This window comes from Saccopteryx bilineata, chromosome X (assembly GCF_036850765.1).
Source record: "Saccopteryx bilineata isolate mSacBil1 chromosome X, mSacBil1_pri_phased_curated, whole genome shotgun sequence".
Classification (NCBI taxonomy): domain Eukaryota; kingdom Metazoa; phylum Chordata; class Mammalia; order Chiroptera; family Emballonuridae; genus Saccopteryx; species Saccopteryx bilineata.
The window spans coordinates 105,177,542-105,238,489 of NC_089502.1; the positions used below are offsets into that span (position 1 = coordinate 105,177,542).

The 60,948-nt window shown below is 42.0% G+C and overlaps 1 protein-coding gene across 1 annotated transcript; it reads right to left on the reverse strand.

The window, feature by feature from the left end:
* Positions 1-24,522: 24,522 nt before the first annotated feature.
* On the reverse strand, positions 24,523-59,453 carry ITIH6 (inter-alpha-trypsin inhibitor heavy chain family member 6). The gene is made up of 13 exons (XM_066250265.1): positions 59,352-59,453; positions 58,101-58,255; positions 52,608-52,718; positions 51,551-51,798; positions 49,288-49,457; positions 44,699-44,815; positions 33,459-33,630; positions 30,515-32,566; positions 28,551-28,643; positions 27,253-27,288; positions 26,959-27,072; positions 25,635-26,012; positions 24,523-24,734 (listed from the first exon to the last, which is right to left on the reverse strand). Exons 1-13 carry the CDS (start codon positions 59,451-59,453, stop codon positions 24,523-24,525), a joined length of 3,960 nt encoding a protein of 1,319 aa, XP_066106362.1.
* Positions 59,454-60,948: the final 1,495 nt, after the last annotated feature.

Genomic DNA, 60,948 nt, shown 5'->3' on the forward strand with positions numbered 1-60,948 from the left:
CCGGGTGGATCCCTGTCAGGCGCATGCGGGAGTCTGTCTGACTGCCTCCCCCTTTCCAACTTAAGGAAGAAAAAAAAAAAAGAAGGAAGTTAATATCATTATAGGCTTATATCAAGTAATAAGAGAGATCCCAAGTGAAAAACCTAACATCATATTTTAGAAAGCTAAAAAAGTAAGAACAAAGCCAACCTAAAGTCAGAAGAACAAAGGAAATAGTAAAAATTAGAGCCGAACTAAATGAAATAGAGAACAAAAAAATTATAGAAAAAATTAATAAGACAAAGAGCTGGTTCTTTGAAAAAATCAAATAAATAGACAAACCACTGGATAGCTTCACTAAGGAAAAAAAAGGAAAAACTCTTATAAAGAGAATCCAAAATGAAGGAGGAGAAATTACCATAGACATCATAGATATACAAAGGGTCATAGTAAATTATATGCCACCAAATTCAAGAACCTAATGGAAATGAATAAACTCTTAGAACTATACAATCTTCCTAGACTGAGTCATGAAGAAATGAAAAACCTAAGTAGACCTAAGCAGGGACGAAATAGAACTATCAAAAACTGCTCCAAAAACAAAAGTCCAGGCCAGATGGCTACACTAGTGAATTCTACCAAATATTCAAAAATATTTGGTAACTATCCTTCTCAAAGTCTTCCAAAACAAAAAAAAAAAAAAAAAAAGGAGAAAAATACTTCCTAACACATTTTATTAGGCCAACATAACCCTCATACCAAAACCTGGCAAGGACAACACACAAAAAAAGAAAATTACAGACCAATAAATACACATGCAAGAATCCTAAATGAAATACTAGCAAATCGAACACAACAACACATTAAAAAAGTAATATACAGTGGTACCTTGAGATACGAACAGACAAACATATGATTTTTTTTTCTTTTTTTAGGATACGAGCTGCGACTTGGTCCATATTTTTGTTTGAGATCCGAGCGAAATTCCGAGATATAAGTCGTGATTCAGGAAGCTGCCACTAGTTGGCACATTGGCGCATGGGTCCAGTATTGGCATTTTGATAAATGAGTTGACTGACTTACAAGCTCAGTTACAGAACAAATTAAATTTGTATCTCAAGGTACCACTGTATTATGATCAAGTGGAATTCATTCCAGGATCACAAGAATGGTTCACCATATGGAAATTGATCAACATAATACAACACATTAACAAAAAAAAGAACAAAAATTATATAATATTATTTATTTATTTATTTATTTTTTATTAATTTTAATGGGGTGACATTGATAAATCAGGGTACATATGTTCAGAGAAAACATCTCTAGGTTATTTTGACATTTGATTATGCTGCATTTCCATCACCCAAAGTCTAATTGTCTTCCATCACCTTCTAACTGGTTTTCTTTGTGTCCCTCCCCTCCCTCAGTGCCCTCCCTCTCCTCCACCCTGCCTCGTGACCACCACACTCTTGTCCATGTTTCTGAGTCTCATTTTTATGTCCTACCTATGTATGGAATCATATAGTTCTTAGTTTTTTCTGATTTACTTCTTTCACTCAGTATAATGTTATCAAGGTCCATCCATGTTGTTGTAAATGATCCGATGTAATCATTGATTATGGCTGAGTAGTATTCCATAGTATATATGTACCAAAGCTTTATAATCCACTCGTCCACTGACGAACACTTGGGCTGTTTCCAGATCTTCGCTATTGTGAACAATGCTGCCAAAAACATGGGGTTGCATTTCTCCTTTTAAAACAGTGCTATGGTGTTCTTGGGGTATATTCCTAAAAGTGGGATAGCTGGGTCAAAAGGCAGTTGGATTTTTAATTTTTTGAGGAATCTCTATACTGTTTTCCACAGTGGCTGCACCAGTCTGCATTCCCACCAGCAGTGCAGGAGGGTTCCCTTTTCTCCACATCCTTGCCAGCACTTATTCTGTGTTGCTTTGTTGATGAGCGCCATTCTGACTGGTGTGATATCTCATTGTGGTTTTAATTTGCATTTCTCTAATAATTAGTGATGTTGAGCATTTTTTCATATGCCTATTGGCCATCTGTATGTCTTCTTTGGAGAAGTGTCTATTCATTTCTTTTGCCCATTTTTTGATTGGATTGTTTGTCTTCCTGGTGTTGAGTTTTACAAGTTCTTTATAAATTTTGGTTATTAACCTCTTATCAGACGTATTGTCAAATATGTTCTCCCATTGTGTAGTTTGTCTTTTTATTCTGTTCTTATTATCTTTAGCTGCGCAAAAGCTTTTTAGTTTGATATAGTCCCATTTGTTTATCCTGTCTTTTATTTCACTTGCCCATGGAGATAAACTGGCAAATATATCACAGCGAGAGATGTCAGAGAGCTTACTGCCTATGTTTTCTTCTAAGATGCTTATGGTTTTATGGCTTACATTTAAGTCTTTTAATCATTTTGAGTTTATTTTTGTGAATGGTGTAAGTTGGTGGTCTAGTTTTATTTTTTGCAGGTAGCTGTCCAATTTTCCCAACACCATTTGTTGAAAAGGTTGTCATTACTCTATTGTATGCTCTTACCTCCTTTGTCAAATATCAGTTGTCCATAAAGGTGTGGGTTTATTTCTGGGTTCTCTGTTCTGTTCCATTGATCTATATGCCCGTTCTTATGCCAGTACCAGGCTGTTTTGAGTACAATGACCTTGTAGTATAGCTTGATATCTGGAAATGTGATACCTCCCACTTTATTCTTCCTTTTCAAGATTGCTGAGGCTATTCGTGTTCTCTTTTGGTTCCATATAAATTTTTGGAATATGTGATCTATATCTTTAAAGTATGTCATTGGTATTTTAATTGGTATTGCATGGAATTTATAAATTGCTTTGGGTAATATAGACATTTTAATGATGTTTATTCTTCCTAACCATGAGTACGGTATATGCTTCTACTTGTTTGTATCTTCCCTGATTTCTTTTATCGATGTTCTATACTTTTCCGAGTACAAGTCTTTAATCTCCCTGGTTAAATTTATTCCTAGGTACTTTATTTTTTTGGTTGCAGTTGTGAAGGGGATTGATTCCTTAATTTCTCTTTCTGACTGTTCATTGTTAGTGTATAAAAATGCCTCTGATTTCTGAGTATTAATTTTATATCCTGCCACCTTGCTGAATTCATTTATCAGGTCCAGTAGTTTCTTGACTGAGACTTTAGGGTTTTCTATATACAATATCATATCATCTGCAAATAATGATAGTTTTACTTCTTCTTTACTAATTTGGATGCTTTTTATTTCTTTTTCCTGTCTGATTGTTGTGGCTAGGACTTCCAGAATCATGTTAAATAAGAGTGGTGAGAAGAGGCACCCCTGCCTTGTTCCTGATCTTATGGGGATTGCTTTTAATTTTTGCCCATTGAGTATGATGCTGGCTGTGGGTTTGTCATAGTTGGCCTTTACAATGTTGAGGTATGTTCTCTTTTTCCCACTTTGCTGAGAGTTTTGATCATGAATAGGTGCAGGATATTTATCAAATGCTTTTTCTGCATCTATTGAAAATATTATGTGGTTCTTCTCCTTCCTTTTGTTTATGTGATGGATCACATTGATTGATTTGTGAATACTGTACCAGCCTTTCCTCCCCAGAATAAATCCCACTTGATCATGGTATATGATTTTTTTCATATATTGCTGGATCCAGTTTGCTAATATTTTGTGGAGGATTTTAGCATCTAAATCAGTGGTTCTCAACCTGTGGGTCGTGACCCCGGTGGGGGTCAAATGACCAAAAAACACAGGTTGAAATGCATATTTATTATACAATACATTTTTAAATAAAATATATATTTCCGATGGCTTTAGGTGACCCCTGTGTTTTGGTTGTTCGACCCCCACCAGGGTCGCGACCCACAGGTTGAGAACCGCTGATCTAAATTCATCAGGGATATTGGCCTATAATTTTCTTTCTTTATGTGGTCTTTGCCTGGTTTTGGAATGAGAATTATGCTCGCCTCATAAAAGGAGCTTGGAAGTCTTCCTTCCTCTTGAATTTTTTGAAATAGCTTGAGAAAGATAGGAGTTAGTTCTTTGAATATTTGATAGAATTCACTTGTAAAGCCATCAGACCCAAGACTTTTCTTTTTTGAGAGTTTGTTGATAACTGTTTCAATCATATTTGTTGTAATCAGTCTGTTTAGGTTTTCTGATTCTTCCAGATTAATTTTTGGAAGATTATATGTTTCAAGGAATTTGTCCATTTCATCTAGGTTGTTTAGTTTTTTGTTGTTGTTGTTGTTTTGTATTTTTTCTGAAGCTGGAAACGGGGAGAGAAAGTCAGATAGACTCCCGCATGCGCCCGACCGGGATCCACCCAGCACGCCCACCAGGGGCGACGCTCTGCCCACCAGAGGGCGATGCTCTGCCCCTCCGGGGCGTCGCTCTGCCGCGACCAGAGCCACTTTGCGCCTGGAGCAGAGGCCAAGGAGCCATCCCCAGCGCCCAGGCCATCTTTACTCCAATGGAGCTTTGGCTGCGGGAGGGGAAGAGAGAGACAGAGAGGAAGGAGGGGGGGGGTGGAGAAGCAAATGGGCGCTTCTCCTATGTGCCCTGGCTGGGAATCGAACCCGGGTCCCCCGCACACCAGGCCGATGCTCTACCACTGAGCCAACCGGCCAGGGCCTAGGTTGTTTAGTTTTTTAACATACAGTTCTTCATAGTATTTTCTTACAATATTTTGTATTTCTGTTGTGTCAGTTTTTACTTCTCCACTCTCATTTCTAATTTTATTTATTTGAGTCCTCTCTCTTCTTTTCTTGGTGAGTCTGGTTAAAGGTTCATCATTATTGTTTACCTTTACAAAGAACCAGCTCCTGGTTTCATTGATCCTGTGTATTGTTTCTTTAGCCTTTATGTCATTTGTTTCTGCTCTGTTCATTGTTATTTCCTTCCTTCTACTAGCTCTGGGCTTTACTTGCTGTTCTTTTTCTAGTTCTTTTAGATGCAGGGTCAAGTTGTTTATTTGAGCTTTTTCTATCTTCTGAAGGTATGCCTGTAATGCTGTGAACTTCCCTCTCAGGACTGCTTTTGCTGTGTCCCATAAATTTTGAGTTGATGTACGCTCATTATCATTTGTTTCTAGGAATTTTTAAAATTTCTTCTTTAATCTAATTGTTAACCCATTCATTATTTAATAACATACTATTTAGTTTCCAAGTGTTTGAGTATTTTCAGTTTTTCTATTGTGGTTGATTTCTAGTTTTATGCCATTGTGATCAGAGAAAGTGCTCAATATGATTTCAATCTTCTTAAATTTGTTGAGACCACTTTTGTGCCCTAACATGTGGTCTGTCTTAGAGAATGTACCATGAGCACTTGAAAAGAATGTATATTCTGCTGCTTTAGGGTGAAAGGTTCTGAAGATATCTATTAAATGGAGTTGATCTAGTGTGTCCTTTAAGTCTGCTGTTTCTTTGTTAATTTTCTTTCTTAAGGATCTATCTAGTGATGTTGGTGGGGTATTGAAATCCCCTACTATTATAGTGTTGCTGTTGACCTCACCCTTTAAATCCATCAAAGTCTGTTTTATATATTTAGGTGCTCCTATATTAGGTACATATATATTTATAACGGTTATATCTTCCTGTTGGATTGCTCCCTTTATCATTATGTAATGATCTTCTTTGTCTCTTAATATAGCCTTTGTTTTAATGTCCATTTTTTCTGATATAAGCATTGCTACCCCAGTTTTTTTTTCATTTCCGTTTACATGAAATATTTTTTCCATCCTTTTATCTTCAGTCTATGTGCATCATTTGTTTTGAGGTGTGTCTCTTGTAGACTGCATATTTATGGGTCCTGTTTTCTTATCCTTGCAAATACCCTATGTCTTTTGATCGGATCATTTAATCCATTTACATTTACGGTTATTATTGATATGTAGTTGTTTATTGCCATTTTATTCTTTAAAACCGTATTCCTCCCTCATTCACTGTTGGTGGGAATGTAAAGTAGTACAACTATTATGGAAGAAAGTATGGTCGTTCCTCAAAAAACTGAAAATAGATCTACCTATGACCCAGCAATCCCTCTACTGGGTATATACCTCCAAAACTCAGAAACATTGATATGTAAAGACACATTCAGCCCCATGTTCATTGTAGCATTGTTCACAGTGGCCAGGACAATGAAACAACCCAAAAGCCCATCAGTAGATGACTGGATAAAGAAGATGTGGCACATATACACTATGGAATACTACTCAGCCATAAGAAATGATGACATCGGATCATTTACAGTAAAATGGTGAGATCTTGATAACATTATATGAAGTGAAATAAGTAAATCAGAAAAAACCAGAAACTGCATTATTCCATATGTAGGTGGGACATAAAAACGAGACTAAGAGACATTGATAAGAGTGTGGTGGGTATGGGGGGAGCGGGGAGAGAAAGAGGGAAAGGGAAGGGGGAGGGGCATAAGGAAAACTAGATAGAAGGTGACAGAGGACAATCTGACTTTGGGTGATGGGTATGCAACATAATTGAATGACAAGATAACCTGGACATGTTTTCTTTGAATATATGTATCCTGATTTATTGATGTCACCCCATTAAAAAAATAAAATTATAAAAAAAACAAAAAAAACTGTATTCCTCCTTTGCTATATTCTTTTTACCCTTTGATCTGTTTACTACAGGCCCCCTAACATTTCTTGCAGCATTGGTTTGGTTGTAGTGAATTCCTTGAGGTTTTTTTTTTTGTCTGTAAAGCTTTTTATTTCTCCTTCAACTTTAAATGATAGCCTTGCTAGATAAAGTAGTCTTGGTTGTAGGCTCTTGTTCTGCAATACTTTAAATATTTCTTTTTTTTACAGAGACAGGGAGTGAGTCTGAGAGAGGGATAGACAGGGACAGACAGACAGGAATAGAGAGAGATGAGAAGCATCAATCATTAGTTTTCCATTGCACATTGCAACACCTTAGTTGTTCATTGATTGCTTTCTCATATGTGCCTTGACCGTGGGCCTTCAGCAGACCGAGTAACCCCTTGCTGGAGCCAGCGACCTTGGTTGGGTTCAAGCTGGTGGGCTTTTGCTCAAACCAGATGAGCCTGTGCTCAAGCTCGCGACCTCAGGGTCTCGAAACTGGGTCCTCTGCATCCCAGTCCGACGCTCTATCCACTGCGCCACCGCCTGGTCAGGCTACTTTAAATATTTCTTGCCATTCCTTTCTGGCCTCAAGTGTTTCTGTTGAGAAGTTGAAAGTGATCCTTATTGGGGCTCCTTTGTAGGTGATAGCCTTTTCCTCTAGCAGCTTTTAATATTTTCTCTTTATCACTTAGCTTTGGTATTTTAATTATGATGTGTTGGTGTAGATTTTCTTGGGTTTCTCTTTAATGGTGTTCTCTGTGCTTCTTGAACTTGTGAGATGTTTTCTTGCCTTAATTTAGGGAAGTGTTCATTATGATATGTTTGAACAAAGTCTCTATCCCTTGTTCTTTCTCTTCTTCTTTAGGAACCCCTATGATGTGGATGTTATTTTTCTTCATGTTGTCAGAGAGCTCTCTTAGAATTTCCTCAGACTTTTTGAGTCTCTTCTTTTTTCTGCTCTGCTTTCGTGCCTTCATTTATCTTGTCCTCTAAGTCGCTAATTCAATTCTCAGCTTCATCCATCCTGCTTTTAATTCCTTTCATGTGTTCTTCATTTCTGATATTGTATTTGTCATTTCTGACTGATTCTTTTTTATTATTTCAATGTCCTTTTTAATATTTGCTATCTCTTTATTTAGGTGTTCATAATGACCATCTATTGTTGTGCTAAGATCTTTGAGCATCCTAACAATCATTATTTTAAACTGTGCATCTGGTAATTTGGTTATATCTGACTCATTCAGGTCCTTTTCTGGGGATTTCTGTTGATTCGTTTGTGTTGCATTTCTCTGCCTTTTCATTTTGTCTTTGTAAAAGAAGGTTTTGGCCACTGGAGTCCACTGGGTGTGACCTCTGTGTTTCCCCGCTGTGGTCTGTCTGCAGGCCTGCCACTCCCTCTGCTGCTCCTGCCTATGGTGTTGGGTATTGGGGTTACCATTGACAGCCCACTGGGGCTATTGCTGTGGTTTCCGCCTCTACTTTACAGAAGGGGCTGTGATCATGTGCTTGGGTATACAAGCCTTGTTGGCCTCAGCCTTTGCCCCTCCCCTGCAAGTGGGGTTATGCACTGCACCTGGCCCACAAGCCTTGGCCCTGAAGGCAGGGTTGAGCATCTTTGCTCAGCTGCGGGTCTCTGCTTGATTCTGGGCTTTCACCCCACTCCCACGGGATGAGCCCACTCGTGGGATGGCTGCAAACTTTGGCTCCATGGGCTGGGCAGGGCTGCATGCCCTCGCTCCGTAGTGGGACTCTGCCTGTTCTGGGCTTTTGTTCCACCCCCGTGGGAGGAGGCGGCTCGTGTGTCTGGCTGCAAGCCTTGGTTCCAGCAGGCCGGGGTGGCTGCACTTCTCTGCCCTTGCTTAAGGGTGGGTCTCTGCCCCTTCAGGGTTCCTGCCCTTCCCCCACAGGCTGGATTGTAGGTGGCCCGCAACTGGGCTTGACCACTTTCGCGCATGCCATCCACCCCAGCCCAGCAAGACTGAGTTCACACCTGAGCCTCAGTTGTGGCTAGCCAGCTTCCGCCCTTGCTGATGGAACCATACTTCTGCTTCCTGCCACCACCCGCCCTCGGGTGAGCCCTCAGCCATTTGTGTGGTGGTGCTGCAGTTCAGACCCTAACACTCAATACTGTAGTCCAGAAAGCTCCCTCCTTCTAAATGACTCTGCTCTAAGTATCGTGGGAGAGCTTATTTGGCTGGTGTCCTGCTTCCCTTTGCTGGTATTGCTGTTTCCAGGGGAAATATTCACTTCAGATTGGGGAGTTACTCCGCCCAGAGGTTAGGGTGGCTGTCTCTCAAAGTGTTTCTCCCTGTGCCTCCTAGATTACACTCTCTTCCCACTGCTCTGGTCCTCTCCTCTCTCCCCATACCCCAGAGCCCCAGGTGAGTGGTTGTGAAAGAGGTTTCCTGCATGGTCCCTTTAAGAAGAATCCTGGGTCTGAGAAATCAGTCTCTTTCTCACAAACAGTATCCTGACTTGTTTCCAGCTAAATACTGTCCATATGCCTCTTCTAGGCTCTGGGGCTGCAGGTTGGGGCTTTGTTCTTGGGGCTCAGGACCCTCCCCTCTCTGCTGAACTCACTTTCTGCCACATGAGTCTCTCCGGGTTGCCGTTCGCTCCAGGAAGCTGTGCAGCCCTCTCCGCGTTTCCACTTTTCCTACCAGTCTTGGTGTGGCTTCTTCAGTGTTCCTTGATTGAAGAGTCCTCTTAGTTTAGTCCAAAGTTGTTTTTTCCAGATGATGGTTCTTAAAATTAAGTTGTAATCCACTTTGGTTCTGCGAGGTAGAAGTTGGTATGTCCGCTTATTCCAGGGGTCCCCAAACTATAGCCCACGGGCCGCATGCGGCCCCCTGAGGCCATTTATCCAGCCCCCGCCACACTTCTGGAGGGGGTACCTCTTCATGGGGGGTCAGTGAGAGGAGCACATTGACTATCTCATTAGCCAAAAGAAGGCCCATAGTACCCATTGAAATACTGGTCAGTTTGTTGATTTAATTTACTTGTTATTTTAAATATTATATTTGTTCCTATTTTGTTATTTTACTTTAAAATAAGATAGGTGCAGTGTGTGTAAGGATTTGTTCATAGTTTTTTTTATAGTCCAGCCCTCCAATGGTCTGAGGGGCAGTGAACTGGCCCCCTGTGTAAAAAGTTTGAGGACCCCTGGCCTACTCCATTGCCATTTGATATTTTCAATAGATGCAGAAAAAGCATTTGATAAGATACAAAATCCTTTTATATTTAAAACACTCAATAAAATCCGAATAGAAGGAAAGTAGCTCAACATAATAAAGGCCATATAAGACAACCCATCAGCTAATATCATAATAAATGGTGTAAAAATGTAAGCTTTTTCTCTAAAATCAGGAACAAGACAAGTCTGCCCATTCTCTCACTTTTATTCAACAAAGTTCTTGAAGTCTTAGCCAGAAGGATCGGAGAAGAGAAGCAATAAAAGACATCAGGAAAGCAGAAATAAAGGTATCACTTTGTACAAATGACATAATCCTATATATAGAAAACCCAAAAGACTCCACTGGAAAAATACTAGAAACAAAAAACCAATACAGTAAAATTAAAGGACACAAAATCAATATACAAAAGTCAACAATGAAATTTTGAAAAATGAACTCAAATAAACAATTCTTTTTACAATTGCAGCAACAACAACAACAAATACCAAGTACCTAGGAATAAACTTAACAAAGAATGTGCAGGACCTATATACTGAAAATTACAAAGCACTATTGAAAGAAATTAAAAATGACAAGTAAAATAGAAAAATATTCCACGTTCATGATTTGGAAGAATCAACATAGTTAAAATGGTCAAATTACCCAAAGCCAGAGGTGGATTTAATGACGGGCACTCTGGCCACATGTCCTGGGCCCCGACTTCTGAAGGGCCCCATAAAACTCCAACTTTACACTTTTTTCTAATAACACCAAGTTTGGTTTCATACGTGCAATTTTAACATTAATAGTATATCATATTTTTTATTTATTTAAAAATATGGTTAATATTTATTTTTATTTCCCCCTCTCTCTTTTTTTTAAGGAGCCCAATATTTTCTTCCATGCCTGGGGCCTCTACTGACCTTAATCTGCCTCTGCCTAAAACTATATGTAAATTTAATGCAATCCCCATCAAAATCTCATTTTTTTAAAGAAATAGAACAAAAAGTTACCAGGTTTATATGGAACCATAAAAAATACCGAATAGCCAAAGCAATCCTGAAGAAAAAGAATGAATCCAGAGGTATCACACTACTTGACTTAAAATTATACTATAGAGCCATAATAATCAAAACAGCATAGTATTGGCAGAAAAACAGACATACAGACCAATAGAACAGAATCCAGGACCTAGAAATAAAACCACACACACATATATATATATATATACAAATCATCTTCAACAAAGAAGCCAAAAACACACAATGGAGAAAAGAAAACCTCTTCAATAAATAGTGCTGGGAAAATTGGAAAACCACATACAAAAGAAGAAAACATGACTATAGTTTGTCTTGCACAAAAATTAATTCAAAATGGATCAAAGACCTAAATAGAGGATATAAAACAATAGGACCTGGCCGGTTGGCTCAACAGTAGAGCATTGACTGGTGTGTGGAAGTCCCGGGTTCAATTCCCAGTCAGGGCACATAGGAGAAGCAGCCATCAACTTTACACCTTTCTCCCTCTCCTTTCTCTCTCTCTTTTCCCCTCCCACAGCCAAGGCTCCCTGCAGCAAAGTTGGCTCGGGCACTGAGGATGGCTCCATGGCCTTAGGTGCTAGAATGGCTCTGGTTGAGGTGGAGCAATACCCCAGATGGGCTGAGCATTGCCCCCTTGGTGGGCATACCGGGTAGATCCTGGTCAGGCACATGCGGGAGTCTATCTATCTGCCACCCCCTGCTTCTCACTTTGGAAAAAAAAAGATATGAAACAATAAAATAGATAAAAGGAAACATAGATACTAAACTCATTGACCTTAGCCGTAGAGAATAAATTATGAATTTGATGGCAACAGAAGTAAAGGAAAAAATAAATGAGTGGGACTTATATCAAACTAAAATGCTTCTGCACAGCAAAAGAAACTGACAACAAAACAAATAGGCAGCCAACTAAATGGGAAATGATATTGCAAACAAGAGATCAGATAAGAGGTTAATATCCAAAATATGTAAAGAACTCACAAAGCTTAGCAACAAACAAGCAAACAATCCAATTAAAGAATGCCGGGAGGACCTGAACAGATAATTCTTCCAAGTGGAAAGACAAATGGGGAACAGGTATTTGAAAAATGCTCATTTTCACTAACTATTCGAGTAATGCAAATCCAAACTAAGATGAGATACCACATTACCCCTGTTAGATAGGCTATTATCAACAAGGCAGATAATAACAAATGTTGGAGAGGCTGTGGAGAAAAAGGAAACCTCATTCACAGTTGGTTGGAATGAACATTAGTACAACCATTATGGAGGAAAGTATGGTGGTTCCTTAAAAAATTGAGAACAGAATTACCATATGACTCAGCAATTTCTCTACTGGGTGTCTACCGCAACATCTCTAAAACATTGGTACAAAAAGACACATGCACCCCCATGTTCATCGCAGCATTATTCACAGTGGCCAAGACATGAAAACAACCCAAGTGTTCCTTCATAGAAGATTGGGTGAAAAAAGTGGTAATATATACAATGAAATACTACTCAGCCATAAGAAACAATGACATAGCATTATTCACGACTACATGCATGGACCTTGAGAACATTATACTGAGTGAAATAAGTAAATCAGAAAAAGCTAAGAACTATATGATTTCACACATAGGTGGGATATTAAACCGAGACTTCTGGACATAGTTAAAAGTGAATTGGTTACAAGGGGGATGGGAACTTGAGGGAGGAAGAAGAGGACTTGAGTGAATGGGAAGGAGGGAGAGGGTGGGAGGAAGGTTGCAAAAAAGGGACAAATATAATGTGACAGAAAATGATTTGACTTTGGATGATTGGTATACAACATAATCTACAGTTCAAATGCTATAGAAATGTTCCTCTGAAACCTCTGTACTCTTATTGATCAATGTCACCCTGTTGAAGTTAATTTTCTAAATAAAATTTAAAAATAAAAAAAAAACAAATAGGCAGCTAAGTAAATGGGAGATAATATTCGCAAACAATAGTTCTGATAAGGGGTTAATATCCAAAATATGTAAAGAACTCACAAAGCTCAACAACAAACAAGCCAATTAAAAACATGGGGAGAGGACCTGAACAGGCGTTTCTCGCAAGAGGACATACAAAAGGCCAACAGATATATGAAAAGATGCTCATCTTCACTAGCTATTTGAGAAATGCAAATCAAAACTACAATGACATATCATCTCCTGCCTATTAGATTAGCTATTATCAACAAGACAGGTTATAACAAGTGTCAGAGAGGTTGTGAGTGATAAGAACCCTCATTTACTGCTGGTGGGAATGCAAATTAGTACAGTCATTATGGAGGAAAGTGTATGGTGGTTCCTCAAAATTAAAGAATAGAACTACCATATAACCCAGCAATTTCTCTCCTGGGTATCTACACCAAAAACTCCAAAACATTTTTATCGCAGCATTATTCACAATGGCCAAGGCATGGAAACAAACAAAGCGTCTCTTGATAGAGGGTTAGATAAAGAAATGGTATATCTATACAATGGAATAGTACTCAGCCATAAGAAATGATGATATAGTGCCATTTACAGTAACATGGATGGATCTTGGGAACATTATACTGAGTGAAATAAAAAAATCAGAAAAAGCTAAGTATTGTATGAATTCAACAAAAGTGGGGTATAAAACTGAGACTCTTGGTCATACATAAAAGTGAAGTGGTTACCAGGGAGAAGGGGATGTGGGGGAAGGCAATGAGGAGAGGGGATAGGGGTGTAAAAAGGGACAAATATAAGGTGATAGAAAATGATTTGACTTTGGGTGATGGGTATACAACATAATCAACAGTTCAAATGCTATAAAAATGTTCACCTGAAACCTATGTATTGTTATTGATCAATGTCACCCTGTTAAATTTAATTTTGTAAATAAAGTTAAACAAAGAGAAATGTCAGAGAGTTTACTGCTTATTTGTGTGTGTGTGTGTATGTGTGTGTGTGTGTGTGTGAGAGAGAGAGATATGAAAGAAGAGAGAGGAAGGAGAGAGATGAGAAGCATCAATTTATTGATGTGGCACCTTAGTTGTTCATTGGTTGCTTCTCATTTGTGCCTTGACTGGGGGACTGAAGCCAAGCCAGTGACCCCTTGCTCAAGCCAGTGACCTTGGTCTTTATGCCAGTGCCTTTTGGGCTCAAGCCAGCGATTATGAAATTATGTTGTTTATCTCTTTCTCAAGACGGTGACCCTGTAATCAAGCTGGTGAGTCTGCGGTCAAGCTGGTGACATCAGGATTTTGTACCTGGGATCTCAGTGTCCCACGTCAATGTTTTATTCATTGCACCATCACTGGTCAGGTCTATGATTTTTTTCCAGGAGTTTTATCATTTTATGTTGAGGTAGCTTCCCTCCATTTTTACTTGGCTGAGAGTTTTAAATCACAAGTGGGTGCTGGGTTTTGTCAAATGCTTTATCTGATTTTTTTTATATGATCATATAATTTTTTTCTCTATGTTATTTATGTGGTGTATCACATTAACTGATTTGCAGATATTGTGACAAACTCATATTCCAGGAATATATCCTATCTGATCATGGTGTGTATTTTTTAAATGTTCTGCTAAAATCAATTTGCTAATATTTTATTGAGGACTTTTGCATCTATGTGCATTGGGGATACTGTCCTATAATTTGCTTTCTTTGTAATGTGGAGAGGGTATTTCTAAAGTTTTTTCTACCTCTGACTTTTTGTGAGGAATAACAACATCAGGTACCGTGTATATGTCAAGCCTTGAACTGGGTACTATAAATGTGCATGATGTACATGCAAATACACACATACATATAATCAGTTAGAATAGGTGAAGGAAACTGTATTAGATCATCCGCTCTAGTGGGTGAAAGTGTAGGAGACCATTGCTGGACCTCATTCAGTCTGCACTATCCAGTTATTTGTACTATGTTTCTGTCTACTTCTCTCCTCAGAGTGCCCCTTGAGCTCTAGTTCTGGGACCCCAGAGACACTGGTGATGTTCAACTACTCTCCAGAAATTCCAAGAATTTTCTGCCTCTGATGTGAATAAATACTCAGACAGACAGTGATGTGATGTGTTAGGCACCAGATAAGAAGGAGCTCAGTTAAGGATAAAGACTAAATGAAATATTTTCTTTCTCTTTTTCCATCTCTGACGTGTATTCATCTCTGATGGCACAGCCCGAGTTTCACTTCCTCTGGAAACCCTTTCATCTCTAAACCTTGTTCTAGAGCAGGGGTAGTCAACCTTTTTATACCTACCGCCCACTTTTGCATCTCTGTTAGTAGTTAAATTTTCTAACCGCCCACCGGTTCCACAGTGATGGTGATTTATAAAGTAAGGAAGTAACTTTACTTTATAAAATTTATAGAGCAGAGTTACAGCAAGTTAAAGCATATAATAATAATTACTTACCAAGTACTTTATGTCAGATTTTCGCTAAGTTTGGCAGAATAAATCTTTATAAAACAACTTACTATAGTAAGTTAGATCTATCTTTTTATTTATACTTTGGTTGCTCCACTACCGCCCACCATGAAAGCTGGAATGCCCACTAGTGGGTGGTAGGGACCAGGTTGACTACCACTGTTCTAGAGTATTTGGTGCTATTTTTCAAAAGGCTTGTGATGCACTACAACTAGCCTGGGGAGAAGACAGGGAGGAAATCTTTCTCCCATCCACTACATTTTCATCCTAGTGTTGCTAGCTTACCATTCATGGGAAATACTTAATGAGCAACTAGTTGCAGAATAAGGGTCTCCATTGTAGCAACCCTGGGTAGGGTGGCAGTAAGCCAGGCATAGTGAATATTTACAACTATTTCTGGTTACCACTTCCTTTTCTGTTCTTGGTAATTCCCTGTATTATGAGGCAGAATCCAGATGTTACCATGGAAGCTGAAAAAGCCACCTACTCACTTGCCCAGCCTCTTTTGCAACTAGGACTTGGACAACATGACTAGAGTCCACCTAGACTTGTCATGGAGTTAATGGTTAAGGAAGCAGGAACTGCATGAAATTCATTCTAGTGATGGGATAATGCAGTTACAGTAGCTATGTATCATTTCTAGAGTCAGTGGAGGAGTCAGCTGGTTGGGAACTACAAACAATGATATCCAGTCTCCAGTGTTGTCATGAGCAGTAATTCCTCTGGGAAAATTCTGAGGTGGTATTCTGGGCATAATTCCTGGCTGTGTTTCTCTGTATGTGGTTTTCTAGATCTCTCCGACTCTGTAAGCTATTTAATACCTGTTTAACAAATTCCTTTCTACTTAAATCAGCCAGAGTTTATTTCTATTGCTTACAGCTAAGACATATTCGGGGTTTTAGTCTTGGCTCTGCCATTGAGTTGGTTTGTCCTACAAAGTAAACCGTGCACTCTCTCTTGGCCTCATTTTTATCCTCTGTTAGTAACAGTATTGCCAAATTGTTTATTATTATATATATTCAACTGATATAAGGGACGGGGGACTGTGTGTGAGTGCTATGACAGCAGTTGTTTATTACTATGAAGAAAGAGCTGCATGATGATCACCTTCAGAGTTCACCACTGTCTGGTCATTTTGTGTCATGGCTTTTAGAAAGCTCTAGCTTTTTGCCTGCATTACAAGAGCTTTACCCTGTGTGTCTTCTGGTACAATTCCTACCAGGTACTTATTCTGTTGACCTGGTATATAGTGTTTATTGTAGTCATACAGTTAATTCTAATGTAATGATGGTGATCTATCTTGTATTCATTTCTCTCTTTACATAATAGATACCAGTCATGTAGTTTGGTGGGGCTGACCCAACCCTTACATTCAATAATGTGCCTAGATTTGGCTTAAGCCAGGTAGCACAACCCTATTCCCCAGGACACAATGATTGTTTCTAGGCAGAAATATGGTGACAATATGTGGATGAACATTACACTCATCTCCTCCCAGGGTCAAACTGGAGTTTTGACTAAATTAAAGAACAATCATCCTGAAAAACCAACTCAGGACTAAATGAAGAAGGATCTGAAATAAAGGATTCACAGAAGGAGCCACATTGAGACTGATAAGAGAGAGCAGCCACCAGGAGGTTTACCCTGAGAGGTGTGGGTCCTAAGCCCCATGTCAGACACCCCAGCCTAGACCACCAGAGCCTAGAAGAGATGCCCACATAACATTTGGCAGTGATAAGAGCCAAGTTTCTGTCTGTGAGAAAGAGACAGGAGATCTCAGAGACACAGGCACAATTTTAAAGGGCCAACTCAAAAAATCTCATTCACAGCCACCTACCTGGGGCTCCAATGGAAGGAGGGCTGAGAGGAGTAGAGTCATGTAAAGAGAATGTGAAATTGGCAGTGTGGAGAGAGACATATTCAGAGACAGCCACCAGAGCCCCTTTGATGACTCATTCTCCAATATTGCAGTTGCCATCTTTCTTTAGTGGAGCAGTCCCCTCCATGTGGCATCGACCTGGGGAAAACAACTGCCCCACCTTATGGAGATTGGGCCCTTCTGTGAAGTAAGCAGCCTAGGCCAGGGAGCAGGAGACTGAAAAGACTCAAGGAGTAACAGTGACTCAGTCATTTGACATTGAGGTCAGAACTTTCCCCCAACTTTCCCAAGGATATAACTGGTGCTGTTGGCTCACAGGAGATTCAGAAAAAACTATCAGGACTGTGGTCAGACTAAAGTTCTGGGTTTCAGAGGCCACACCCACCAGACTCCTACTGGTCATACCCTACTGAGGTATGGGAAAAAATTAGGACAGACTGACAGCTGGGGTCCTGAGGTGGGAACCAAACAACCACCTCTCCTAATCCTTGAATTTCCCAGCCTCTAAACTCTACTAGAGGTTTTTTTCAGGGGATGAGCCCAACAAGAATTCACTAGACAGAAGCAGCAAAAGGCAGATCTCAGGGAACCTTGGGCTTTTTGCTGACTTGCCCCCAATCCTGGAGCTAGTAAAAGCCAGCTTAGGTGGGCAGCTTGATCCTCCCATGAGCTCCTAAGCCTAGCAAAGGCAGCTACAAGCTCTGGATTGTTTATAGCTACAAAAAGGTTGCTGTGGGCCAATCATAGGCAGTGTTTTACATTGGTATGCACCAGGATTCCTCCTATGAGAGCCAGAAGCAAGACATTCAGTGGCCAGCTACATAGAACATCAAAGCAGGACCCAACTACCTGTATTAATATCATATCCAAAGGAAGGGATTGTCAGGCACCAAACCCAGCTAAGACAAATTCTTCTTTTTGAGTTCAACACCTGCACAGCAGCTCACAGGCATTGGATGAGGTAGAAATTCACAGTCATTTGCCCCAAGTCCCAGATATTTTGCCCCACTGGGCTGAGTTCCAAAGAGGGAAGGGAGAAAGGCTTAAAGCACAGACATTCAAAGTGTGAGTTTCTTGGAGCTTATTGTTGAGACCAGTTGAGGGGTTTAACCACCTTCTTGAGGGGGCATAATCAGCTCCAGTGGAAAACTATCTCACTCTTTTTCCCTGAGACCAAGGTCTCCCCAGCTGAAAGAACTTCTGCAGAGGAGACTGTCAGCCCTACTGAACCCGAACCTGCTGCACATCTTCCTGGGAATAAATAGAATTGGAATATCCAGCAGTGGAGTAGGGGCCACTTTCCCCATACTGAGCTCCTAACAAAGAAAACCCCAAAGTAAGGGGTCCCACAAATGTTGCCCCAACCTTAGAAGCCCCAATCCAACAAGCCTGCAACCTGTGGAGGGGTTGGTCCAGTGAGGCCAGTCTAAGCCCATTGTATCATCTTTCTACAGAACATACTGTGGGAAGACCAGGTAGCTGCAAGAGGAGGTGGAGCAGCTGAAAAGTGGAGGCAAATCTTAAGGAACTTGGGCCTTTCTACTGAGTGGCTGTCAGATATAAGCAGGAAGAAGTTGATCCTAATAAACAGGTTGACTCCACCCACACATACCCAAACACAGAAAACACAGACACAAATAGTGAACAAAGCAATAGCTCCAGACAAGTAACTGATGGTGTGTTACAACGTCTGACATCAACACATACCTGAACTTCATCTAAGAGGACCCAGAACCAACACAACCAGTAGTGGATAGCAGACCACACCAACTCTAGACTCAACTAGACACACAAGCTGCATGCTAAGAGAAGTCCAGCAGGCACTGGAGCCTGCTTTAGAAAAACTACACCCCATAAGAAAGACATTGCACAACATCTCATACATGAAATCATACTCGTAGGGCCAGCCAACTTGAAGGGTTAACTTCACCCATGAAAGAATCAACAGCATTCAAGACTTACATATAACAGGAGGGTAAATATTACACTCAATAAACATTGTGTCTCTTGAATTTGTGTGACTTTTTCCTTCATCAATTTAGAGACATTTTTAGCCCTGATTTCTTCAAACAAGTCCTCTATACTTTGTTAATTCTCTTCTCCTTTAGGAACCCTATGATGTAGATGTTGTTTCTTGTAGAGCAAGGATATCAGGTAACCTTGAGGTTAATACCACTGAGCCCACCTTCCTCATAAAGATGTCACAACAAATTTGGGAGTCAATGCAGAGCTATCTGATACACAGACAAATGGGAAGACAAAGAAATATAAGCCAAATTAATCAATAAGAAATCCCCAAGAAAAGAATTAAATAAAATGGAAGTAATCAAACTGCAAGACACAGTTTAAAATCCTGGTTATTAAGATGCTCAAAAATCTTAGAGCAAGAAAGGATTATCATAGTAACATAAACAAAGAGGTAGTAAGCATTGAAAAGGACATTGAAACAATAAAAATAACCAGTAAGAAATGGCAAATACTAGATCTGAAGTGAAGACTGCACTAGAAGGAATCAATAACAGGTTGGATGAAGTAGAGAATTGAGTTTGCGATTTAGAGGACAAGATAAACACAAGCACAGAAGCAGAGCAGCAAAAATAATAAAAGCACAAATAAGGCTGAGGAAATTCTAAGACCTCTGTGACAGAGAAACAACATCTACATCATAGGGTTCCTAAAGGAGAAGAGAATTAACAAAGGATAGAGAACTTATTTGAAGAAATCAGGGCTGAAAATGTCCCTAAATTGATGAATGAAAAGTCACACAAGTTCAGGAGACACAAAGAGCCCTATTAAACATGAACCCAAAGGGGCTTACAGCAAGACACATCATAATTAAAATGCCAAAGACAAAGGACAAAATATACTAAAAGCTATAAGAGAAAGGCTATTTATTACATACAAAGGAATCTCTATAAGGATGAAATCTGTCTTCTCAACAAGCACTTCAGACCAGAAGGGATTGGCAATTCTCTCATTTTCTTTTTTAAGTTTATTTAGAAAATTTAACAGGGCGGCATTGATCAATAAGAGTACATAGGTTTCAGGTAAACATTCCTATAGCATTTGAACTGTTGATTATGTTGCATACCCATCACTAAAGTCAAATAATTTTCTGTCACCTTATATTTGTCCTTCTTTATACCCTTCCACCCACTCCCTATCCCATCCCTCTCCCCTACACACCCTTCCCACTGGTAACCACCATACTTTAATCTATGTCCGTGAGTCTCAGTTTCAGATCCCAGTTATATGTGAAATCATATAGTTCTTAATGTTTTCTGATTTACTTATTTCACTCAGTATAATGTTCTCAAGGTTCATCCATGTTACTGTAAATGGCACTATGTCATTTGTTTTGTGGCTGAGTAGTATTCCATTGTAGATATGTACCACATCTTTATCAAATCCTCTGTCAGGAAACACTTTTGTTGTTTCCATGTCTTGGCCACTGTGAATAATGCTGCAATGAACATGAGGGTGCATGCGTCTTTACGCACCAATAATTTTGAGCTTTTGGGGTAGAAGGATTTCTGGGTCATATGGTAGTTCTATTCTTAATTTTTTGAGAAACCACCATATTTTCTTTCATAATGGTCATACTAATTTGCATTCCCACCAGCAGTGAATGAGGATTCCTGTTCTACACAGCCTCTCCAACACTTGTTATTACCTGTGTTGTTGATAATAGCCAATCTAAGAAGTGTGAGTTGGCATCTCAGTGTAGTTTTGATTTGCATTTCTCAAATAGCTAGTGAAGATGAACATCTTTTCATATATTTCAATATATGTGTATCTCTCTGTCTGTGCATCCCAGTCTCTATGTGCACCAGGACCTGTGTAGCAATATCTTGTCCCATTGTCTCTGTGTACCAGCATCCCTATATATTTTGATGTCTGTTCTAGTGCACATGTGTGTTATGTTTGCATGTGTCAGTGTCTCTGTGTTTGTTAGTGGCTGCTTGTTTCCAAAAGGCTGTATCTTAATATCTGTACCAGAAAAAATTTTGTTGTGTTCCAGTGTCTGCACATTTCAGTTTCCCAAGGTTTCTGTGTCTCAATGTCTGTGGTTTCCATTGTTGACTGTGGTAGAGTATCTGCATGTCCTTGGTCTCCTGTAACTGCAAGTTTTTGTGTCCCATTCTCTATGCATCCCTGTGTTCCACATCCTGATAGTCTATGTGTTTCATAGACTATCCCCATCTGGTCTCATAGATGTAGCCCAATCTCTGGATGTCCTTGAATCTCTGTGTTTTAGCACCTGTGCATTCTTGTCCTTGAATGTACTTAAGTATTTGCATATCCTGAACCTCTACAATCTAATGTCTGTGTCTCTTTGTGTCAGTGTGTCCATGGATCACTGTGTCTCAGTGTCTGGGCATCCAGTAAGCCTCTGTGTTCAAGCGTTTGTACATCCCTTTTTGTATATTGCTGAGTTTTTGTGTGTTCCTCATTCTTTACATGTCCTTGAATCTTTGCATATTCCCAAGTCTTTATGTGTCCATGAGTCATTGTGCATCCCTGAATATGCATATCCCTGAATCTTTACATGTCCCTGCATCTTTGCATGTGATCTAATGTATGTGCATATCTGTCTGGGTGTCCATGAGCTTCTGTGTTCCAGTGTCTGTGTTTGTTTCGTTGTACTTTCCCAAGTATAGGGGAAGTACAGAGATAGGGGTTTGCATATCCGTGAACTTCAGTAATTCAGTTTAAGTGTATCCTAGAGTCTCTGTATACCTGTCTTTGGGTATCTCTCTTTGAGCCTCTGTATTCCAGTGTTTGTGCTCATGAATCTGCATATGCTTTCTTCTGTTTGCTCTTCGTTGGTGAGTCCCTGAGTCTGCGCATCTCTGGGACTTTGCTCTTCACGACTGCGATTTGGTGTTTGCTCCACTTCTCCATTTAGTTTCCCGAGCTTTTGACATTGTCTTTGTATTATGGTTTCTTTATGTTGCTGTGGCTGTATCTTAAGTTGCTGTGTTGCTCAATAACTCTCTCTTTTTTAGCCCCTGATTTTTTTGTCTGGGTCCCCATTACTGTGTTCTTGTTTCTATGGGACTGTTTGTCAGGTTGTCTCTGCATTTATTTCTTTTTCTGTCTTGCTGTGCCCCTGGTTTTGCTTTGAACTGACTCACTACCTCTATGTTCCAATCTCTCTGTTTGTGTCTGGTGTTTGGATCCATGTCTTTTTATTTTCAAGCTATTATCTCTGTGTCCCTGGGCCTGATTCACTTTCCCCATCCCTTTGTTTGTGGCCTTGGTTGCCTGTTTGCGTGTCTCTATTTCTGGGTGTTTCCAGGTACATCTTGATTCTTTTTCTTTGGATCCCTGCCTCTCTGAATAGATTTCCTGTCGCTGTGTCTCTATCCATTTGTTTATGTTCCCTATGTCCTTTTCTGCTTGTCTAGGTTTCTTTGTGCCTATCTTGAGTCTACCAGATGAGTCCTAGGATTCTGTTATTATGTGTAGCTTGTATCCATACGACTGAATTTGTGGGTGCACATGCTCATTTCTACTTATTCTAAGATCTCTGTCTCTAAATTCCTGTGTCCCAGTTACTGTGTCACAATGTCCCCATTATATTTGAAATCCACTTACTTATTCTTATATCTCTATTACTTGGACTGACTCCTATCTCTTTGCTAGTTTTTGACACTATTTGTCTGCATCCTCATGTCTTTGTCACTGGACCTCTGAATATATATAAATCTGTGCTTTTTCATTCTTAGTGTATTCCTCTACATATAACTGTATCCTTAGATCTTTGTCACCAAGTTTGGGTCTGTGTAATGTTTTTTTCTACATGTCCTTATGTCTGTGGCCCTGTGTCTGTGTTCTCTCATCCCTAACCCCATATCTGCAAGTCAGCATGTCAGTGTGTCTCTCTGTGTTTCTACTTTTTTTGTCCTTGGTGTATTGGATTATGGTCTTGACTGTTGTCTCTCTGGTTATCTCTGTGTCACTGTGTGTCTTGACCCTTATTCTCCTGTGTTTGGATCTCTGTGCATAACTATCTCTTAGTTTGCATCTGTTTCTCTAGATTATGTCCCTATGCTGTCACCCTGGCTCCTTATTTCCCTCCCCTACCTGTATGCCTATGTTTCTCTATGTCTGTTGTCTTAGTTTTTTTTTTTTTTTTTTTTTGTATTTTTCTGAAGTTGGAAACGGGGAAGCAGTCAGACAGACTCCCGCATGCGCCTGACCGGGATCCACCCGGCACGCCCACCAGGGGGCAATGCTCTGCCCATCTGGGGCGTCGCTCTGTTGCAACCAGAGCCATTCTAGAGCCTGAGGCAGAGGCCATAGAGCCATCCTCAGCGCCCGGGCCAACTTTGCTCCAATGGAGCCTTGGCTATGGGAGGGGAAGAGAGAGACAGAGAGGAAGGAGAGGGGGAGGGGTGGAGAAGCAGATGGGCGCCTCTCCTGTGTGCCCTGGCTGGGAATCGAACCCAGGACTCCTGCACGCCAGGCCAACGCTCTACCACTGAGCCAATAGGCCAGGGCCTGTTCTCTTAGTTTTGAGGTCTTATGCTTTGTGTTTCCGAATGTCTCTATTACAGTTTCTCTATCCATGTTTGCGTCCTTGTTGCTGCCTTACTGTGTATGATCCTGTGTCTTTGGTTGTGAGTATGTATATGTGTGTATTTACTGCTATATTAATGGTTCCTTTTTTGTTCATTCATCCATTCATTCATTTAGCAAATATTTACTAAGCACTTATATGTGTCAGGCACTGAGGATACATAGATGATTCAGAAAAAGTCCTTGCCCTCAAAGAGCTCACAGTCTAATTCAGGGATCCAGACAAGTAAACAGATAATTTCTATATAACATTATAAATGCTGTGAGCTTGTATAAGATGATTGAGCTATAAGAACACAGACCAGGACCAAACTCGATGTAGGAGAGAGGTCAGGGAAGACCTTCTAGAAGAGATGACAAGTAAGACTTTAAGGATGTGTAAAATACCTACATGAAGCCAAGAAACAGAATCTCATGCAGAAGGAAAAACACATGCAAAGGCCCTGTGATTAGAGAGAGCATGGTTTGTTAGGGGAACTCCAAGAGCCTTAAATACACCATAGGAGCCAGAGAAAGTTGTGAGTAGGATGAATGACTCAGTCAAATTTTTTGTTTTAAGAAAGTTACTTCTAAAGCTGATGTAGAGTAGAGATTGAAGAGAGTGGAGACTGGAGACAGTGCTATAAATGGAACTGCCTGGCTTATACCATATAAGTTTCTGCACAGTCTTTATGGAATCTGTGAGGAGTCCAGAGTCCCTAAGCTGCTATGTCCAAGGATGTATGTCTGTGAGTTTGTATGTCCTTGTATATGTGTCAATTAGTGCATGTGCGAGTGTATATCTTCATGTTCTTAGGTCTTTGTTCTTGGCTCACCCCATGCAATGGCCTCTGAGGTTCAGGGGACATCACAGGACATACGCAAGGTAGGGGTGGCCCAGCAGCTGTTGTACATGAGAGCGGTTCACCAGCCAGCAAGAAGTCCAGTGGGGCAGCAGCCTTGGTGAATCTTTTAGCACCTTCTTGCCTAGAACCACAGGCACATCTGGACGTTGGTACCTCCGCAGGCATGGCCCTGCAGACCCTGCCACCAGTTGGATGTCTGTATGCTGAAACTGCCCTGAGGGAGAAAAATGCAGCACCAGTCAAGGCAGTGGCCTGAGTCCCCACTAGGAACTCTGCGAGGAGCCTAAAGCAAGAAATCTAGAAGGAAATGTAGGACAGAGGAGGGGCAGCAAAGGCCTGGAGGAGGGAAGAGGCTGGACATTGTGGGAAGTGTGGAGGAGCTGATGGGACTGGAGTGTATTACGAAAACAGTATATCAAAGTTGATGAGAAGGCAGCAGAAAGGAAACAGTCAGGCTTGGAGTCAATGACAGGGCAGATTGGAGTGAAGAACAGGAGATGAATGGGGAGGCCCAGAGGAAGTAAGAATATCTGTTCAACCCACCATCACTGCCCCAACTTTTTGGTGTGGGCCTTTGCTCAGGTTCTGCCAATGTTTCCTGACCTACAGTCTAACTTCTTGCAGTCCCCCTTCACAGTAACCTCCAGAAGGAACTCTGACATACCCATATCTGACTATAGCTTTCCCCTGCTTATAATTTTTCATGGTTTCCCACTGTCTTCAGAATAATTCCAAATTCCTCATCTACGCATTCTGCTCTGCCCACTCCTTCATCTCCTTTAACCTCTATTCCTTTCCTCTACCGCTTTTGGTTAGCCTTTCAGACTGTGACTTTTTTCTTCACATTTTTATTGAGCTGTAAGGCTGGGCAAAGTACCTCACCCTACGCACTTCCAGTGCCATGGGCTGTTTTATATCTAGCACTGATAACTTCTGAGATCACTATCCATGTCTGGACCTGTCTTCTCCTCAGGCCAGGAGTTTCACAAGGTCAAGCCTTGGCTCTGTTCCTGTTTGTGGTTGGGGGTGTCAGAGTTCTGTATGCTCACTGGCCTTTCACCCTGGCACTCAGAATCTCTCTTGGGACTGGTGCTCTCAGCCTTAGTGTACTTACCTAGCAGGCCACGTGCCAGTGGGCTAAGGCCTGAACCATTGACTACATAGAACCCCAGGTGGGGTAGTTGCAGGATGCTGGGGTGCCTGTAGTGGTGCCGGAGGACTAGAAATTCAAGGTGGGGCCCAAGGCGGAGGGTGAGGTGGGCTGCAGCAGCAACATGAAGCTCCAGCTGTGACCTCTTCAGCAGAGTAGGCTGGTTCCAGGACAGAAGCAAGGTACCCTCGCCTTGCACAGATATGGAACTGAGGGTGATGTTGATAGTGTAGGCCCAAGGTTTTTCTGTGCTGACTGTGATGATCTGGAAGTAGGTGCGGATCTGGTCCTTGTGGCTTGGCCTTGGTGGTGCCCCAAGCAGCTGTCCATGCACATGCAACCCTAGAGGGAGAAGAGTCTTTGCCTGGAGCATGGGCTTTCACGTGGTTATTTATTTGGCACCCTATAGCACAGACAGGCGTGAAGTCTCAGGTGTGAAGTCTCCGGGGTGCGGATTTATGGTTAGAGAGCTAGCTCCTGGGGAAAGTGTTTTTACCACAGCCAATCTAGCTGCTCCTTCCTGTTCAATGAGTGGGCATAAATGTAGATGTGCACTCACCCCAGTGGGGCTATTTGCATACATGTGTTTGTTTCTAAGTATGTAAATTTATGTGTTTGGTTATGTTAATATGTGTCTCTCTGGGCCTACCAATGCATCTGCATATTTGGGGGAAAGGCTATGTTAAAGTGTATATGTTTTTGGTTGTATGTTTATGTATACATTGGTGTTATATATCTTGTGAATTGTTTATGTTGTGTGTATCTGGTTGTGTGTTGGTAGATACTGACGTGTACCTGAAGTTGTCAGTGTGCACACATCTTCATGTGTCATGGTATTTGTTTGCATTCATGTGTTTCATCCGTCCAGAGTAGCAGAGTATGTGTGCTTGTGTGTGTTGAGCTCCTGAGTATTGGGATGAATCTGGGACTTCAGTGTATGCGTGTCTGAGTGTGTTGATATATGTGTCATTATATATACTTGGGAATGTACTGTATGTCAATGTGGCTCTGGGCACATATTTGTATGTTAATGTGTGTGGGTGTGGAGAGTGTCAAAAATATGTGTGTCTGGGTGTGTATTTACTATGTGTCCTGGTGTATGTGTATATATCTGTGACTGCATATTTGAGTGTATTCATGTGTGTTTTCACGTGTCTGGGCATTTACTTGTGATTAGTGAGGTGCACTGCTATGGGCTTCTGAGTATTGGTCTACAAATACCTGGGGGCACTGACCTGAGTGTATCTGGCTGTAGTATTATATGGGATGAAAACTTTGGAGCTCTCACCTGCTTCTGGGTCTTCTATGAGCTGGAGGAGGTCCCCTGGGCGCCCATCCAGTGTGAAGCAGATTCTTTCTTCTGAGCGTGGGATGTGGATCACAAAGTGGGGGTCACCATCCACTGCAGGGCAGAAGATGAAACTGAAGTTATGAGCTTAGAAGCAATGTGAGAGGAAGAGAGGAAAGGGGAGAGGACGGAAATGTAGGAGGCTATGTCTATTTCCCAGGAGAGAGCCTAGCCCCGGTTTCGGTGTACAAGCTGTCCTATACTCAAACAGTAAAGTGACAGTGGCTGGCTTACCTGAGGATGAGAAGGTGAAGATGCTTGGTAACGTGCCTGCAAAGGAGAGGGGGACTGTGTCAGTAAAGGACTAAATTATGACATTCTTAGAAACTCTGGGGCACACTGGTTTCTCAGTCACTTCTTCCCAGACGTGGGCCCAACTCCTGAGTTCAGCATTGAAGTCTTTACTGAAATTTAGCCCCTGCCTAACTCTCCAGTCTGCTTTTAATGCTTCATCCCAACTGAACTATTCTAATGAGTACCCTGCCTTCTCTGGCTAGTGACCCTTTGCTTTTGTTCTACTGACACTTGGAATGTTTTCTTTTCCTTAACTACCAAGGGTAGATTTCTAGTTATCATTTCAGGCCAACTCAGATGCTATTTTCTCTTACTCTGCCTGTGGAAGGTAGAATTCTAAGATGGCATCCAAGATTCCCCAGTGTACACACCCTGTAAAATCTCCAGGACTGTGATATGATATCACTCCCATAAATAGGTTATATTGTGTGGTGCAGTTGACCTCAAAATAGGAAGTTTATCTAGGTGGGCTTGACCTAATCATATGAGTCCTTTAAATATGGGTCAAAAAAGTTAGGGAGGTTTGAAGTGTGAGAAGGATTTGACATGAGAGAGGTTGGAGAAGGTGCTATATTAGAATGTGTATTTTTTTGTATGTTTATGTGTGTCTCTGGATATGTTGGTGTTATGTGTCTTGTGAATCATTTATGTTGTGTGTGTCTGGTTGTGTGTTAGTTGATACTGACGTGTATCTGAACGTGTCAGTGTGCATGCATCTGCATGTGTCATGGTATTTGTTTACATTAGTGTGTTTCATATGTCCAGAGTAGCAGAGTATGTGTGCTTGTGTGTGTTGAGCTCCTGAGTATTGGGATGAATCTGGGGCTTCAGTGTATGCGTGTCTGAGTGTGTTGATATATGTGTCATTATATATACTTGGGAATGTACTGTATGTCAATGTGGATTTGGGTACATATTTGCATGTTAATGTGTGTGGGTACGGAGGGTGTCAAAAATATGTGTGTCTAGGTGTGTGTCTGATAGACACCTTTTTTCAGTCTTCTGAAACCTTAAACAGAGAATCCAACTAACCTGTGCCCAGGCTTATGACCTACAGAACTGTGAGATAATTCATGGGTATTGCTTGAAGCTACAAAGTTTGTGGTAATTTGTTATGCAACAATGGAAAACTAACACATTGTCTCTCCTCTGGACTCACACAATGCCTATCGAGGGAATATTCTAATTGAATGGAAATGAAAGTTTAGAGATCTTGGTCAGTGGAGTTCCTTGTTCACCTTTTGCTAGTCCCATAGAACTTCCCTGAGGTTCCATGCTGCCTCCAGTTCTTTCCAGGATCTCTTCAGAATTGCCTTGCCAATGTGGAGTTCCTGCCAAGTGCAAAAGAAATAAGAGAAATCTTTCACACTCTCAGGACAAAGGTTCCCTGGATTTACCAAAGGGCACACTTTCTTTCTGACAAGAAGAGTCCTCATTGGCTTCCCAATTTGACTGGCATATTGCTAAGAATGGGATCTTATGTTTTCCACAGCATCTTAGTCTTTCAAGCTTGGTTATGTTCAAAACTCTTTGTCACAGCACTTATGCTTCCCTCCCTCCCTCCCTCCCTCCCTCCCTCCCTCCCTCCCTCCCTTCTTCCCTCCTTCCTTCTCTGTCTCCCTCCTTCCATCTTTCCTTCCTTTAGGCACTGTTTAGGTATTAGGGATATGGTGGTGAAAGAGGTAGCCATAATTTTTGACCTGATGAACTTCATATTTTAGTCAGAGAAGCAGATATGAATGAAATAATAATTACCAATGATGATAAATGTTAAAAGAAAAAAATAAAGTAACTGAGGGAGTTAAAAGATACTTGACATAGTCTAGGATAGTGTGATGGATGGAGAATGGGATCTGAACTAAGATCTAAGTCATGAGCTAGAGCATGAGTGACAACAGAAGAGGTGAGGGTGGTAGGAAGGAGGCAGGGCAAGGCAGTTCAGAGATTTTACCAAGCAGAAGGGTCCATTGGAGGACTAGAAAGGAGGCTAGTGGGGCTAGAGGTCAGAGAGTAAGTGAGACAAGGTAAGGTCAGAGAAGTATAGGGTAGAGGGAAAGTCATGAAGGGCCTCGTAGACCATAAATAGGACTTTGGACTTCATTCTAGGTGTGAATGAAAAACCTTAAGGGGTTCACTAAGGAAAGGAAATGAAGTAATCTATGTTTTTAAAAGATCTGTTTGACTGCTGTGGGAGAGTAGCTAAGAGTTTCTTTCAAGAGAGAGATCAGGGAGACCAGTGAGGAGGCTGGAATAGTTTTCTAGGTGAGACACAATGATGTTCTGTCCTTCAATAGTGACAGTTAGGATGAGAAGTGGGTGCATTGACAATATATTAGAGGTAACATTTTTAAGAATTGAAGATGGATGGGATATTGGGAGGGGATGGTGGTGAGGGAGAGGAGCATATCAAAGCTATCATGCTTACATCTGTATTCCTGTTAGTTACTGCTACTCCTAACTGGTTCTAATCCTGCACTGTAAGCTCACCCAGGAAATGTCACTCCTCTTAGGAAAGCAGAATAGTGGAGTGGTGAAGCACATTCAGTCTGGGACCAGGTTATGTAGGTTCAAATCTCTTACTAGCTGTGTGACATGAAGCAAGTTACTTCACCTCTCTGTGCTTCAGTTCCCACATGTGTAAAATGAGGATACTAATACGTTCTTGTCAGTGTTAAATGAAGGTAGATGAAAGTAGAGCAGTAGCTACACATAAGAAAAGCTAAAAAAAATGCTGCATTATTGTTTTACAGACTTTGGGAAATTTAAAGATAATTGTCATTGTCTTCCTTAATTTTTACACCCCTTTCATTAAACAGTGCTATCCACAGAGCACAAAAGAACCAATCAGACACGACTTGCCCAGTGATGCTCCCACTTATAACCTCACATCCCTATCTTGGTTTGGAAGCATGAACAGCTAGTTCTCTTCTCCAACAAATCAAATGCCAAAGCCATAGCTTGGTCAGGTTGTTTCTGTTCACCCTTCCCAGTCTTAACATCCCTTCTCTCCCAGGGCCTCTAATTCTGTGCCTATGTAGTGAGGCCCAGAAAAGGTAAGTAGCTGGTTCAAAGCTTCAAACAAGCAAGCAAGAAAGTGGCTGTGCTATGATTGGAATCTTCAAAGTCTTGCACACTCCCAGTTCTTGGTGTTCTCTATTCATACCTCTCCCTCATGCCTTGCCCTTTTGCCCATGACACTCACCATTTTCTTCAGAAGTAAGGAAAGTATAGAAAGCCGGTGGGTTCAAGGACTCCACAAACTTGGACTCCACCATTGACTTAGACAGCAGCTCTAGTTCCTCAGGGAGAGTGAGCAGCCTGACTGCCTCAGGAAGGGTTCTAGAAGGCAGCAAGGCTGGCAGGGTTGGGGGGCTGCCTTCTGGTGTAGTCTTGGAGTTGTTCGGCAGACCTATTTTTGGGACATGTGACACAGATGGCCCCAGAATTTCCCTTGTGCTTTGGGGCCCTGACAGCAGATCATGCTGATACCAGAGCCTTCCAGGGGGCAGCAGAGAAGGCAGGGTGGGATGAAAGAGAGTAGGGAGGGGTTCTCTAAGGACAGGGGCAGTCATGTTACTGCTAGGACTTGTGGTATTTGAGATTGTGGTTGGGATTGTGCTTAGGCTCTGAGGAGGTAGGGGCTTGAGTCTGGCAGTTCTAGAGGGTAATAAGGTTTTGGATTTATTGGGGATCAGTGTTCTAGGATTAGAAAGTGATAAGCTTGGGGAAGTTTGGTGAGGTGGAACACTAGGTTTAAGAGGTGATGGGGTTTTGGGGGTCTTGTGTAAGAGAATCCCAGGTCTAGGGTATGACATGTTACTTGGGGTCTTGGGAGCAGGAGTCCTTGGTCTGGCATGTGGTGGGTATTTGGGGATCTGAAGTGTGGAGACTCTACGTCTGGGCAGATTTTTCGGTGACTGTGATGTGAGTACTCCAGACTGGGAGTGTGATGTGGTTTCTAGTTTAGGTTGTGATGGAGCAACAGGTGTGGAATGCAGTGAAGTGATGGGTTTCATAGTTCCAACTTTGGGTGGGGGTGAGGTGCCAGGATTCAGAAGTGGGATTTGTGTCTTGGAAATGTAAGGTAATAGGGTCCTAGGATTCTTTTGTGATGGAGTGCTGGACTTTGGAAGCAATAAGGCACCAGAATTTGAGGGCACAAAGGCATCAGGTTTTGTCCTGAAAGTTGGCTGAATCAAGGTGTCAGAATCGTGTTGTGCTGGAATTTTGAGCCCTGGGATGGACAGGATACTAGGGCTCTGACCCTGTCGCTCCAACTCCTTAAGACTGGCCATCTTCTTTGCAGAGGCAGGAGAAATTGAGGATAAGAACTTTGGGTTCACAAGCTTTGATTTGGGAGAGACCTTGGACATCAAAACTGGTTGGGCTGTGCCTGCCCCTAGGCCATGCCTGCTGGCAGATGAGGGCATAATGGTGCCTGGCCCAGCTGTGGTGGAAGTCTGTCTTCTGGTCTCCTCACTGACCTCCTTGGGCTGCACCATGACCAATGAAGTTAAAGGTGTGACAAAGTTGTATTCAAAGGATAAATTGAGGACTCTGTCAGCCAAAAGGTGGCGACTGGTGGTGTCACGGGCTTGGAAGTGTGCCTCCAGCAGTTCTCTAATGGTGACATAGGCCCAGAGGCGACGGATGAAGTGGGCTACATTGGGAGCTGGCTCACTTGGGCAAGCAAAGGCCTTCTGGCTGCTGTTGGTGGCCACCTCACTGTGATGGGCCACAAGAAGCTGACCTTTGTGGCCACGGGCTGTCAAGTGGATGCTCAGTTCTGGCTCATCTGGCTGCACCAAACCTGCCACTACCAGCTCTGAGCCACCAAAGTAGTTGGGAAAAAGGGCCCAAGGGGAAGCCCTAACCAAGCCACCCAGATAGTTCAGACGCACATCTGCCAGCAGAGGCATGGAGATCTCCTCGTAGAGGCCTTCCAGCTGTAGGGCTGCATCAGTGTCCTCATATATGCGCCGGGCTGCTCCTCGGTTTTCCAGGGACAGGCGACGTAGCAGTGGGAAGTCAGCATCATCCCCAAAGGCCAAGCTGAAAAGGGATACCCTGCTGTCCAGTGCCTGATGGACATTGGAGAGGATCACACTGGGAGTTGTCACACCAGCTGTGGGCTCCCCATCTGTCAGGAAGATGATGAGAGGGATCCTCCCGATACTGGAACCCCTGCCAGGCTCCTGGTTGCTATGGTTCAGCACTGAAGCGGCTGCCAGTAGAGCTGTGTTGATGTCGGTCCCTAATTGAGGAGCAGACTGTGAGATCATCTTTTCTAGTTATTTCTACCCCCATGGAGACACACTGGGCACCTCACTAACCTCTCAAATTCAGTCATATCACCTGATCTTTGTTCAAACTCTGTTTCTTATCCTTCCCAAGTCCCCACCCCCACACAGGCTCCCTGATATCTGACAGTGGGGTCCACATGTCTTTGGCATTTCTTTAATTGAATTTATTGGGATGGCATCGGTTTGCAAAACCATACAGATTTCAACTGCTCAATTCAGCAATCCACCATCTGCCCACTACTTCATGTGTCTTCTTACGTATATGTTTTTTGGCTAATCCCTTCACTTTTTGTCCAGTCCCCCCATGCTCCTCCCCTCTGACAGCTGTCAGTATTTCTTGGCTTTTATCACTTCCTATCTCAGACTGTGCTTGGTCTGTTTCTTGGGGGGCAGAGATGTTTCATTCTTTAGTCAGATTGGCAGCTACCCAAGGATAGCACCTCACGCCTTCATACTACAAGGAAAGAAATGGATGAGTTGACAGGAGTTGGTGGTGGGAATACTTTAATAATTGTTTGAGAGATGATTGTTCAAAACCCAGAATCAGGGCAGCAACATAATGCTTGGAAATAAATATCCATATTATTGTTTTGTTTTGTATTTAAGTCTTCACAAATTTTTTAATGTACTTTAAAGAGGAGGAAACTCAGATACAATGGAAATGGGCCCTAAAATCCATGGAGAATCAGCTATGTTCTTTCCACTAGGAGAAGAAACACAAGGTAACATATTTGCTTAAAATGTAATAGTGATATTCCAGGCATTGTGAGAGGTGAGGTGGATAGGTAATGAAGGAAGCATTCTAAGAATTTCCCACATCACCACAGCCTGCCCAACACTTACAACCATCAGCTTCCATGTGGCCCAGGTAGTCCTTAGCACTGTGTACATTCTCGGCAGTGGCCTGCATGGAGCCTCCAGCTTTCCAGACACTAACTGTGTCAGAAAAGGTGATGATGTTGAAGTAGTCATTGGACTGCAGGTCACCAAGAATCACATTCATGGCTTTTTTAGTCTGTGGGGTTTGAAAAAAGTGAAGAAGATGGATTAAGATTTGAGATCTTGCTCAAGACTGAAAGCTCTTTCTATACAAGGTACTAAAGTCTAAGACTCTGATTCCAGCACTCTAAGTCTAAGATTCTCAGGTCAAAATGCTTTATAGGTTCTATGGCTCAGAGTCTAGAACAGCACTGTCCAATGGTAGCTTCTAGCCACATGGAACTATTGAAATGTAAATGTAAGTTAGTTAAAATCAAAGAAAAAATAGACTGGTGAAGTCAGAGTAATGGTGGTGTGACAGAACCTCCTGATCTGTCCCCTTGAAATTTCAACAAATTGAACAACTATAATGCAGTGAAGGAACACAGCAGGGTTTGCAGGTATGCCTGAAAGATCCATGCACAAAATAGACTAAAGGTGAGACAGGTTGAAAAGAGGGGTGAAAGATAAAATGCATTCGTGGTGGGTTTTGAAGAGGAGAGGAGACAAACCAGGAGTGGCTGGGTGATTTTTTCTCTCTGCTGGACTATGGGGAGGGAGGAGGCTTGGGGCCTCTGGATTTTCCTTGAGGGGTATAAGCAAGGTAACTTGAAGTGTCTGTTTCCTTATGCCAGGAAGATTGGTGAGATAGAGGGTCAGAAGGAGAAATAATCCAAAGAAGCCAGAGCACAGGGTCATGGCCAGTATTCCTGCAGTATGCCTGTAGCCCACACTTGGCAGAGAAATAGAAAACTAAAGTGCAGCCCTGAGCATCCCAGGTCTCACCTTCCTCACTTCATAGGTTTTAAGAGTGGCAGAGACAAACCTCAAAGTAACTATCCAGAGCCACTTTCTTCCCTAAAGAATAGAGGTGCTCTACGTCTTGTCCCCAGGTCTCTTGAGGCATGGGAAGGAGCACTCAGAAGCCTGAGATTGTGATTGTTAGAACAGTAAAGCAGGAAAGCTGAAGCTGTAAAGCCCTCACAACACACCCCACCCATCAATGCGATGGCTGACACACTTACATCATTGCTACAGCAACATCTCAGCAGAGGACAGATCAAGAACTTTGCAGAGTTAAAAGTTGTAATAAACAACACCTACTGGAGGAAATTTCTCAAAATCAAAATTTATTTTTTTATTTTCCTTTTTTCCCCCTTATAATTTTTTTCTCTTTTGAATTTCATTTTCTTTAATTTTTACCCATTTTATTCTTATTTGTTGTGGGTTCTTTATTTTTTACTTTTTTGTTAGTTTTAGATCTTCTTTCTGTGTTTTTCTTCTGTACTTGTCATATTTTTAAAAATATTATATTTTTATTGTATTTGTTTATTTAAATTATTTTTAGTTTTTTTTTTGTTAGGGTTCTTAACAATACAACTCTCAAATGTCATCAAAGAAGAAGAAATCAAATACCATGGATACACAAGGCAGATACATAGTTCAGCAAGAAAATAAAAAAAATCTCCTGAAAAAAAATCTCTACCACATGGAAACCTTAGAGTTAATTAATAGAGAATTCAAAATTGAAGTATTAAATATATTCAGTGAGATGTGAGAAAACACCAATAGGCAACTTAATGAACTCAGAAAACAAATAATTGAACAAAATGAATACCTCACCATGGAGACTGAAACTTTAAAAACAGAGATGAGGAACTCAGTACATGAATTAAAGACTGAGGTAGCAAGTTTAGCTAATAGAACAAACTAGATAAAGGGAAGAATCAGTGACAGCAAAGACAGGCAAGTAGAAATGCTACAGAGAGGAGAGAGACTCACAAATTAAAAAAACTAAAAGAGCTATACAAGAATTGTCTGACTCTATAAAAGCAATATAAGAATAATGAATATAGCCCTGGCTGGTTGGCTCAGCGGTAGAGCGTCGGCCTAGCGTGCGGAGGACCCGGGTTCGATTCCCGGCCAGGGCACATAGGAGAAGCGCCCATTTGCTTCTCCACCCCTCCGCCGTGCTTTCCTCTCTGTCTCTCTCTTCCCCTCCCGCAGCCAAGGCTCCATTGGAGCAAAGATGGCCCGGGCGCTGGGGATGGCTCTGTGGCCTCTGCCCCAGGTGCTAGAGTGGCTCTGGTCGCAACATGGCGACGCCCAGGATGGGCAGAGCATCGCCCCCCTGGTGGGCAGAGCATCGCCCCTGGTGGGCGTGCCGGGTGGATCCCGGTCGGGCGCATGCGGGAGTCTGTCTGACTGTCTCTCCCTGTTTCCAGCTTCAGAAAAATGAAAAAAAAAAAAAAAAAAAAAAAAAAGAATAATGAATATATCAGAAGAAGCAGAGAAGAAGAAGGAAATGGAGAGTCTATTCAAACAAATAATTGGTGAGATTTTTCTCAAACTGATGGAAAGTTAGAGCCTCGAACACAAGAAGCAAACAGAATGCTGAGTTACCACAACCCAAACAGACGTACTCCAAGGCACATAGTAATAAAATTGTAAAAAATCAATGACAAAAAACAATCTTCAAGGTAGCTAGGGAAAAGATGACCATAACATATAAAGGAAATCCCATTAGTTTATCATCAGACTTCTCAGCAGAAACTCTACAAGCCACAAGAGACTGGACCCAAACATTCAGAGTACTGAAAGAGAAGAGTTACCAACCAAGGATACTATATCCATAAAAGTTATCCTTCAAATATAAAGGAGAAATAAAAACTTTTGCAAACATACAGAAGCTGAGGGGATTTATCACCAGAAAAACCATATTGCAAGAAATAGTCAAGGAGGTTATTTGACAACATACAAAGAACAAAACAAATTAAAACTATAAGTAAAAGCTCTAACAAGTTCACAATAAAAGCAAAGATAATCTGTAACAACAATAACATAAAAAGGGAGAGGATGAAAATCAGCAGTAGCAAAGGAGGATGGAGTGCAGAAGCACTCATAAGACAAAGGACACTTGAACATATGAACATTTTCCCCTTAATAACTTAAATGTAACCATCCACGAAAAGCCACTACTGAAACACATAGCTTAAAAAAAGAAGAAACAAGGGAAAAAGGTATGGAATACCACAAAACAAAAACAACTGACAGAAACACAAAAGAGAAGAACCAAGTGAGACACAGAGCTACCAGAAAAGAAGACATAAAATGGCTATAGGAAATCCTCATGTGACAATAGTTACCCTAAATGTAAATGGACTGAACTCACCAATAGAGGCACAGAATAGTAGAACAGATGAAGAGCAAAATCCAGCCACATGCTGCCTTCAAAAGATACATCTTGCCTGACCAGGTGGTGGCGCAGTGGATAGAGTGTGGGACTGGGATGCAGAAGGACCCAGGTTTGAGACCCCGAGGTTGCCAGCTTGAGCATGGGTTCATCTGGTTTGAGCAAAAAAGCTCACCAGCTTGAGCCCAAGGTCGCTGCCTTGAGCAAGGGATTACTTGGTCTGCTGAAGACCCACGGTCAAGGCACATATGAGAAAGCAATCAATGGAACAACTAGGGTGTTGCAACAAAAAACTGATGATTGATGCTTCTCATCTCTCTCCGTCCCTGTCTGTTTGTCCCTGTCTATCCCTCTCTCTGACTCTCTCTCTGTCTCTGTAAAAAAAAAAGACACATCTTAGCTGTAAAGATGAAGTAGATACATTGTGAAAGTTTGGAAAATAATGCTCAAAGCAAATAATATCCAAAGAAAAGCAGGAGTAGCCATACTCATATCTGAAAATGCTGACTTCAAGGCAACAGTGGTAACCAGAGACAAAGATAGATATTTCATAATGATAAAAGGGATATTTTATCAAGGAGAGAGAATATTTCTTAATATATATACACCAAACCAGGGAGCTCCAAAATATATAAGACATCTACTAACTGAGCTAAAAGTAGAAGCAGACAAAATCATAATCATACTTGGAGATTTCAATACACCATTAATGCCTTTAGATAGATCATCCAAACAGAAAATCAATAAAGAAATATCAACCCTTGGTTGGCCTGACCAGGCAGTGGCGCAGTGGATAGAGCATCGAACTGGGATGCGAAGGACCCAGGTTCAAGACCCCGAGGTTGCCAGCTTGAGCGCAGGCTCATCTGGTTTGAGCAAAGCTCACCAGCTTGAACCCAAGGTTCTGGCTTGAGCAAGGGGTTACTCGGTCTGCTGTAGCCCCACAGTCAAAGCACATATGAGAAAGCAATCAATAAACAACTAAGGTGTCACAACGAAAAACTGATGATTGATGCTCTCATCTCTCTCCATTCCTGTCTGTCTGTCCCTATCTATCCCTCTCTCTAACTCTCTCCAAAAAAAAAAAAAAAAAAAAAAAAAAGACCTTAAATGACACACTGGACCAAATGGACCTAGTAGACATTTACAGGACATTTCATTTTCAAATGTCAGATTATACATTCTTCTCCAGTGTGCATGGAACATTTTTAAGAATAGATCATATATTGGGCCACAAAATTAACATCAACAAATTTAGGGTGATTGAAATTATGCCAAGCATATTTTATGAACATAAGGCTTTGAAACTTGAATTTAACTGTAAAAAGGAAGTAAAGAAACCCACAAAAATGTGGAAATTAAACAACATGCTTCTAAAAATGATGGGATCAAAGAAGAAATAAAAGCAGAAATTAAAAGATATGTATAGAAAAATGAAAATGATAACACATCATATCAAAATTTCTGGGAACCAGTTAAAGTAGTAATAAGAGGAAAATTTATATCATGACAGGCTTATATCAAGAAATAAGAGATATTATAAGAAAACAACATGACATCACACCTTAAGAAACTAGAAAGAGAAGAACAAAGGCAACCCAAAGTCAGCAGAAGAAAGGAAATAGTAAAAATTAGAGCAGATCAAAATGAAACAAAGAACAAAAAAGCTATAGAAAAAATTAATACAACAAAGAGCTAGTTCTTTGAAAAGGTCAATAAAATTGACAAACCACCAGGTAGACTCACTACGGAAAAAAAGGAAGGACTCACATAACCAAAATCCAAAAGAAAAGAAGAGAAATTACCTCAGACATCATAGATATACAGAAGATCATAGTAGAATATTATGAAAGATTATATGCCACAGAATTCAACAACCTAGAGGAAATGAATAAATTCTTAGAACTATACAATCTTCCTTGGCTGAATCATGAAGTGGAAAACCTAAATAGATCTAAAAGCAGGGAGAAAACAGAAACAACTATCAAGAACCTCACCAAAAACAAAATCTCAGGGCCAGATGGCTACACTAGTGAATTCTAACAAACATTCAAAGAAAATTTGGTATCTATCTTTCTCAAAGTCATCCAAAATATAGAGAAAGAAGTAATATTCTCTAACACATTTTATAAGGCCAACATAACCCTTATACCAAAACCTGGCAAGGTCAATACAGAAAAAGAAAACTACATACATCTCTAATGAATGCAGATACAAAATCGTAAACAAAATATTAGCAAATCGAAAACAAAAACAAATGAAAAATAATATATCATGATCAATTGTGATTCATTTCAGGAGCAGAAGGATGGTTCAACAAGAGGAAATTGATCAACATAATAAACCACATCAATAAATGTAAAACAAAAATCATATGATCTTATCAATAGATGCAGAAAAGATATTTGATAAGATATAACATCCCTTTACATTTAAAATACTTAATAAAATCAGATTAGAAGGAAAGTACCTCAACATAATGAAGGCCATATATTATAAACTATCAGCTAATATCATACTAAATGTTGATAAATGAAGACTTTTCCTTTAATATCAGAAATAAGACAAGGCTGCTTACTCTCTCCACTCTTATTCAACGTTCTTCTGGAAGTTTTAGCCAGAGAAGTCAGGCAAGAGAAAGAAATAAAAGGCATCCATATCGGGAAAGAAGAAGTAAAGGTATCACATTTTGCAGATGACATGATCCTGTATATAGAAAACCCAAAACACTCCATCAAAAATGTTTTAGAAACAATAAACAATACAGTAAAGACGCAGGATACAAAATCAATATACAGTACATAAGTCCACTGCTTTCCTATATGCCAACGATGAAACATCATAAAATGAACTCAAAAAACAATTTCTTTTGCAAATGCTACAAGAAACAATAAAATAACTAGAAATAAACTTAACAAAGGATGTGAAAGAACTACATACTGAAATCTACAAAACATTGTTGAAAGAAATTGAAAAAGATACAATGAAATGGAAAAATATGCCATGTTCATGGATTGGAAGAATCAATATAGTTAAAATAGCCATATTAGGCCCTGGCTGGTTAGCTCAGCGGTCGAGCGTCGGCCTGGCGTGTGGGGACCTGGGTTCGATTCCCGGCCAGGGCACATAGGAGAAGCGCCCATTTGCTTCTCCACCCCCCCTCCTTCCTCTCTGTCTCTCTCTTCCCCTCCCGCACCCAAGACTCCAAGGCTCCATTGGAGCAAAGATGGCCCGGGCGCTGGGGATGGCTCCTTGGCCTCTGCCCCAGGCGCTAGAGTGGCTCTGGTCGCGGCAGAGCGACGCCCCGGAGGGGCAGAGCATCGCCCCCTGGTGGGCAGAGCGTTGCCCCTGGTGGGTGTGCCAGGTGGATCCCGGTCGGGCGCATGCGGGAGTCTGTCTGACTGTCTCTCCTCGTTTTCAGCTTCAGAAAAATACAAAAAATAAAAAAATAAAAATAAAATAGCCATATTACCCAAGGGAATATACAAATTTCATGCAATCCCCATCCAAATTTCAGTAATTTTTTTTTTTACAGACACACAGAGAGAGTCAGAGAGAGGTATAGATAGGGACAGACAGGAACGAAGAGAGATGAGAAGCATCAATCATCAGTTTTTCGTTGCGATACCTTAGTTGTGCATTGATTGCTTTCTCATATGTGCCTTGACCACGGGCCTTCAGCAGACCGAGTGACCCCTTGCTCGAGCCAGCAACCTTGGGTCCAAGCTGGTGAGCTTTTTCTCAAACCAGATGAGCTCATGCTCAAGCTGGCGACCTCAGGGTCTCGAACCTGGGTCTTCCGTATCCCAGTCTGATGCCCTATCCACTGTGCCACCGCCTGGTCAGGCTCAAAGTCATTTTTTAAAGAAATAAAAAATTACCAGGTTTGTATGGAGCTATAAACACCCGAATAACCAAAGAAGTGTTGAAGAAAGAGAATGAAGCTAGAGGTATCACTCTATTCGACGTAAAATTATATTATACAGCCATGATAATCAAAACAGCATGGTATTGGCAGAAAAACAGATATACAGACCAATGGAACAGAGTCAAGAGCCCCCCCCCAAAAAACGCATATATATGGACAAAACATCTTCAAGAAATTATTCAAAAATACACAATGGAGAAAACAAATCCTCTTCAATAAATGGTGCTGGGAAAACTGGAAAGCCACATGCAAAAGAATGAAACTTAGCTACAGTTTCTCCCCAGCACAAAAATTAATTCAAAATGGATCCAAGACCTAAACATAAGGTCTGAAACAAATTGCATAGATGAAAACATAGGTAATAGACTCATGGATCTTGGTCGTAGAGAACAATTTATGAATTTGACCCCAAAGGCAAGGGAAGTAAAGCCAAAAACTAAATGAATGAGACTATATCAAACTAAAAAGTTTCTTCACAGGAAAAGAAACTGAAAACAAAACAAATAGGCAGCTAACTAAATGGGAGATGGGATTTGCAAATAACAGCTCTGATAGGGGTTAATATCCAAAATATATAAAGAACTCATAAAGCTCTGCAACAAACAAGCAAACAATCCAACTGAAAAATGTGGAGGGGACCTAAAAAGACCATTCTCCCAAGAGGACATAGAAATGGTCAAAAGATATATGAAAAGTTGCTCATCTTCACTAGCTATTTGAGAAATGCAAATCGAAACTGCAATGCAATATCACCTCATACCTGTCAGAATGGCTATTTTTTAAATTTTATTCAGAAAATTAAATTTAACAGGGTGGCATTGATCAACACAGGTTTAAGGTAAACATTTCCATAGCATGTAAGCTGTTGATTGTGTTTTGTGGCCATCACTCAAAGTCAAATCATTTTCAGTCACTGTACATTTGTCCCTCTTTACCACCCTCACCTTCGACCACTTCCTTTTTTCTGTGTCCATAAGTCTCATTTTTATATCCCATTTATGTGTGAAATCATACAGTTCTTAGCTTTTTCTGATTCACTTATTCCACTCATTCTCCATCCAGATATTGAGCCCTCTGAGAACAGGACTTAGAATACTTTTTCTTCCTGGCTCCCTTCTCCATGATAGTACTAATCATAGGGCTGGGCACATAGAAGGTTCAGGAAATAGGGTATGTAGGTTCTACTATTAGGTACCATTTACAGGATCCATCTGTGTTCCAGGCACAGTGAAAAATACTCGAGGTGCATCACCTCATTTAATCCTCACAGTAACACAATGAAGAAAGTACTAATGTTATCCCCATTTTACAGGCAATGATGCTGAGGCTCAGAGGGGCGGAGTGACTTTCTCAAGGCCCCTCGCTCACCAGTGATGGACCAGGAACTCACATTCATATATTATATTTGGAAGTGCTAAATGCTATGACTTTAAGCACAATATTATACGTTCAACTCTTTATATCAGTATGTATTCTGCCTTTTTCTGCTTCTTAAACTGATGAAGATGACTTGAGTACTTCTAAGTGGATCAGAGTCTTTCCTGCCATGAATTAAGGACAGGACACACCTTCTGGAATAGGGACGTGAGCACCATATTATTGTTTCTGTTGAGAGGGCTGAGACATAGAGGATGGCCTCTCCTGAGACCATCCTGTTAACCAGGGACAGATTATGTTTTTAGAAGTATGTTGTTTAATCTCCTGTTATTCTGAGACTTCCTGCTATTCTTCTGTAACATATTTTGAGTTAAATTTCAATTAATTTGCTAACATCCTTTGTATGATTTCTATTATTTTAAATTTGTTAAGGTGCATTTTATGGTCCGTGATGTAGTCTATTTCAGCAAATGTTTCAAGTGATGCATGTTGAATGAGATGAATGAGTCTTGTGCTGTTGTTGGATGAAGTACTGTGTAGATGTCAATTAAATCCAATTGACAGATGCTGCTGTTCAGTTGAACTATGTCTTTACTGATTTTCTGCCTGCTGGTTCTGTCCATTTCTGAAAGAAGGAGTTGAATTCTCCAACTATAACACGGGCTTCATCCATCTCTCCATGCAATTCCATCAGTTTTTTGCCTCGTGTATCTTCACACTCTATTGTTAACCACATACACGTTAAGGATTGTTATGTTTTCTTGGAGAATTGACCCTTGTATTATTATATATAATGCACCTCTTAAGCCCTTATAATTTATTTGCTCTGAAGTCTATTTTGTTTGAAGTTAATACAGCTGTTCCAGATTTCATTTGATTAGTGCTAGCATGGTACATCTTTTTTTCCATTCTATCTATTACTTTTAATCTATCGGTGTCTATCTTGAAAAATGGGTTTCTTGTAGATAACATACAGTTGGGTCTTGTTTGTCTGGTTGTTTATGTTTTGTTTTTAAATCTACTAACCGTCTTTTAATTGGTGTATTTAGACTATTCAAAATTAAAGTGATTGCTAATATAGTTGGATAGTATTTGCCATATTTTAAACTATTTCTTTTATTTCTCCCGTTTTGGTTTTCTACTCTTTTTCTGCCTTCTATGTTTTCAATGGAGTGTTTTATATGTCCATTTTCTTTTGTCTCTTAGCATATCCACTATGTTTTTGCTTTTATTTTTTCCTTAGTGGTTAACCAAGAGTCTGCAGTATGTCTTTACAATTAATGCAGGTCCACTTTCAAATATCACTATACAGCTTCACAAGTAGTGCAAGTACAGACAGTCCCTCACTTACAGTGGTTCAACTTACGATTTTTTCAACGTTAAGGTAGCACAAAGGCAATACTCATTCAGAGGAAACTGCACTTCAAATTTTGAATTTTGATCTTTTCTTGGAATAGCAATATGAGGACCAATACTTTCTCGTGATGCTGGGCAGTGGCAGAAAGCCACTGTTCCCAGTTAAGCCACACAATCATGTGAGAAAGCAACAAATACTCTACAGTGTTGCCAGTGTGTTTTTGGATACTTTGTGTTGTGTTTTCACATCCCATCATGTCACAAAATGTCAACATGTTTCTGGTGAGAAGAGGAAGGCAATTACTCCTGAGATGAAACTGAAGATGACTGCCCAACTGTAGGCTCATGTAAGTGCTTTGAGCACATTGAAGGTAGGCTATGATGTTTGGTAAGTTAGGTGTATTAAATGCATTTTTGACTTATGGTATTTTCACCATACGATGCATTTACTGGGTGCATAACCCCAATGTAAGTCGAGGAACCTCTGCACCTTGTAACAGGGTAGTCCCAATTCTCCTATCCTGTCCCTTAGATTATTGCTGTCATTAATTTCACTCATCAAAAAGGTATGTCCACTGAATACATAATTGTTATTATTATTTTGAATAAATTCTTTTCTGTTAGCTCAATTAATTAAGAATAAAATATTTTATATTACTTTCATTTATTCCTCCACTAACACCCTTTCTTTATGTACATCTAAGTACCTGAGTTATACTACTTCTCTTCTGTCTGAAAAACTTTTTTCTTTTAAGGACTTCTTTTAACATTTTGAGACCTGTTTGAGGCAGGTCTCCTAATGAGAATTCCCTCAATTTTTGTTTGTCTGATAGTCTTTGTTTCCATCACTTTGGCAGACAATGATGCTGTACACAGAATTCTAGGCCAGTGTTTATTTTGTTTATTTTTCCAATTACCACTTTAAATATTTCACTCCAATTTCTTGTTCCTTGAATGGTTTCTCAAGACACGTCTAATGCTTATCCTTGTTCCTCTGCAAACAAGGCGTTATTTCCTAAGAGTTTTTTTTTTTTTTAAATTTCTCTTTGTCTGTGATTTTCTGCAGTTTGAATAGGATGTGCCTCTCTGGAGATTATTTGGAACCAGGACCCTAAAGTAGGCCCAGGCCTATAAGTTCCAAGGAAGATGAGATGACAGGGTCTCTGGCCCCAGGGAGCCAGTGTTCCAGCAATCTCTGCTTGCTGAAACTTAAAAGGAAGAGGTACAAAAGGTGTCCAGGTTTCTTATTACCTGCTTCATCTTGGTACCAAACATGGAGCCGCTCACGTCAATAACGAACACCACGTTTTTCTCAACAGGCGGAAGGCCTCTGGGGGCAAAGTAATGAATAAAATAGCCGTCGTAAATCTGGACAAAAGAGGTGAAACCATAAGAACTGTGAAAGCTGTTCTAAATTAGCTTCCCTCATACTCTCCTACATGAAAAACAGCTCTATTCCTTCCCAGGCCTTATCACTGTTTCTAGTTAAATAAGCATTAGTGCCACTGTCTCTTCCCTCTCCATCTCCTCCACCAGAACTGTGTCTCTTCTGTTCAGACTGTCAGTCTAGGGCCTGCCCCAGAGCTGTGGAGACTGGCTTGTGGCCCAAGGCTGCAAGGAGCAGGATCTCTGTAATATGTGAGTTCCTGTCCATGAGAGCTGGGCTTGCACAGTCTTGAGGGCCCCTAGGGACATTTTGCCTGGGCTCCAGGAACTGGAACTATTGTTTTAACCTCCCTCTATAGAGTGAGCGTGGGGCCCAGCTCCTTAGCTGCCAGGGTCTGGGAGTTTGCAGGGCCTCCTTCTCCTCCTTCAACCTCCTTTCTGCTGTTGCTGGGCAGAGCAGGCAGGGGAGGAGAGAGCAGAGGCCGAGTGAGCTGTTTGTTCAGAGGGGATTGGTTAGACCAGGTGCAGATGCCTAAGGCTGTGGGGGATTTGATTGGCTGCTGCCCCCTCCCCCTACTCCTTGTCTCCCTCTGCACAGACTGGGGGCTGGGATAGCTGAGGGAAGGAGTGGGGGAGCTGGGAGGGCCCTGGGACTAATATCAGCACAGCCTGGAGAACTATGGGCTGGAGGAGGGTCTGAGCTGCCCAGTTGTCCGAAGCTGGCTCTGCCCTGAGATAAACGGCTTTTCTCCTCTCTGCCATTCAGGCATTCTCCGATCACAAGGCTGGACACACTATGTCCTCCTCTGTTCTTCCCCTACCTGGGTGAGTGAGAGCTCTGGGAAAATAACCTCCCTGTGGTCCCGTGCTCATGGTCCCACCCCACACGTCACATCCTATAAGCCAGAGGCACAAGCCAGGTCACCAGCCTCTCACACTCAGCTCAACTCTCGAGTCCTTTCACTCCCAGGAAAGGTCTCCCTCCGTTCCTCACAAAGAAACTTAAGGACACCAGGCCATGTTCCCTGACTGCCACCTTACCCTTCCTCGGAGTCCGCATCCCCATATACCTCTTCCCTCTACTGAAAGACAAAAGGGTGCCGTCCTGTGCCCATGAACCGCTGGCCTCTAGCACCTCCGCCAGCAGTCAGGCTCCTGCTCTCCAACCCAACAAACACACCCTACAAGGTCTTCTTTAAAATACAAAATTGCTGTGTGCTTTCCATCCATTAGGACAAACCCCACTGATCGCAATCCCACCCAGATTCAGGCCAGCTTCTCTCCTCCCTGCAGCAGGCCATGGGAATTCCATCAGCACCTGCAAGGCTCTTGCCATCTCCACTTCACTCCTCTGCCCACCGCAGACTGGGCTCCACCTCCACCACACGGCATCCCTTTCCTCACTAAAGGCAACAACGACTGGTTGGTTTCCAAATTCAGTGGGCATGTTTCAGTCCTCATCGAACCGTACTTCCCTGATGAGTTTCACAACTGATTTCTGTTTCTGCTTCTTCAAGACCCTTCCCCTTGGGATTCGGAGATGGTGCGCGCTCCTCATTCTCCTACCAGCAGTCTGGTCCATCTCCTCCAGTCCCTTTTGGGGGCTCCCTTTTCTTCACCTGTCCCTTCAGTGGTGCTTCCCCATAGTTTTGAATCATGGTTTGCAAGAAAACGTTTATGTTTGCGTAGCCCAATAGAGGGAAATGGCAAGACGTTAGAGCTCTGAGCAGGCGGGCTCTTGGCAGTTGATGGGGCAGACACCCTGCCGGCTGAGATCAATAGCTCCGTGAATGGGAATCTTGGCCTCAGCAACTGCCACGCTGGATCTGCTCTTCTGGCTCTACACGTTCTCCCTGGGGCTCTCTGGGTTTCAACTGCCAAATTTCCACTCATGACTTCACATCTCTCTCTCCAGTTCAATGTTTTCATTCTTGTCCCCCTGCAACTGCATACCCACTCACTATTGGACCCGGTCCCCTAGCTGTCTGAAGACGCCTCCCATAAATCCTGTCCTAACAATAACTTCCTTTTTTGCCCCATCCCCCATCCAGCCCTTTGTGTCTTTGTCTTTTAAGGCACACCATCCACATGGCCACTCCAGATACAAACCTGAGTGTCACTCCTGAATTCTCCTGGGCCCCTCCTTCCAACACCTAACCAGCCTCCAACTCCTCATGGTTTCATCTGCTGAATACCTCAGGTTCACCCCTCCTCTCCATCCCAAAATTACTCAGACCCACTTCAGGACTTCTTTCTCTCATGTGTCCCTGCTTCTATTGTAGCCCCTTCCATCCCATCCATTTCTCTTTGCAGTTCCTGTTCAGTCTGGCCTTTCTAAGTCCAAATCGCACAATCCACTCCCTCTCTTGGCTCCCTGATCACGTCAAGACAAATCTCATGTTCCTTGTCGCGCCCCTGCAGCACTGGCAGCCTTCGGTCTCGCCTCGTCCCATTTCTGGTGCTGAAATCAATGCTCCAGGTACTCCAACCTACTTGTCGTGCCCACACACCCCGGGATATGTGCAGACTCCCTTCTTTGTATCATGCAGCCCTGAGTTTGCTGGAGTGCCTTTGCCCTCTCACAAACCCCCTCCCAACTTGGTACACTTCTTCGCATTCTTAAAGACCCAGGTCAGTCTTCACTTCCTTCAGGGAGCCTTCTCCCTGACCACCATCTCCACTCATGACGGCTTCCCTCATAACTTGTGTTGACATTGAAAGAGCACCTCTTACCCTGTGTCAGAACTGACAATCTCTGTTCCACCCAGAAACAGTGAATAGGATCAGTGTGTGATTCACCCCAGGTTTCCAACATCAGCCAGCAGTGGGCATGACACATACTCGCTTTCCAGGGAGTCCTGACCGACTGCATAGAGGGTTAATGTGCTGGCCTTTGAAAGATGGGGATACTTTAGTAGGAAAGCGAGGAAAATTGAGGGGTTCTTGGTAAGGGGATGCAAGAGTCAGGACACAAATGGGCTGGGAGTGTGGGTCATATTATTCAATGCTTGGTTCCACCTACTCTTCCTGCATTTCTATCCCACGTGATGGTGGAAAAGGTAAAGAACAAAGAAGCAGATAGATACCTTAACTCACACACCACAGAACCCCAGGTCAAGGCCACTGCTGCCACCTGCTGGCTGGGTACCCTCAGCTCTATCCTGAGAGGGCAAATTCCTTTCAGTCCCCCTACACAGCAGGCTGCTTGTGCCACACCCCTGTGCCTCTGCACATGCTCTTTCTCCTCTCCCTGCATGGAATTCCCATCACCTTCTGCCCAGGTAGAGGCAGACTCTATTCATTTTTCCCGTGCTAATTCAAAGACCAACCCCTTTAGGAAGGCTTTCTTAAAAACCTCCTCAGTGGTATCCGCACATCACCCCTTTCAGATTTATACACACACTTACATTTCATGACTGTGGAGACTCTATGGATCTTACCCCTTCAGGACTGGGGAATTCCAGAAGGAGAATAGGTTCTGTGTCCAACTCTTTTCTGAGTTCTCAGAGTCAGCGGGGACAAGACTGGGTTAGACTAGCTCTGCTTGGTGGAGATGTGCTCACAAATGAATTAGTGAACACATAAGTGCAGAAGAAGAGGTGAAACCAAAGCCCTACATTAGCCCAGAGAAGAGAGAGGAACTGTGAGCAGGTTGAGGTTATCAGGAAGGTGGCGTTTGAGCAAGGACTTTAAGGACAAGGAGTACACTGACCCATGGGGGAAAGGGGAAAGATGATATTCCCAGGAGAGCAGATGGTATGAGCAAATGTTCATACACAGACGAATGGCAGGTTCAGGTCTTTTAGCAGAATGGAGTGTGGTGTAGTGGGGGTGGCATCTGGACGACCATTGGGTGTTGGAGGCAGTGAGAGGTGTGGCGGGAAAGGTTGTCTGGGACGAGGCATCTCAACAGGCTATGCAAGCATTCTCATAAAGCCAAGGGTCTTGAATCAGTGCTTTGATTCTCTAGCAGTGCAGGAGATCTCCACTCATCCCTCATGAGTGTGAGGGCTCAGAATTTAAGAGTTTCCTGTTTAGGTAAATGGCTCAAATAAAACACAAAGAACTTTGAAAACTTGGATGCAGCAGGAAAGTCCAAGAGAATATTGGGGTATCAAAGGTGCAGGAAGTGTGAGAGCCTGTGAATGTGGAACTTATTACTGGCCAATAATTCACTTTCCAAAGGACTGGCTAAGACAGAGCTATGACTTGATTCAATGAGGAACGATTCATTTGGAACTGGATTCCATTTGTACCGTTCCAGGTCCACCACTTTTGGGAGCACATGAGTCTCTCCAGCTGTGAAGTTGTGTCACCACACAGCTTCCTGGTTTTGTTCACTAGAACTCACTGAGCCCTGGGAGGACGACATGAGCAACTTGAAGCAGCCAGATTGTTGGCCAGACCTGTGTGACTCCAGAGCTCATGCTCTCTCCATTGCCCTGGCCCCTCACCTGCACATCGCCAATGATGTCCTCCATGACTACATCGTACTGGACCACAAAGTCAGCCATGATGCCTGAGCTGGAGAAGGCAGACTGGTCTTGCAGTGTCGGGCAGAAGGTGACTCGGACACAGGTCTCTCCCCTCTCAATTCTGGTAGATGGGGGCAAGCCAGCTGCACCTATATGAGTGAGGAGGGTTGGGGTGGACTGACAGGGAGGGCTCACTAACAGGAAGCCAGGCAAGGGGACATCAAAAGGAGCAATATCTGGGGAAGGTGAGCAGAAAGCCCTGCACCGCCTGCTGCTCCTCCTCCCTACAATGCCCTCCACCTGGTCACATGTCAGACTCCTCCCTCTCCAAATCCTAAAACCAGCTCCACCTCCTCCAGCAAGCCCACCCACCCTTGCAGATCCAGCCCTCCCTTCAGCTTCCGGTCTCTGGCAGTCTGACCCGCATGCACAACCTTGCCTTGGCTCAGCTGCCATGCATCCTGAGTCCCAGCGTCCTGGCCCCAGGTAGACCAGCAGCCTGTGTCTCCTGCCAGCGAGGCTGTGTGTTGTGTGTTGTAAGGAGAGTAAGACACACTCATGGGGCCTAGGTTTCCTCCTGTGCCCCTCACTACTGTGGCAGATTGTGGTCTGTCAAGGCTCTGTTTCCGAGTTTCATGTGCTTTCTTGCCCCTCTGCCTTCTGACTCTCAGAATCCTGTGTGTGAATATGCCTTTTAGCGCCTCATGAAAACACAGATGAATTTCTGGTCCCGGATGTTTGCTGAGCTGGTCATAAGATCAACTCCTCTGGAATTTCAGTTGAAGACACATGTCTATTTAGACATGTCTGTGTGCCTTTTTTTTTTCTCCCAGAATATGGGAACTTGGGAATTCTGCCACCCCCCTTTTCTGCTACAGCTGTCAGGAAGCTTAGGGGCAAACTGAGGCCCCATACTCTCGAAGGCGCCTGCTTACATACATTCCCTGGACTTCCTTCCTTTCAGAGATCTTTGTTCTGTTTTTATCCCCACAGGATTGGCTCTACCCTCCCTTTTAACCTTTAAGGAGCAGGGGGAGGGAGCGGCTAGTTTTAGCTTTGAGTGGATGAGTGCAGGCTCCATGGACTCAGACGCTGCCTGTGAGGCCCTGGAAAATTATTCACACTCTCTAAGCCTCAGTCTGCACATGTGTAGGAAGGGAATGATAATAGCTCCTATTTCATCGACAGTGTTTGTGGGGACTAAACCACCATAGTTGGTCCTTAGTAATTGCTCAATAATTCTAACGATTGCAGTTTTCATCAAATCTTCAGTATTCTGCACCAGCGATTAGCAGGAAGGGATTTTCTCAAATTCCCACCATGCCCCTGGGCCACAGATGGCACCTCCTCATTGTGCAGGTGGGAAAAGTGAAAGCAGAGCATTTGAGTCACCTGCCTGCACCCCCACCTCAGGGGAAGGTCAGAGCTGAGATTTGAACCCATGTTTCGTGTGTCTGTCTCTCCTCTGGTGTACCACACGGTCGCTCTGGATTATCAGGGTCACATTAGGCAGGAACTTTGAGCTAAACAGCTTGGTGAGGATGGCCGCTGATGGGAGTGATTTCTCTGAGCCTGTGTACTCATCTCTCAGAGGAGGTGGGAAGGCCAGGTCAGTGGTTCTCTGACCTGGCCAGACATCAAGTTCAACTAGAAACTGGTCAGAAACAGATGATTGGGCCACTCCCCAGCCTACTGAGGGTAGGGTCCAGGAATCTATATTTCTGACATAGTGGTTCTGGTGTAGTCAGTCTGGCCTTCAAACACCTCTAGATGAAACTTAGAGCAAGGCTGGCAGCCAGGACGTCCGTCTGGCCCACAGAGCCTGAGACGATATCCTCAAGGACAGCCTGCACTTCCTGCTGTCCTCCCAGTGCCCTCCCCTTCCCAGTGCTGATTCCCAGCAAAGCAAGCTTTGGCTTTTTTATCCCTCAGCATTGTCAATATATGATTTAATCGAGCCCACCCAGCAATCCCTTCCCTAGTCTTTATTTTTTCATGACAAAAATCACAGCTCTGGGCAGTAGCTAGAGTTTCTATGTCATGTAGCTTGCATGGATCTGACTGAGCTTATACCCCTAAAAATTTAACTCCTAACATGTTCTCTTTTCATTGTTTGGAATGGGAGGAATCCTGTCAGTGAGCACAGAGCAGAATTGGTCCCAGAGGGAAGCTCAGGGTAAAGGGGAATGTTCTCCTTCAGAGCAGGCCAGTTTTACTGTTGACCAGTAGTTTTGCCACATACTTGTGTGAGTGGTGCTTCCTAGGCGACTGGTCCTCAGAGGCGGTACGTGAACATAGCCAATGCCTGTCCTTTCTGAGACTGTGACCTCTACACTTAGCCTTGGCACCAATTGGCCAGGCCTTAGGCTCACCACCAGCTGGTATTGGCTCTGGTGCCGCTGCAGCAGTTCCTCATAGGTGAGGGAAAAAGTCACCTCTGTCCCTGCTGCCAGGCTGGTGGAGATGCGGAATTTTTCTGAATCTCGGTCCCTGGGCATGAAAGGGAAGAGGATCGAAAGGGGTTGGGATGTTGTGAGCAGGTGGTGAACTCTTAGATGACTTAGTTCTGCCCATCCTTGTCCTGTTCCCAGCAGACCTGACAAGGTTTCTAGTTTTATGGAGTCCCTTGTCCACAGTTAGCCAACCAGTCATTAATCTGTCTCTTTCCTTCATTCATCCTCCTGGATATTCTTCCTGAGAAATTCTCTGACAGAAATTCTATCATAAGGAAATTCTGTCAGTGAAAATCTGAATCTAGACTAGAATAATAAGGGGCTAATGATTTATTTTACAAATAGAGTTTTCAGTTTACACAGGATGCCTCTTCCCCTTCAAAAAGCCCCTCACGCCCACTCCTCTCCTATGCCTAAGCTTGTCTCAATATGCTGTAGTCAAACCTAATATTTATGTGCTTGATGAAACTCCTTTGGAAGCTAGGAGGAAACATTGAAAGAAGACAATACATTTCTGCCAGTAGAATGGAACTCAGGAAACAGGATTTGTTTTAGAAAAATCTCACTTAAACATAACCTTACCGGAAGGTGCCAATTCTTAAACAAGCCACATCCTGCTAGTCGGAGTAAAGTAGAAGTGGGGAAGTAAATTCCCATGTATTGAACACCTACTTTCTTACAGGATTTTATATTCATTAGCTCACATCATCTTTATGTAATCCTATAAAGTAGAGATCACTGTCCCGACTTTATAAGTAGAGACTGAGACCCAGAGAGAAAATGTGTCAGCCCCAGAATACACAGCTAAAATGAACTTGCCATGCTTTAGGTTGGATGGTGCCTTACCTGATGCCTACATGAGCAGCTGTCTTTCCTTGCTGATGGGCTTCCTCATAGATTTTCTTTGCCTGGTGCTTGTCTTTGACTTCTGCAATGTAGACTTTATTGTTGATGGTCCTGATGAAACAGGAAAGAGGAAGGACAGACAGAGGCAGATAAATAAATAAATAAAAATGGTCAGAGCCAGAAAGGCAAAAAGACACATAAAGAAGATGAAGGAGGAATATGTAGGATGGGGAGAGAAAAAGAACAAAATATTATAGTATCATAAAGCCAGAGTGAGAGCAGGACCAAGAGAAGAAAAGAGGCAAGGGAGACAAAACCAGATGAAGCAGATATAATTATATCCATTTGTCTTATGGAGAAATAGAAACCAGTAGTTGGCATATGGGTCACCTGGTGTTAGGACTTTATCTGTCCCAAAGTGTTGAATAAATTCTATGTTTTGGCACATAAAATAATTTTAGGTAGGACACAACTGATCATTTATTATAATTGTTATGTATTTACTGTAATGTGCATTAAACATATAAGTAGCATATTGAACCCATGAGCTCACAGTTATTGTTGCTTAAGAAAAGACTAACTTGGGTAACCTTAAAAAGTGTATATATTTAAAGAAAATATGTTAAGTAAATGATATGGTAGGTGGTACAGGTGGTGCAAATTGTGAAAGCAGAATGGAAATCTTTGCAAAGGCATCTGGATCTGACTAGAGAGGGGTCTTTGACCTCAGGAAGCTCAAACTTGTTTGCCCCTGTTTTTCCTATTGCTCTAAAGAAGGTAATAGAGCATAAAGGGCTTCAAAGAAGAGGAGAGCACTTTTGCTCAAGTTTTTAAGAAAGGGTCTTAGTAGATGTGGCCTTGGTGCTGGGCCTGAAAGAAAGGAGCATCTGGATAAATGATCCTCACTGGCCTTGTCTTCTCAGACTCCTTTGTTGGCTTTTTTTCTTCCTCTGTTCTTGACCTTTTCTTCTTCTCTCCTCCCCTTACCTTCCTCTGCTCTTTCTATAGTCATTCTCCAGGTGAGGTTATCTAGCCCATGACTTTAAGTATCATTTATACATAGATTACTCCTAAATCTATATATCTCAAGTGTGGAACTATCCTCTGAACTCCACACCTATATATCCAATTGCTTACTTGATACCTCTACTAGAATGTCCAATAGGCACCTAAAGCTTAACATCCAAAACTGAGTTCCTGGTATCTCTGCCACCTCCCTAATCTGCTTCTCTCTTCATTTTCCTTATCTCAGGAAATAGTTATTCAGCTGAAAATATTAGAGTCATGCTTGACTCCCTTCTTCCTTTCACACTCCACATCTAATCCATCAGGGAATTTTTGACTCTATCTTTAGATACAGTCATAAAAAATACTTCCCACCACTCCTACAATTGCTACCCTGATTCCAAGCTATCAACATCTTTTGCTCAGATAGATTGAATAGCTTTGCCCCCTTATTATCTATTCTTTTCACAGTATTAAGAGAGATCCTGTTATATCTTAAACCAGTGTCCCTTTTTGGCTCAACACTCTCTGTGGATCCCATCTCAACTCAGAGTAAAAGCCAAAGTCTTTACCAGGGCTCCCATGGTTCTATAGAGTCTAACTCACTGCCACTTCTTTAATCTCATTTCCTCCTACACTTTCCCTATTCATTCTGCACCAGCCATACTGGCTTCTTTGCTGTTTCTTGAATTTGTTCAGCACACTCCTGACTTAGAAAATTTGCAGTTACCATTCCTTTTGCCTGGAACACTCTTCCTCCAGATCTTTGCAAGTCTTATACCCTCTCTTCTTTCAGGTCTTTGTTCAAATGTCATTTTGTCAGAGAGATATTCTTGATCACTCTAAAATAACACTTTCTTTATACATTTTGGCTATTAACCCCTTATTGGAGCTGTTGTTTGCAAATATCATCTGTTATTTAGTTGGCTGCCTATTTGTTTTGTTGTCAGTGTTGGAGAGGTTGTGGAGTAAAAAGAACCTTCACTCATTGTTAGTGGGAATGCAAATTAGTACAACCACTATGGAAGAAAGTATGGTGGTTCCTCAAAAAACTAAGAATAGAACTACCATATGTCTCAGCAAACCCTCTACTGGGTATCTAACCCCAAAACTTGAAAACATAGGTACATAAAGACACATGCACCCACATGTTCATTGCAGCATTATTCACAGTGGCCAAGACATGGAAACAATCAAAGTGTCCCTCGATAGAGGATTGGATACAGAAGATGTGGTACATATATACAATGGAATACTATTCAGCCATAAGAAATGATGGCATAGAGATATTTATAACAACATGGATGGACCATGAGAACATTATACTGAGTGAAATAAGTAAATCTGAAAAAGCTAAGAACTGTATGATTTCACACATAGGTGGGATATAAAACTGAGACTCATGGGCATAGATAAAAGTGAAGTGGTTACCAGGAGGAAGAAGATGTGGGGTAGGGAGAAGGGGAAGGGTACAAAGAGGGACAAATATAAGGTAATGGAAAATGATTTGACTTTGGGTGATGGGTATACAACATAATCAACAGCTCAAATGCTATAAAAACGTTTACCTGAAATGTATGTACTCTTATTGATCAATGTCACCCTGTTAAATTTAATTTTCTAAATAACATTAAAACATAACACTTTCCCCTTCAGTCTATTTCCCTTGCTCTACCTTCTATTTTTTTTGTCACACTTCTCATCCACAAACTGGCATATACTTCCTTTTTTATTTTTTCCTTGTCTCTTTTCTCCACTGGACTATGAGCTTCTTGAGGGAAGGGATTTTGTCTGTTTTATTTGCTGCTGTATCCCCCGTGCCTAGAGTATGGCTTTTCACACAGCAGGCACTCAATAATTCTTTGTGCAATAAGCATTGCAGACAGACAGACAACAGGAAAACACAGAATGTGTTTTGGGGAACAGCAAGTAGTTAGTCAGATTTGGATGAGCAGAGGGACAGGGAAAGGATACAGTATGGAGAGCAGTTTGGAGTGGTTGGATAGGCCTAGAAGATAAGGAACTTTGAACACCAGACTCAATAAACTCATATGGCAGTGAAACCTTTAGGTATGAAGAAAGAGAGTCATAGATAAATCTTGAAAAGTGGAAAGTTTGGTCAAAGCTATCCTTTATGAAGTGATAGATAGTTCAGTGTATTAGAGAACGTTCGTGTAACTCTGTAAGAGGCAAGAACAACAATCTCTATTTTACAAATAGAGAAACTGAGGCACAGGTGTTGGGGTGGTGGTGTGGGAGAAAATTATTTTACCAAAGCAGCAGCTTCTAGGAACATTTGAGGAGGGTAGGCAGATTGCAAAAGAGACCACTTGGCACTGTTTCTAGGCAGCTGACACAGACTAGTGGCTGGGCTAATGTGGGGGTGGGCCAGGCTGGCACTGCCCCAAAGTCTCTTGGGGGTGTCAGGGTGTAGGGTGGAGCTGGTCTGGCAGCAACACACTGGGGTCTGTGTGTGTGTGTGTTGCCTCCAGCCAGCATACTTTCCAGAGTCTGCCCAAAACATTTCCTCCAGGCTGCTTTGCTCATTTTTTTTCTTTTGGTGGTTTTCTATTGAAGCAAAAATCCAAATTCTGCTTGACTTCTTGGCCATTGCATCATTTAACCAATAAGTTTTCTGGTTAGCCCCCATATTCTAAATTTGTTTGCCTTTGGTCCCACCTGATGTCCCCCATGCAGTGATCCTGGTCCCTTCAAATCTTACCTATATGAAAATTCTGTTTCCAGGAAGCCCTCCTTGACTACCTCGTACCTCTTCCCTGAGCTTCCTGGCCAGAGACACACCTCTCAATTCCTCCAACCAACCTGTCCTCTCTGCCGGGTAGTGCCATCTGCCTGTCAAGGCCAAGAGATTCTTGATGGCCAAGCCCAGATTCCAGGCCTGCTGTTGAGGCTCACGGGCTGTTTATTGCACAAGGCCCCCCGCCTTTGGTGCAGGAGTCTGAGCTAGGGCTGAAACTCTGTCTGTGCCAGCCTCACTCATTTGCCAAATCTGAGTCCCTCTCACCAAAGCCAAGCACCTTTTCTTAACTCACACTAAGGTGCTATATGGGCTAATGAGGCACTCGATAGCTTCCCTTTATGTGCTCCCCTTCCTACAGTCACCATCTCAAGGAAGGCACTGTCATCTACCGGGTCAGACAAGTTGAAATCAGTTTACTTATTACCCATATACATCAGGCTGTTTCTTCCTTGTTATGGTCTCTTAAATCCCACTGTGACTGTACTGCTCAAGCCCTCAGCATCCCTCATGTGAATGTTGCTCCAGTTTCCTTAGCGAGCTCCCTGCTTTCCAGCTGACCCCACTAGTCCACCATCACTCCTTACTTAAAACTTTGCCATGTATTATCATTGTGGGCCACAGTTATTTCTAAAGTGGGGCGCTCATGCTTCATGGAGTGCTAGGGACAAACTATGAGGGCGTGGTAAAGGAATAACATTCTACTTACATGGTTTTTCTTCCTTGTCCTTCATTTATATTTTTGCATATGCTTTATAATGTGCCTACTATACTTGTTCAGTAATATATTTATATAATTGATAAACTAATAAATATATGTATTTGGAGAGCACATGATCACGTTTTTCCTAGTGGGTGCCTAAATACAAGATGGTTTGGAGACAATTAAGTACTGGGTAGTTACTTGGTCTGGAATTGGAAGCCCTCCACTACCTAGTCTTTCCTTACTTCTTCAGTCTCATTTCTGACCTCTGGGTACCCCAGCCTGCGCCCTCCACTCCAGTGATACTGAGGCACTTTCCGTTCCCTTAATGAAGAAACATTTGCTCCTGTACTCCTTTTGCCAAAATTCACCAGCACTGTCCTAGCCCTGGTTGCCTGGAGAACATCTCATATTTCAAACCTTACTTTAGGTGTTACCTTACCTTTGTGAGGTTTGCTCTGACTGTCTAGGGGTGAGGAATTGACCACTATTTCCTGATAGGCCTCACCATTCCTACCATCCTGTATTCAGAATTCTCTTTATTCTCAGCGTACTTTATTAAAACGATCTGCTTCCTTTCTCAAGTCCCCCATTAGACCACATACTCTCTGGGAGCAGGGAACATATGCAATTCATCTTTCTCTTTCTGTAGTAACCAGTGCAGTTTAACTCACACAGTTAGCATCAGTAAATGTTTGTTAAAAAAAAAAAAAAACACAATCAAGCTAATATTGGGACTTATTATGTGCCCAGCACTGATTTTAGCATGTATTTTCACATATATTATTAACTCATTTAATCCTTGAAGATGGATTCTAATTTTATCCCTATTTTACTGATGTGTGAAATGAGACTCTGAGAAATAACTTTTTCTCAGTTCCATAGCTGGCAGAGCCAGGACTCAAACTCAAGAAATCTGATCTCAGAGTGCATGCTCTTCATCACTGTGCTCTGTTAAAAAACAAACAAAAGGATGAACACATGTACACACGAATGAATATATCGGTGAGGTTGGAGGCAGACTTACATCGTGAAATTAGAGATAAAGGCAAGGCGAGGCAGATCCAGGTCAAAGATAGCTTCCTGAGCTTCAGCATGTGGATTGAGCAGGACCGAGGTGACCGAGGTGTGGGCATAGCGGGAAACCACAGTAGAACGCATGGAATAACTGGTCATCAGCAGCTAAGACAGAAGGCAGGGAGGTAGTTTAGATAGATTTTATCCTTGGCCTAGATAGACTAGTATTTGGGAACCCAGGAACTCCTGGACAGGCCTCAGGGTCCAAGTGGAGAAATTGAGGTCTATAGAGGGAAAACAACCTCTGTCACCCATTTCGTGGATGTGCCTAATGTTTCAGAGAACTTTACCAAGTCTCAGAAATAAAGATTCACAGAAGAGCACAAGCCAAGAGACCCTTGAATAAGTGCATCTCCAACTTTAATGTACACATAAATCTAGTGGAGATCTTGTTAATATGCAGATTCTCATTCAGCAATTCTGGGGTGGGGCCTGAGATTCTACCTTTCTAAAAAGCTCCAATGTGATGCTAATGCTGCTGGTCTATGAATTTTACTTTGAGTAGCAAGGCCTTAGAATACTACAGAGCAACTGTCATTCATTGAGCCATGCTCTGTGCAAGGCAATGTGTGTGTGTGTGTGTGTGTTCATTTTTAATCTCTCAGGTGCAAAGAATTACACTTCATAAGTGCAATCATACACCTAAACCATAATGAGCATTTGGCATACATAATCTTATTTAATCCCCACACTGGCTCTATGAACTTCATACTATTATTGTCCACATTTTATGGATGTGTTAACTGGGTCCAGCGACTGAGGTCACACAGCAAATAAAAATTTATCTTCCTCCTCATCTTTCCTGAGGCCATGATCTTCACATCTACCCACACATAATGCACGTCTAGTGTATGCTCAGTGGGAGACAGTGAGAAACTAGGGCATTTGGGATCAGATAGACCTAGGTTCATTTTCTGGTTCTGCCACTTCTTGTGTCCTAACCTCTGAGCCTCTGTATCCTCCTTTAAGCAATGGGGTTAATTGAGCCTACCCTCACAGGGATGCTCTCAGGACTCAGTGAAATCGTAACTCTAAAGTTCCTAATGCAACACCTGACATATGCTCAGCTTTATTCTGGTCCCAGATTATCAGTTGTGAGTCTGAGAAAACAGACTGAATAACTTTCTCCTATCCCCTCCTCTCCAAGGAGCTAATTTTCTCAAAAACGCCAGAAGCTTTGTTCCCTCATCCCAAAACTGACCTTTGTGCTTGATGAGGGGGGGCCAGGAGGTCTCTGGTATGTCAGTTCAAGGAGAATAGTCAGAAAAATGCTGACACTGATGAGGCATCTCCACCCAGACATGATGCCACCTCTGGTCTGGGTTTGTTGTTCACGTCCAGAAGGTCTGAGCCCAATCTCTAAACCCTTGCTCTTTTAAACCTCAAGGTACTCCTTCTCTTGAGAGGGAGGGACTATCCTCAAGGTTGGGGAAGTCTCTGAATGTAGCATTGAGGCCCATACAAGCCAGGATTGTCCAGGAGCTGGGGCTGGCATCTTGCCTGGAGAAAGGTCAGTTTCATACCTCCCTTTTTCCCCTCATCTAGCTGTAAGATGAATGGAAGCTAAACATACTAAAGTTCTGGGTCTGTCTGTTTGCTGTGTTGGTTCAGGGTGTGGTTTTTCTTTCCTATAAACATCCACAGAAGCCCAGTAACTGAGGCTAGAGAAAGGTTACTTAGCATTGATCATCTTAAAAAGGCAGCAGATATAAGAGAGTTGGTGGGGAAAGGTCCCAAACCTGGTCCTTCCTGGCACTGACTTTAACTTTGAGATCAGAGGGACTTATTTAAAGTCTCATTAAAATTAAGGGTCTCACAGACATGGGACATGCAGTCCTCCAGAATGGTCAGAGGCCAAGACAAGCTAGGGAAATTCTGAGAATATAACAGAGTGGTTCAAAATAGAAGTACTGGATTCAGACCATCTGGATTTGAATCTCAGTTCTGTTAGTTACTGACTGTAATATTGAGCATGTTAATTAACTGCTCTGTAACCTCAGTTTCCTCATCTATAAAATGAGATAATAATAGCATCTATTTCATAAAGTTGTTATGAAGATTGAGGTTGTATTTTCAGAATACTTCACTGTGATATTATCTATAGCAGACTGGTACTGGTCCATCAGAAATATCATGCCATTCCACAAAAGAGTTAACCACCCTGATGTTGTATGAAGATTATATACCCAATGATTATAGACTCTATATTCTTTATACAATATCAAGGGGGTTAACTCTTAAGAAAATCAGCACTAAATTTCTGGTGGACCAGCGGTTGAAAAACACTGGTGTAGGGAACACTCCAACTTGTACTAGGGCATTTGGTACCACAGAACAAAGCCTTCTCATTCTGGTATATAGGCGACCTATAATCTGTCACTTGCCACCTCCTTTACCCTTAACTAGGACAAGGATCCTGAAGAAAATTAAGGGAAACTGCTGCATGATGAAAATAAACAAATAGAACTAACCCCAGAGCAATCTTGGACTTTTGTAATCAAAAGAGAATTTCAAGAAAAAAAATGATAATATTCTCAACAAAATTGAGAAGATGTAACATGAATGAAACAAGAACTAGATGCCATAAAACAGCTACGATCAGAAAAAAGAGAGACTCCTTAGAAATGGAAAAGAAGTTGCTGCAAAAATATTAAAAATCAACAAAATGTCTGAAAAATAAAATTAAGGAAATTTTCCAGAACACAGGGCACCCCCCCCCCGCAAAAAAAAAAAAAACAACCCCACAAAGAATGAGAGAAAATTTAAGAGATAGAGATTAATCTGCCAGGTTCAACATC

Coding starts and splice junctions, on each gene's coding strand:
- ITIH6 (XM_066250265.1), bottom strand. CDS start 59,453: ATGTCTGGGTGGAGATGCCTCATCAGTGTCAGCATTTTTCTGACTATT. Junction 52,719..58,100: donor TTTATCTCTAATTTCACGAT/GTAAGTCTGCCT, acceptor CTGTTTCATCAG/GACCATCAACAATAAAGTCT. Junction 33,631..44,698: donor TTGGTACCAAGATGAAGCAG/GTAATAAGAAAC, acceptor CAAACCCCACAG/ACTAAAAAAGCCATGAATGT.